At 38.5% G+C, this 72089-nt stretch overlaps 1 long non-coding RNA gene and 1 other non-coding gene across 4 annotated transcripts; one reads left to right on the top strand and one right to left on the bottom strand.

The window, feature by feature from the left end:
* Nucleotides 1–22971: 22971 nt before the first annotated feature.
* LOC136231645 (small nucleolar RNA R71) lies at nucleotides 22972–23078 on the top strand. The gene has a single exon (XR_010690014.1). It is a non-coding gene; the product is annotated as a small nucleolar RNA R71 (small nucleolar RNA).
* Nucleotides 23079–30306: 7228 nt separating this feature from the next.
* On the bottom strand, nucleotides 30307–33702 carry LOC136230375 (uncharacterized). 3 transcript variants are annotated; one of them, XR_010689357.1, is made up of 3 exons: nucleotides 32946–33688; nucleotides 30754–31641; nucleotides 30307–30665 (listed from the first exon to the last, which is right to left on the bottom strand). It is a non-coding gene; the product is annotated as an uncharacterized lncRNA (long non-coding RNA). The 3 variants fall into 3 exon arrangements; XR_010689356.1 differs by having other exon boundaries at nucleotides 30307–31641; nucleotides 32946–33702; XR_010689358.1 differs by having other exon boundaries at nucleotides 30307–31646; nucleotides 32946–33702.
* Nucleotides 33703–72089: the final 38387 nt, after the last annotated feature.

Here is a 72089-nt window from a genome sequence, read left to right on the forward strand (position 1 = left end):
AACAACACAGATACTCCCCGAGGGATTATCAATCACTAGACCTCCCCTATTCTTTGGGTCAAATTATACATTCTGGAAAAATAGGATGAAGAACTTTATTCAAGCCACAAACATGAGTGCATGGCTTGCAATTGTTCAAGGTCCACATGTGCCATACAAAACTGTTAATAATGAGAAAATTGTTAAAAGTGAGGCTGAGTGGACAGAGGATGACCTCAAAAAATTACAAAATAATGCTTCGGCTATAAACATGCTTCACTGTGCGTTAGATGCTGCAGAATACAATAAGATTTCAGGTTGTGAGTCAGCACAGGAGATTTGGAAGAAGCTTGAAGTAACCTATGAAGGCACAAGCAAAGTTAAGGAGTCTAAAGTCAATCAACATATGAGACTCTACGAGCTGTTTGAGATGAATGAGAATGAAGACATCTCAGAAATGAACGCAAGGTTCACAAATATTATAAACGAGCTAAAAAGGCTTGGAAAGAACTTCACTGAAGAGGAACAGGTGAAGAAAATCCTGAGAAGTCTGCCTAAGAGCTGGCAAGCAAAGAAAACAGCTGTAGAAGAAGCTCAAGACTTGACTACCTATAAATATGATGAGCTGATCGGATCCCTGCTGACCCATGAAATCTCTATGAAAAACTTTGAAGCTAAAGAGAAAGAAAAATCAGAAGATAAGAAGCAAAAGTCACTTGTCATGAAAGCTGACTCGACTGAAGCTGAGTCAACTGATGATGAGGAAATGGCCATGTTCACCAGAAAGATGAAGAAGCTGTTCAGAAGGAATGATAAAAACGGCAAAAGGTCATTTAGAAGAAATGACAAGTATAAAGCCGAGTCAAGTGACAAGTACAAGAAGGACAGCTCGAAGTCTGTCACATGTTTTGAGTGTCATCAAACTGGGCACATCAAGTCAAGCTGTCCCAACCTCAAAAAGGAGAAGCAGGGAAGCAAAAAGGCTATGGTAGCCACATGGAGTGACAGTGATGTGTCAACATCATCTGAAGCTGAGCAAAATGAAACAGCCAATATATGTTTCATGGCAGATGATGGAGCTGACCAATCCCAATCTGAGCAAGCTGACCTCTCTGAAGATTCCGAGCAGGAGGAAAACAACAATGAGGTAACATCCTTACTTTTGCTTAGAAACGAAATGGTAAATGCCCTAAGTGACTTATATACACTAACTAAGAAGTGTAACAAAAAGATTAAAGCACTCAGCAGGCGGTGTGACGAGATTGAAGAGGTCAAGCTGAGTGACCTCCGATATCTTCTCTAGGACAACTCTGACTTACATACCAACATGCAAATCATACATGAGTTTGTCACGGAGGTTCAAACTGAGTCAAAGAAACTTAGAAAGGATGTCACAACTTTACAGAACAAAATAAAAGGTTCAACTAAGAATAAACCCCATGCTGAGTATTCAGGTACTGGTCAGCATAAACAGTTTACTCAATGTAGCTGTTGTGGGAAGAAAGGACACACAAAAGCTGTGTGCTGGCATAACAAACAGACTGTCCAATGTGACTTCTGTGGTAAGAAAGGTCATACTACCAAGGTATGCTGGCATGCTCAGCACAACAATGCTGACCACACTCAATATCACCCAAAAAGGGCAACTATGTGTGGCTTTTGTGGTAAAAGTGGCCATACTACAAATGTATATCGTCACAAGTTAAAATATGACTTTGCACCTGTTTACACTAACAAGAAAGGACCCAAAAAGAATTGGGTACCTAAAAACGAATAGTTTAAAATGCAGGTCAGCTTGACATGCGTGGAGAAATCAAAACTTTGGTATATAGACAGCGCATGTTCAAGACACATGACAGGTGATGAAACTCAGTTCATCACACTAGAGCTTAAACGAGGTGGAAGCGTAAGCTTTGGAGACAACAAAAAGGGTAAGATAGTCGGCTCAGGTACTATCGGAGGTAACCCAACCATTGAGTCTATCTCCTTAGTTAAAGGTCTCAAATACAATCTGCTGAGTGTAGCTCAGCTTTGCAAGAGTGGCAGAAAGGTTGTATTTGATGATGCTAAGTGTCAAATACTCGAGGGAAATACAAATGAATTGATCTTAACTGCCCCTCGTGTAGAAAATGTATACATGTTGAACTTAGAAAAACAGTTTTCTAAAAACATATGCTTAGTGTCTAAAGAGGACAACTCCTGGCTATGGCATAGAAGACTTGGGCATGTCAACATGGACCTTTTTGCCAAATTAGCTAGAAAGCAATTAGTTGAGGGATTACCCAAATTAAAGTTTGAAAACGATCAACTGTGTAAAGCTTGTCAGCAAGGCAAACAAACTAAAAAGTCATTTCATAGCAAAAGCATTGTCTCAACCAAAAGACCATTGGAATTACTACACTTGGATCTTTTCGGACCTATCCAGCCACTCAGCTTGGGAGGTAAGAAATTTTCCTTGGTTATTGTAGATGATTTCTCTCGGTACACTTGGATCATCTTGCTGAGTAGCAAGGATGAAACTTTTGAGATGTTTAGCACACTGATTAAAAAGCTTGAAAATGACAAAGACCTAAGAGTAGCTCACATTAGAAGCGACAATGGTGGAGAATTCAAAAACCAACAGTTTGATGAATTCTGTGAAACCAGTGGTATTGACCACAATTTCTCCGCTCCTAGAACACCTCAACAAAATGGGGCTGTTGAAAGGAAAAATAGAACTATTGTCGAAATAGCTAGGACAATGCTGAGTGAAAATAGGCTTCCAAAGTACTTCTGGGGTGAAGCTGTTCACACGGCATGTTACATACTGAATAGGGCTCTAGTTAGACCTATACTTAAGAAAACCCCATATGAGCTTTGGAAAGGACGAAAGCCCAACATTGGATACTTTCGTGCTTTTGGGTGTAAATGCTTTATACTAAATACAAAAGACAACCTTGCTAAATTTGATGCTAAAGCTGACGAAGCGATCTTTTTAGGGTACTCAACAAACAGTAAAGCATATAGAGTATTTAATAAAAGAACTCAAATTGTAGAAGAGTCTGTACATGTTGAGTTCGATGAAACTGACCCCACAGGTAAGTCAGCTCAGCTTGAAGAAGATGAACCAAGCTCAGCTTCCGTTGATCAACCAGAAGCCTATGTGTCATCTATACAAAAGCTGACCCAAGGTAAGCAAGAAATGGAAATATCATTTGCTGACCAATCTATTCCTGTAGAGATTGTAGAAACACCTCTTCCAAACGACTCAACATTGCCCAAGGAAATAAAGATCCCAAGAGGGCATACAGAACAGGCCATTCTTGATGTTGCCAACAACAAGTTGATGACCAGAGATCAACTCAGAAAATACCTTAGCAATGTTGCCTTCGTCTCAATGCTTGAGCCAAAGAATTTTGCTGATGCTGAGCAAGATGAATATTGGATAAATGCCATGCAAGAAGAACTTGACCAATTCACCAGAAATGAGGTATGGGATCTAGTACCTAGACCTAGGAATCAAAGGCCCATAGGAACCAAGTGGGTCTTTAGAAATAAACTAGATGAGTATGGAAATGTGATTAGAAACAAAGCTCGACTTGTAGCCCAGGGCTATAGTCAGCAAGAAGGTATAGACTATGGAGAAACATTTGCACCTGTTGCTAGGCTAGAAGCTATACGTATATTGTGTGCCTATGCTAGTTTCATGAATTTTAAACTATACCAAATGGATGTAAAAAGTGCGTTTCTAAATGGCTTTATAGACGAAGAGGTATATGTTAATCAACCTCCTGGGTTTGAAGATTCAAAGTTTCCAAACCACGTTTATAAACTCAAAAAGGCCCTGTATGGCCTGAAACAAGCTCCAAGAGCTTAGTATGAGAGGTTGACCAATTTCCTGCTGACTAGGAACTATGTCAGGGGAAAAGCTGACACAATCTTGTTTATTAAGAAAAAGGGTAAACATACCCTACTTGCACAGATATACGTAGATGATATAATATTTGGTGCTACTGACGAGTCTTTGTGCAAAGAATTTAGCCAACAGATGCAAAGTGAGTTTGAAATGTCGATGATGGGTGAACTCAACTTTTTCCTTGGACTTCAAATCAAGCAAGGTAAGAATGGCATCTTTATAAGTCAGTCTAAGTACACCAAAGAAATGTTAAAGAAATTCACCATGGTAGATTGCAAACCAATATCAACCCCCATGGGTACTGATACTGTCCTATGCAAGGATGAGAAGAGTAAGTCAGTTGATAGTAAACTCTATCGAGGTATGATAGGTTCTTTACTCTATCTCACAGCTAGTAGACCTGATATTCAGTAGTCAGTCTGCTATTGTGCTAGATATCAAGCTGACCCCAGGGAATCTCATCTAACTGCTGTAAAAAGAATTTTTAGATACTTACAAAGCTCAGTTGATGCAGGTCTATGGTATCCAACTTCAAATGACTTCACACTCATTGGATATACTGATGCTGACTATGGACGAGATAAGCTAGAACGAAAGAGTACTTCGGGAGGATGTCATTTCCTCGGAAGCTGTCTGGTATCTTGGTTCAGCAAGAAGCAATCATCTGTAGCCCTGTCTACAACCGAAGCTGAGTACGTGGCTGCTGGAAGCTGTGTTGCACAAATCCTATGGATAAAGCAACAGCTTGAGGATTATGGAGTTAAAACAAAGACAATAGAGATAAAATGTGACAACAAGAGTGCAATTGATTGATCTAAGAATCCAGTCCAACACAGCAGGATGAAGCATGTTAGCATAAGACATCATTTCATCAGAGATCACGTACTAAAGGATGAGATCAAGCTGACCTATGTGCCAACAAATGAACAGCTTGCAGATATCTTCACTAAGCCCTTGGCACGAGAACAATTCCATACACTAAGGGAAGCCATCGGTATGTCAAATCCACTCTAAATAAAACTGTATAATTGAATGATTAAGTGATTGCTATGTTGAGTGGAATGTTTGTACAAATGACATGCTGAGTAAATTAACAATAAGAAACTTCTACTCACCAAGTTTAAAATAATCACCCTATGCTGAGTTGACATATACATTGCATGATTATATTGAGTAGATACAAATGATTCTGTGCTGAGTAGATAAACATATTGAATAATCACCTTATACTGAGTAGATGCACATACTGAATGATCAAAGTATGTTGAGTTATTCAGAGATAGAAAAATCACGTATACAAAAACTATGCACTCAACATTGCGAATGTTTCAAATTCCAGCGAAACCAAAAGATAACCCACTCGCGTAAAAATAAATGCCTACACGTGTAACCTCTGGCACCTTGGAAAGACGCACATTAATGACAAATCCCATGCGCCGAAGATGTCATAAATGACAGTATCTTTGTCGATTGAACGTCCCTAGGCAAAATGGCTAGTTAAATGAATAGGGCCGCCATAAATCTATATAAAAAGTGGAAGGATCCCCACTCATTACTCTTTACGCCTACGATTTTCTGAAATCAAACTCTTCTCTCCCTAAAACCTCAAAACCTTCAACAATGGCTTCTGGCAAAGTCAAAATCCCTAACCTCACTACTCAACTTGGCCAGACCTCTGGCAAAACCACTCAAATAGAAAGAAAAATGATCAAAGTACACAAAAAGGTCAACAATCTGGAGGTTCTAAAATGCAGATGGTTCTCTCCAGGATTCGTCACCTCTGAGAAACCATTTTGTGACTGGATCGAGAAGAACAAGTGGACTGGTCTCTTCTCTCTCTCAGGAACAACCTATCCTAGGTTAGTACGAGAATTCTATTCGAATCTACATGTTGATGAAGATGACTCTGATTATTTGGAGACCTCAGTTAAAGGTCAGAAAATCATCGTAACCCCTGCTTATCTAGCCACCTTACTAGATTTACCAGAAGAAGGAATTGAGTTTAGAACAACAAAGGAGAAAGTGCCAAAAGACACGGCTGAGAAGATCAAGGGGTTCTGTAAACCCAAGGATCATAAGGGTGAAATACCCAGCACCTGTATGGGAAAAGAACAGAAGATGGTCCATTACATGCTGACCAACTTTATCTTCCCCAAACTCAACTCAACTTCATCCGCCTCTAACTTCGAGCAGTGCTTCATCTGGCATATGCTGACCTACACTCCGCTCAATCTTCCCGTCTTCTTAGTTGGAGCTCTTCAACGAGGTGGTAAGAAACTCCGTTTGGGCTCTCTGATCACAAAAATACTCGAGGACAAGCAGATCGAGACGATAAATGAAACAAGTAGCCTGGGGAGTGAAATCACTGCAGTTCTGCTGGATGGACTGTTGTACAATCAACCCTTGAAAGGCTATGAAGAAGTTGGAGATGCTGAGGAAAATGAAGAAGCTGAGCAACTAGAAGTTGAGCTTGAAAATGAACCTGAAAAAGAAGTGGAGGCTCATGCTGAGTCTCCTAAGACAGCTCAGCCTGAGAAGAAAAAGAAGAAGAGGAAGGCTCTTGAAACTTGCTCCAAAGACATACTTGCAGTTCTAAAGAAAGTAAGGCTGGCGTCTCAAGAAAGGGTTAAAGCTGACAAAGCTAAGGAAAAAGCTGAGTCAGCAGAGAAGAGAAAGAGGTCAGAAGGGCCTGAAGATGAAGAAGAGGAAACTCCAAAATCCCCTTTGATGAAAAAGAAGAAGGTTAATTCTTTAAAACCAGTTGAAGCTGAACCCATAGATTGGGTTGTATCCTCCCAAGGTCGTGGAATTGACCTAGAAAAGGAAACTGAGGAAGAAACTGAGCAAAGAGCTGGACAAGAGCAGGAAGCTGAGAAAGAAACTGAGCAACAAGCTGAGCACACAAATGTTGAGCAACCTCAGGATGAGGCTGACCAGAGAGTTGAAGAAGAAGAAAGTGTTGCTGTTGAGGATCATGCTGAGCAACTTAAGAATCCATATGTAGAAGAGGAGACAGTTGCTACTGAGTCCAGTGAAGGTATTCCAGCTGACCCTTCATCCCCAAAAGCTCCGACACGACGAAGACTTAAAAAGAAGGCACAAAAGCAAATTGATCTTATGGACGACTTTCCTATGGATGAGATTGAGACTGACCTCTCCAAAATCCAGTTCCAGTACTTCTCCAATGATGCTGAGACTGAGTCACCTCCAGCAGATACCGTACAAAAGCAAGCCTCTGTTACTTAGGATGAGGAACAAGCCAAAACCCCTGACAATCCAATCCAGGCTGATCACGATGGATCAAATCCTGCCTCAACTTCACCCATTCAAGATGAGCAAGTCAACATGCCTAATCAAACTCCACCTCCAACTCAGCATGTTGATGACTCAGCTCATGAAATCCATCAAAGTCCAGGTACCAATCAAGGTACTCAATCTGGCAGAGAGCCAACTCCTCCACCACCATCAAGCTCAATACCAGCCTCTGAGTCTCATGCTGCTCAATTCACGTACTTGAATGCTACTGAGTCAGGACGTCGTATCATTGCTTCTGCTCAGTCCTTGCTTCAAGATTTGAACCTTCCTCAAGCTAATGCTAATCAAGGTACTCAAGCTGAGTCCTCCCAATTGTCTGGTATCACTCAGCTTCTCAATGAACTCCGAGGATTGAAGGATCTGGTCAGTATCATAACTACGGTTCAAACCCGGCAACCCAATCAAGATCAAATCGCAAAACTGACCGAATTGGTGCTCACAATGGCGAACCATATGAATTCGCTTGAAGGCAAAATTCAACAGTTGACGGCAGTCAATCCAGGGTATGCCACTTCTACTGAACTTCAAGGACATTTTACCAAGTTAGCTGAAGAACTGACCAAATCGAGCGTACCCGGCAATGCTGAGTCTGTCACCTCTGCCGAACTTCAAGCCTGCTTTACCAAGCTTCATGGTGAGCTGACCTGTACACGTGACTTAGTATCCTCCACCTCTCAGTGTACAATTGACCAGCTAAGTGACGCAGTAAGCATACTCAACATCAACAAGGCACATATGGATGTTGATCCCGTCTCCAACAGTGACCTTTTGAGTTTTTCCCAAGCCATTATGAAAGCCATGCGCATCAATAATGCTCAGCGCATGTTTTATGATTCTGCCTTGCTAAAGCTGTACCATCAATCTTTTGGTCAGATCACCAGCTCGCTCACCTGGCTGAGCAAGTCCCATGAATGCCTCCTTAGCATGATCAGCAACTCCCTCCGGGTTCCTAGGCATGTCCAGGATGACAGTGTACCCGTAATTGACGGTTTAGGTGAAAGCACTAAGAAGCTTCAGCGCTACTCTCATTATCTCTCCACTGCTGCTCGGAATGAAACCTTCCTTTATAAACCCGATGATGGCAAAATGGGGGAGACAAGTCAAGGAGGAACTCAACCTGCTGGTAATGCCTCTGGAAGTAAAGAGAAAGGTAAAGGAATAGCTCAAGCTGATCACCAAACTCAGAAGAAGAAGAAATAGAACTAGATGTTGTCTAGTAAATGTTTGTTTAGAACGTGCATAGAAACCTTCATGTATGTGTTTGCTTTATTTTCTTATTTAATCTATGCCAAGTACTGTTTCCTCAATATAGTCGATAGAATTGAACAAACAAGTTAAGAAGTAAAACATACTCAGTATAAATTAACACTAAAACACTTAGATAATAAACTGAGTAACAACATACTTCTAATATTTTTGAAAGCTGACTTAAAACTCAAAAATTCAGATCTTGAAAAATCCAACATTAAAACTAAGTCAGTATACACAAATGTCTTAAAGATAGTTCAATTAAATCTTGGAAGGTTTAGAACTAAGTTAAGACAATATGTGCAACCCTTACGGGAGAGTCACTTCAAAAATATCAATCATGGGGTAACTTATAACTGAGTTCCATAATTATGTATTTTGCCAACATCAAAATGGGGGAGTTTGTTGAAACACCTTTTCCACAAGATTTTGATTTGACAAAATCATCCATGATTAAGAGGCAATTAAATTTAAGTGCTTTAATTTAATTATACTAATGTGTTTGTTCAATATTGAGTGCAAAAATATATAAAGTAAAGACAGGACAAAAATCAGCATAAGCAAAGCTGAGTAGAACGGAACTCAGCATGACAGAATGGAAGCTGAGTGGAGTAGAACTCAGAAGCAAAACGAAGCTGACTCAAATTGAAGATTTCCTCAGAAGCGTTTAATCAGAACGGAGCTGACCAAGAAGGAACTCAGCTTGGAAGATGAACATCCAAAGATAACGAATAAAGCTGAGTAATAGTCAGGACAGCATGAAGGATTCGTTCACTAAAGGACAAACGCTGCCAAACTTCTGCACCAGTAATTGGAACCTCGAAGACACACAAAAGACTAATTCCAAGAAACATGGGTCATTGGATTATTGGTAAAAGACAACTGGCGCAAAAAGACAAGTCTGGTGCAATAAGACAAAACCTGACGCCTGAAGAAATCAGAGGAAGGGAATGGCGGAACAGACTGAAGCTGACCAGAATCTGTCCCCCAAAAGAACCGTTTTGGTGTTAACGGTAACAACAATTCAAACGATCCAAATCTGCAGTTTTCCTTCTATAAAAGGACAATGAAGAACCTTGGATAACAACTGAAGCATCAAAAGAAAAATACAAAGAGAGAAAATCTTGAAAGCACTCAAAAACAAAAAGATCTTACACCAACTTTTCATTCTCTGTGTAAATGCTAGATTGATTGTTTTGTAATCATCTAAAGTGTTCTTTAGTTGAAAAAGAACAAGTTTGTGATCAATAGGAATATTGAGAGTGTTAAGCTGAGTGCTTGGTTATAAGCATTCAGTGGTAGAGAAATCTAGGTGCTGGGTTGTAGCACTTAGTAGGAGTTGAGTAGACAAATAGAGGAAGGTACTCTTGCATATTCAACTGCCTTGTAATTGGTTTGTGCTCTACTGTTAAAGAGCTCAGTATTGGATTCAAAAAGCCCGGAGGACTCTGGGGACTGGATGTAGGCAGAGAGGCCGAACCAGGATAAGTGATACCGAGTAATCTCTAAACTCTCTCTCATATTGCATGTGTTGTTTGCTTTACTTCCTCAGTATATAAATTGCCAAAGCTGACCTTGGGTAAATAAGTGGTGCTGAGTTAGAAGTTGACCTCCAAGAGTGTCAATTCCTAACTTACAAGAAAATACCTTTAGTCAATATCTGACTAAAGCTGTCTTAAAGCATATCTCACCAAGCTGACCTGAAGCTGAGTTAACAAACTCCTAAAATAACTTCTAGTCAGCATAATCGAACCAGAAAAAATTATATTAGTTCCTAACCCCCGCCCCCCTTGGAACTAATTACTAGGGACCAACATAGTTTAACTTAATTAGGAGTAGAATAACTTAGTTCGAATTAGTATAACTTAGCTAGGAGTAGCATAATTCAACTAGGGGTAGATTAACTTAAACAAAACCAACTCAAAACCCACACAGCCTAGATAACACATGAGACCAAGTAGCTCGATACTTGTAGTAAATAAATCTTGTGGATTCGATACCTGGACTTTCCTGATTTATTACTTGATAACGATGGGGTACACTTATCCCTTAGTGAGCCTTCTCAATGGGAGGCGCATCAATATGCTAGCTTTATGAACTTTAAACTGTTCCAAATGGATATTAAAAGTGCATTTCTTAATGGAGTTATAAATGAAGAGGCTTATGTTAGTCAGCCTCCAGGGTTTGAGGATCCAAAATTCCCAACCCATGTTTATAAACTCAAAAAGGCTCTGTATGGCCTAAAGCAAGCACCACGTGCTTGGTATGAGTAAATTAGGATAGAATAATTGGATGAGTAAACTCATGTTGTTCTAACCTAATGGGCAATATGGTTGGGATTGATAAACGACACATATCAGTTACTAATGTGGTTAGTAACCCAACAACCTAGAAATCACATGTTTTGATGTGATTGATTACATGAATCTACCTAATGAATGAAACTAGCTTGTTGAGTAAACTCAAGGTGAAATTTTAAGAGTTGGGATTCTAGCTCACTAAAGGAATTGTGAATATCCTTCGAATTAATATAGAGGGTTATTAATTTGGTAAAATAGTGGGAGCAATTTAAAAACATAAAAGTCCAACGTATTTAAATTGTAAGTGAATTAAACAAATGAATAACATCCGTCACCTTTTCTCACTCTCAGGTTATTAATTTTTCGTACTCTAAAACAATCATGTCGAAAATCGATCTAAGAAATATCCTTACCGATAACAAGTTGAATGGTTCAAACTTCACCGACTGGTATCGCAACCTCAAAATAGTTTTGAAGTTCGATAAGGTAGGGTATGTACTTGATACACCGATACCCTCTATCCCGACTTTTAATGCACCCATAGAAAAGATCAAAGCTTACTTGAAGCATAAAGCTGATGATAATCACGCAAGAAGCATTGTACTTGCATCTATGCCATTGGAATTGAAAAGGCAACATGAGGAGATGGATGCCTATTCCATGGTCGCGCACCTAAAAGAATTGTTTGGAAATCAAATTCGGTGCGAGCTCTATGAAATAACGAAGTAGCTATATAGATGCAAGATCCAGGAGGGCAAGTCTGTTATGACACATTGTGTCAGGATGATTGGCCTTATTACCAAGTTTTCTAGTATTGGAGATGCGATGGATCATGAACTAAGTGTAGACTTACTTCTTTAATCCCTCCCCGAGAGTTATTCACAGTTCATCATGAACTACCAAGTGAGTGGCTTGCAAACCTCTCTTAAAGAGCTTGCAAATATGCTCGAGACGGTCGAGCCCAATATAAAAGAAAACAAGGAAATACTGGCCCTTGCTACTGAGGGATCAAAGAAGAGGAAAGGGAATCCTCCCAATCCTAACTATCCTAATAATGGCGAGGGGGCCATGCCCACCGAAACGAATGGGATGCAAGTCAGGAAGCCCAAAGGGGAATGCTACTTCTGTGGTGAAGATGGGAATTGGAGGAGAAATTGTAAGGAGTACCTAGCTTCTCTCAAGAAGGGAAAGGACGATGCTTCAACTTCTGGTATGTTCTATATTGAAATTAACTCAATTTCATAGTCTGAATCTTGGGTATTAGATACCGGATGTGGATCTCATATTTGTATGAATATGCAGGAGCTAAAGCAGACTAGAGAGTTAAAGAAAGGAGACATAAACTTGCGAGTAGGAAATGGAGCAAGAGTTTCCGCTCTCGCAATTGGAAACTATGATCTACATCTACCATCAGGACTTGTAGTAGTGTTAAGGAACTGTTTGTATGTTCCAGATATGTCTCGTAACATTATTTCTATTAGCTGTCTAGTAGAAGATAGCTTTCATGTTTCAATTAAGAACAATAATTGTGAATTTTATAAAAATAGTATTTTCTATTTTTCAGGAATATCATTAAATGGGATCTATGTTTTGAATGATAAAGTTTCTGCTTTCACAATTGATACCAAAAGACTTAGATTAGATAACTCAACTTACTTGTGGCATTGTCGTTTAGGCCATATAAACCAGAGATGCATGCTTAAGCTACATCAAGATGGGCTTATAGACTCAATTGATTGTGAATCGATGGGAACGTGTGAGTCATGTTTAAAAGGAAAAATGACAAAGACACCCTTTAGCAATAAAGGTCAGCGTGTATCAGACACTCTAGGATTAATACATTCAGATGTATGTGGTCCTATGTCAGTCCGAGCAAGAGGAGGATTCAGATACTTCATTAGTTTCATAGATGATCATACTAGATATGGTTATATCTATTTGATGAAACACAAGTCAGAAGCTTTTGAGAAATTCAAATGCTTTAAGAATGAAGTTGAGAATCAAACAGGAAAGACTATCAAAATACTTCGATCTGATCGAGGTGGAGAATATCTTTTTGAAGAATTTATGAGTTATCTAAATGAATGTGGAATATACTCACAATGGACACCTCCTTATACACCACAACACAATGGTGTATCAGAAAGGAGAAATCGCACCTTACTAGATATGGTACGATCCATGATGAGCACCACTGCTCTTCCAAAATCATTCTGGGGTTATGCCTTAGAAACTACCTTATTTACCTTAAACCGAGTTCCAACCAAATCCGCCAGTTCCACACCATTCAAACTGTTCGTTGGTAGAAAACCCATCTTCTCTTTCATAAGAATATGGGGATGTTCAGCATACGTCAAACGTATTGTGTCAGATAAATTAGATCCCAAATCTGACAAGTGTTTCTTCATTGGATACCCAAAGGAAACTATGGGATATTAATTTTATCATCCAGATGACCAAAAGGTAATAGTATCCAAACACGCAGTGTTTTTAGAGAAAGAGTTTCTGGAAGAAACACAAAATGGAAGCGCGATTGAACTTGAAGAAGTTCAAGAGGAATCACATGTTGAAAACACGGAAGAAGTTGAACCCGAACCCGTTTCACTAGATGAAACACAAGTGTCATATCCCACTCGTAGGTCTCAGAGAATTCATGAACTCCCAGTTAGATATGGTTTTCTAGTGGGAGATGACGAACTGGTTCCCGTGTTAGACGATGAACCCGAAACCTACGAAGAAGCTCTTGCTAGTCTAGAATCCAAAGCATGGCTTGAAGCCATGAATTTTGAAATGGACTCCATGTATACTAACCAAGTGTGGACTTTGGTTGATCCACCCGAAGGGATAAAACCCATTGGGTGCAGGTGGATCTTCAAGAAGAAGAATGACATGGATGGAAAGGTTAGTACCTACAAAGCTAGGTTAGTAGCGAAAGGATATCGTCAAAAACAAGATATTGACTATGACGAGACTTTCTCTCCAGTAGCCATGTTCAAATCCATCAGAATATTGCTTGTAATTGCCGCTCATTTTGATTATGAGATTTGGCAAATGGATGTGAAAACAACTTTCCTAAATGGAAACCTACTTGAGGATGTATACATGATGCAACCTGAAGGTTTCACATTGAAGGATGCAACCTATGTTTGCAAACTTCAAAGGTCCATTTATGGACTCAAGCAAGCATCTAGGAGCTGGAACAAGAGTTTTGATGAAATCATAAAATAATTTGGTTTCGAACAAAACTCAGAAGAGGCTTGTGTTTACAAGAAGACAAGTGGGAGCTCAGTCATTTTCTTAGTACTATATGTTGATGATATACTACTTATGGGAAACGATGTGGCAATGTTGCAAACAGTAAAAGTTTGGTTATCGGGTAATTTCTCCATGAAAGAATTGGGAGAAGCAGCCTACATCTTAGGGATCAAGATCTATCGCGATAGATCAAGGAGACTGCTCGGACTATCCCAATCTACATATATTGACAAAGTGCTAAAACGTTTTGACATGCATGAATCGAAAAGAGGTAACTTACCAATGGTCCATGGTGTCAAGTTATGGGATATTACTTTTATCATCCAGATGACCAAAAGGTAATAGTATCCAAACACGCAGTGTTTCTAGAGAAAGAGTTTCTGGAAGAAACACAGAATGGAAGCGTGATTAAACTTGAGGAAGTTCAAGAGGAATCACATGTTGAAAACACGGAAGAACTTAAACTCGAACCCGTTTCACTAGATGAAACACAAGTGTCATATCCCACTCGTAGGTCTCAAAGAATTCGTGAACTCCCAATTAGATATGGTTTTCTAGTGGGAGATGACGAACTGGTTCCCGTGTTAGACGATGAACTCGAAACCTACGAAGAAGCTCTTACTAGTTCAGAATCTAAAGCATGGCTTGAAGCCATGAATTCTGAAATGGACTCCATGTATACTAACCAAGTGTGGACCTTGGTTGATCCACCCGAAGGGATAAAACCCATTGGGTGCAGATGGATCTTCAAGAAGAAGACAGACATGGATGGAAAGGTTAGTACCTACAAAGCTAGGTTAGTAGCGAAAAGATATCGTCAAAGGCAAGGTATTGACTATGACGAGACTTTCTCTCTAGTAGCCATGTTCAAATCCATCAGAATATTGCTTGCAATTGCCGCTCATTTTGATTATGAGATTTGGCAAATGGATGTGAAAACAGCTTTCCTAAATGGAAACCTACTTGAGGATGTATACATGATGCAACCTGAAGGTTTCACGTCGAAGAATGCAACCAAGGTTTGCAAACTTCAAAGGTCCATTTATGGACTCAAGCAAGCATCTAGAAGCTGGAACAAACGTTTTGATGAAACCATAAAACAGTTTGGTTTCGAACAAAACTCAGAAGAGGCTTGTGTTTACAAGAAGACAAGTGGGAGCTCAGTCGTTTTCTTAGTACTATATGTTGATGATATACTACTTATGGGAAACGATGTTGCAATGTTGCAAACAGTAAAAGTTTGGTTATCGAGTAATTTCTCCATGAAAGACGTGGGAGAAGCAGCCTACATCTTAGGGATTAAGATCTATCGGGATAGATCAAAGAGACTGCTTGGACTATCCCAGTCTACTGATGCTCGTAAAGTATATAGAAATTAACAGGACAAGTGTATCCTATCGCATCAAGTAGTATTGTGCTAAGCACGAGATCGAATCACAAGGACTATTTGCCACGACTAATTAGTCTAGGGAAGAAGGCGTAATTGTTCAGGAGGTTGAATAAATATTGGAAAAATGATTAAGCAAATGAATTTAAAACAAAAGACAAAAACGTGTGACCGGGAGGATTTGATCTAATTGATGAAACAATCTAAGATGGGGATTCCCTTAACTGGTCTCCATGTATGATTTACTGGGATTCAGGTTTATATCCTAATGATAATTGACGGTAATCACCTAATTAACCACATTAAGACTGCCAATCTCGTGTAGTCTATTCACATGCCATCGGTTGACGGCTTGATTAGGCATATAACCTAGGTATGCAAAGCATTAGGTTCTGTGGTGATTAAGGCTAGGGCCGTAGCCCAGCCACTAGTCCGCACTCCTAGTGGTCTCTAGCGAGGTCAGATTATTCTCATTCGGATTAGGTAGTTCCTTGGTCAGGTACTCACCTATCTATAATCCTACATTTGTCAGAATCAAGGCTTTAGGTTCAGCAATTCCGGGCTAGTTGATCATCATCGAATCTCATTCTAACTATAATCCTAGTTTTGACAAATCCAGGTCACTAAGCCTGCATAATCTGATCAATTGGGAATAATCCCATAAACCCAAATCCCTAATCATTCAAGGTTACACAATCAATCTCATCCCCATCCCAGATTGGATGGGGATTAGTTCATAATTAAACTAATCAAATCACTAAAGCACATATTATCAACATAAATCATCATTAATCAAATAAGTAAGAAAAGTAAGAGACAGATTGAGGGATTTAGAAATCTAAAACCCGGCTTTGTCTGATTCTGATTACAAAATTGATAGAACTCTCCTCACCAATCTTCAAGCAACAACAATTACAAGGGGAGAAACTAAAAATCTCCTACCAAAGAAAACAAAAAGGGACAAAGAGGATGTAGAGAAGCCAATCCAGCAAAAAAGCAAAAAGTAACCGCCCCAAAAGAGGCATCATGTTCCCTTTTTAGTGCTAGGTGTGTTAGGGGGGTATTTTGGACATTTTTCGGGCCAAGATTCGCGCTTGGAGGTGAGAAGACGCTGGGAAATTGCTTCCCAGCATCTCGTCTCGTCGAGACAAGAGGTGTCTCGACGAGACGAAAGGGTGTCTCGATAAGACACTGGGCGTCTCGTCGAGACACCACGTGATGGTTCCCTTTGGGAACCATCAACCCGCCACGTCTCGCCGAGACAGGCTGTGTCTCGATGAGACGAGGGCCTGTCTCGCCGAGGCAGGCACTGTCTCGGCGAGACAGGTGCTGAAAAAGGGCAGTTCCCTCCGGAAGTTATCTGTTTTGGTCCCTGTGCTTCCGAAATTTGCTCTAGTGGTCCCCGAACTGTCCGAAAATGCTCAAGCAGTCCTAAAAACACCTGAAAATACAGAAAATGCCATAAGTAACAGAAATTACTGATTTTAACTAAAAGATAACAAAATGATACTGAGATTGAAAGGAAATAAAGCAAAAACGAACTAAAACAATCCTAAAAACCCTATATAAATGGGAGCTATCAACCTCCCCCACACTTGAATCTTGCTTGTCTTCAAGCAAGAAAGAGTCAAAATCAGCGAAATTTCAACGAATAGCTCCCGCACATAGATAGGGATCCATTGCACTCTTATAATCCATACAGTTTCAGACTACTCAGGTTGCAATTAAAAACAAAGTGAACCTCAGATAAATCTCTAAAACTGATTATTTAGTTTTATCAACAAACACTTTGCGAAAACGAAAGGCGAGGACTAAGGTTGCTAGCTCACAGGTGGTCGCTCTTGCGCTTAAGTGTTTGGGTGTCATATGAATTTGGCAAACGCTCTACAGTGTGTTGCACAAAATGGTCACGTTGGGATTGCATCATCCATCCGGTTGAAATCACGCATCACAAATAAACAAGATTAGAGGTCTTTAACGGGTTGTAACATAAGCTAAGGTTTGGGGGTAGGAAGAAAGGAATTTAGGCAAAAAGTTAATGACTCAACTAGCTAGATGAAAGCTATGTGCGAGATGAAAGCTCAAGGTTGTTTAATTTCAGTTCGGGAAGCAATTAAAGAGTGTCTTCTATCCTTTCCTCTACAATCTATTCGGTTCAATTTTTGAACAATAAATTTAATTTTCTTTTCTTTTCTTTTGAGACAGAGGGGACAAAGAGTCAATATGAATTGGCTACTTCTTCTATTTAGAATCATAACCTTTCAATGATAGATAATGGAAATTTGAAGGATGTGTGCCTAAGGACCTTCTAGCTGAAATTAAGTCAGTTAACTTGGGTAAGAAAGGGCATTTAGGAAGGCTAAGGGCTTGTAACACGGTTGATCAAAGAAAATGGGTAAATAAGGCTCAAGGGGGCTTATCTAGTGGAATTTGTAAAGGATTTTGGCTAATCAAAGACTGGGCTGCGTTCACAAATGGCTAGACCTAGATTGCCTCATCATTTCAAGTTCAATTATAACACCACATTCAACCAGTATTGGATGCAATTCCTATGAGCATAATGACAATAACTGTAATCCCACACCTAAGAGATCGATTGTTCCTAAAAATGAGTCTAAAATATCGACCTTTAGGCTCTAGCTCACAATTTAGGGGTTATTTGCAACAATCCTAGCCTCACCTAACGAAACGTTCCATGTCAATCTTAGTTAAAAACACTCTTTGGGGACTCAAATGTTGTTCACAAGTTTTTGCATGCATCGATTTCCCTGAGCTTTCAGACTTTCAGAGCACAATTTCAACTGTAATGTCAGGATTGCTAGACGCATCAAAAATCAACTGCCTAAGATTCTTGCACTTTTTATTTCTGAGTACTGAAAGCAAAAGCGAAATCTCCTAAATCCTACGAATTGAAAGAAGACAATAAACAAACCAAAACATACCACAAAACACAAATACAAATAGTGTATGAAGCATGCAATTGGTACATGTACGTACGTGTACAAGACGTCCTATCCTATTGCCTCCTCCCCCACACGAAATTATGCATTTAATTCCAAAAGATGCATATATATGAAAATGAATAGTAAGTGAAAGAAAGGAGATAGGATAGGAAAACTCCCGCAAGGTGCGTCTATGTAATGCAGTGTCTCCACTGCGCCCAAATCATCTTCATAAATTTTCAGACGCTGCCCATTGACCTTGAATGGGGGGCTACGGCCGTTCGTGATCTCTACTGCTCCGGAGGAGAATATCTGGGTGACCTCAAATGGCCCATACCACCTCGACTTTAACTTACCAGGGAATAATCGCTGCCTGGAGTTATATAGTAACACCTTATCCCCTACCTCAAAGTGACGTTTGATTATTCTATTGTCGTGACATCTTTTCATCTTCTCCTTGTAGATTCGTGAACTCTCATAGGCACCAAGCCTGAACTCTTCCAAGGCATCCAACTGCAGTAACCGTTTTTCTCCTACAACTCTTGTATCAAAATTTAGAAAACGTGTAGCCCAGTAGGCTCTATGTCCGAGTTCTACGGGAAGATGGCATGCCTTACCATAAACTAGCCTAAATGGGGACATACCAATTGGCGTTTTAAACGCGGTCCTGTAGGCCCACAATGCGTCATCTAATTTGAGAGACCAATTATTTCTAGAGGAATTCACAGTTTTTTCAAGGATAGCTTTGATTTCTCTATTAGAAACTTCTACTTGGCCACTGGTCTGAGGGTGATACGGGGTTGCCACTTTATGGGTGACCCCGTATTTATGCAGGACCTGTCTAAAAGCCTGGTTGCAAAAATGGGACCCACCGTCGCTAATAATGGTGCGGGGAGTGCCAAACCGTGTGAAAATGTTCTTTTGCAAGAATCGGATGACAGCCCGCGCATCATTACTAGGCAAGGCTACAGCCTCAACCCATTTGGAAACGTAGTCTACGGCTACAAGGATGTACTCGTTATTGAATGACTTCGGGAAAGGACCCATGAAGTCTATTCCCCAAACATCAAAAATTTCACAAATTAAAATTGGTTTCATGGGCATGGCATGTCTTTGTGAAATGTTGCCAGTTCGTTGACACTTATCACAGTTTTTAACAAAATCAAAAGCGTCACGAAAGATGGTGGGCCAATAAAGCCCACTCTGAAGTACCTTAGCTGCAGTTCTATCTGCCCCGTGGTGTCCACCTACCTCTTTGGAGTGGCAGAATGCCAGGACAGAGGCAATCTCCTCTTCAGGTATGCACCGGCGAATAATGTTGTCGCCACAAACTTTGAACAAATATGGATCATCCCAAAAATATTGCTTCGCATCATGCAGGAATTTTCTCCATTGTTGGTAGGAGAATTATGGAGGGATCACCTTTCCTACAAGGAAGTTAGCAAAATCAGCGAACCAAGGTACATGTTGTACCGACAACAAGTATTCATTGGGGAATGTCTTTTGGATGCCTGCAGTTGTTTCCGCATTCATATCCTCTTGTTCTAATCTGGAGAGATGATCAGCAACCACATTCTCCACTCCTTTCTTATCTCGTATCTCCAGATCAAACTCCTGCAGCAACAAGATCCACCTAAGGAGTCTAGGTTTTGCATCCTGCTTAGAAAACAAATACCTCAGTGCAGCATGATCAGTGTAAACTATAACTTTTGAAAGCACTAAATATGAACGAAACTTGTCAAGTGCAAAAATCACAGCTAATAACTCCTTTTTTGTGGTTGTATAATTTACTTGAGCATCATTAAGGGTTTTACTAGCATAAGAAATTGGTTGGCAAATTTTGTCCACTTTCTGTCCTAAGCATGCACCTACAGCTGTGTCACTAGCATCGCACATCAATTCGAAGGGTAAATCCCAATTGGGGCTAACCATTATCGGAGCTTTAGTCAGTTTATCCTTCAAGGTATTGAAAGATTCAAGGCATTCTGGTGTGAAAACGAAATTGGCATCTTTCAATAACAATTGGGTCATAGGCCTGGAAATTTTAGAAAAATCTTTAATGAAACGTCTATAAAAACCAGCATGGCCTAAAAAACTCCTAACTGCTTTGACATTGGAAGGAGGGGGCAGTTTGTCTATGACCTCAATTTTAGCTGGGTCTACCTCAATGCCTTTTCGTGACACCTTATGGCCTAGAACAATACATTCAGTGACCATAAACTGACATTTTTCCCAGTTTAGAACTAAATCAGTTTTCTCACATCTTTGCAGCATTAATCCTAAGTTATGCAAACAGCTATCAAAGGTCGTCCCAAAAATAGAAAAATCGTCCATAAAGACCTCCATGAAATCTTCTATCATATCAGAAAATATAGTTGTCATGCACCTCTGAAACGTAGCAGGTGCATTGCATAATCCAAAGGGCATCCGTCTATATGCAAATGTCCCAAAAGGGCATGTGAAAGTGGTCTTTTCCTGATCGTCAGGATCCACTGAGATTTGCATGTAGCCCGAATACCCATCCACACAACAGAAGAAAAACTTACCTGCCATGCGTTCGAGCATTTGATCGATGAACGGAAGGGGAAAATGGTCATTCCTAGTGGCGTCGTTTAATTTCCTGAAATCCACACACATTCGCCACCCGGTCGTTTTCCTCACCGGAATTAACTCATTCTTCTCGTTCAACGTCACTGTTGTGCCTCCCTTCTTTGGCACCATATGCACAGGACTCACCCACTGGCTGTCAGAGATCAGAAATATCATCCATGCATCAAGCAGCTTAATCACCTCAGCCTTCACCACCTCCTTCATTTTCGGATTAAGCCTTCTTTGTGGTTGAGCAGTCGGCTTTACTTTATCTTCCATATAGATCCGGTGTTTGCAGAGCGACGGGCTGATCCCTCTTATGTCCGACATTTGCCATCCAAAAGCCCCCTTATGCTTCCTCAACACCTCCACCAAGTGATCTTCCTCAGGACCTGTAAGTTTAGCAGAGATAATTACAGGTAAATGTACAGGTGGTGCTAAGAACACGTATTTTAAATGTGCAGGTAAGGGTTTTAGATCGAGGGTCGGTGGTTCCTCGATTGACGTTTTAGGCCTTGTTTTGGTCTCCCTCTCTAGGAGTCCATCGTGTCGTGCCCAATTACATCCTTCTTTATTTTCGTCTCCAATTTCTTCATCTGACACCTCCTCCTCTTCTAGTTCGATGTTCAGATTCTTGACCTCGTTTTCTTGAAAAGTACTCTCAACCAAAGAGTCGGTAAGGCTTAGGAAATTACAACACTCGTCATCAACGGGGAATTTCATAGACTTCAGAATATTTAATTCTACTTCCTCATTCTGCAATCTGAGAATTAATTTTCCCCCTTCAACATCAATTAGGGCCCGTCCTGTCGCGAGGAAAGGCCTCCCTAATAAGATAGGCACCTGATCATCCTCCTCGATGTCCATTATCACAAAGTCAGCCGGGAAGATGAACTGATCTACCTTCACCAAAAGGTCTTCTACCACCCCTACCGGTCGCCTTATCGATCTGTCGGCCAGCTGTATGGTGACTGATGTTGGTTTCGGATCTCCCATCCCCAGTTTCCTGTAAACAGACAAAGGCATCAAGTTAATGCTTGCTCCTAGATCACATAAGGCACGTTTAAAATGAACTTTGCCTATTGTACAAGGTATGCTAAAACTACTAGGATCCTTAGATTTTTTTGGGAGTGGGTTTATGAGCATCGCAGAACATTCCTGGCTCAGCATTACCGTCTCATGATCTCCTAATCTTTTCTTTTAGAGATTAATTCTTTCAAAAACTTTCCATACACAGGCATATTCTCAAGAAGTTCAAGGAACGGAAGATTAATCTCTATTTTCTTAAACACATTAAGCATCTTTGAATAATCCTTGTCTAATTTAGCTTTTCTAGAAGTAGGATAAGGTAATGTCACCTGTGTTGGTGGGTCAATAGCGTCAGTTATCGAAACAGGATCAGAAACACTTACTTGAGGAGAAGATGGAACAGACGAGTTATTACCAGTAACTGGGTCGAACCCCTCATCTCGTTGAGGCACAAAATCCGGTCCTTTGACCTGTGTTCCACTTCTGAGCGTAATTGCTCGTGCTTCCTCTTCTGCCAACTTACTCACTTGCGTCTGAAGTCTTTAGTAGAATGCTTCATTGTGTGCCAATCTTCCCTCCATGGCACTCATGCTCTCTATCAGGGCGTTGATACCCTTCTCTAAATTGAATTCAGAGCCTGCCTTTCTGTGCCCATCATGCTTTAAATAGTGGATCTGTTCGAACACAATGGGACATTTCACACTCTTATGCCCTCCGCTGCAAACCTCACAGCTCACCACTGACACCGGTGATTTCAAGTGATCTCCCAGCAGAGCTACCTTTTCTGTGAGTGCTGCTATCTGAGGATTTAATTTTGGACATACTCCAATGCACTCCTCTGCTGTTGTATCCCTACTCGGAGGCGGCTTTACAACTTGCCAACACGCACTTCATTCTGCCAATTCTTTCGCCAGATTATAAGCCTGTATTGCGGTTTTGTTGAACAAATTTCCTCCCGCCGCTGTATCAAGAAAAGCACGGCTAATAGGAGATATCCCCGAATAGAACATATCAACAAGCTGGTACCGCTGGTAATCATGATGGGGGCACCTTCTCAACAATCTCTGGAACCTCTCCCAAGCTAGATGCAGGTTCTCACTTTCAGTCTACCTAAACGATGCGATTTCGCTCCTGAACTGAGCAGTCTTAGATGGAGGGAAATATTTCGCTAGGAAAGCTGATACAGTGGTGTCCCAATCAGTTAGAGAGTCTGGCTCAACTGAATGTAGCCATTCGCAGCTTCTTCTTTCAAGGAAAATCTGAACAACTTCTGGTAGACTTGTGCAGATGTGACTTCTTCGCACTTGAAGGTGCTACAATATTCTATGAACTTATCAAGGTGTGAATTGGGATCTTCGTAGTAATCCCCCTTGAACTGTCCCGAGTTCTGAATCATCTGGATCATCGCTGGTCTAATTTCGAATGATTCCGCTGTTATTGCCGGATCGAGGATGCCGGAGGTGCTTGTCGGCCTCCTCGCCTTCAGCAACTCCATCACTGACATATCCTCGGCCATCGTATCCTCATCTCAGGCCCTGCAAGAACAGTTTCAGCTTATGAATTCAGATAAGAGTATGATTGATTATCAGACCCTCGGTTAGAGGAATCCCAAACAATTATTCAAGCTTCGCAATGAATTAATTAGTTATAAACAAAAATTAGTCCCTGGCAACGACACCAAAACTTGATGCTCGTAAAGTATATAGCAATTAACAGGACAAGTGTATCCTATCGCATCAAGTAGTATTGTGCTAAGCACGAGATCGAACCACAATGACTATTTACCACGAATAATTAGTCTAGGGAAGAAGGCGTAATTGTTCAGGAGGTTGAATAAATATTGGAAAAATGATTAAGCAAATGAATTTTGAAAACAAAAGACAAAAACGTGTGACCGGAAGGATTTGATCTAATTGATGAAACAATCTAAGATGGGGATTCCCTTAACTGGTCTCCATGTATGATTTACTGGGATTCAGGTTTATATCCTAATGATAATTGACGGTAATCACCTAATTAACCACATTAAGACTGCCAATCTCGTGTAGTCTATTCACATGCCATCGGTTGACGGCTTGATTAGGCATATAACCTAGGTATGCAAAGCATTAGGTTCTGTGGTGATTAAGTCTAGGGCCGTAGCCCAGCCACTAGTCCGCACTCCTAGTGGTCTCTAGCGAGGTCAGATTATTCTCATTCGGATTAGGTAGTTCCTTGGTCAGGTACTCACCTATCTATAATCCTACATTTGTCAGAATCAAGGATTTAGGTTCAGCAATTCCGGGCTAGTTGATCATCATCGAATCTCATTCTAACTATAATCCTAGTTCTGACAAATCCAGGTCACTAAGCCTGCATAATCTGATCAATTGGGAATAATCCCATAAACCCAAATCCCTAATCATTCAAGGTTACACAATCAATCTCATCCCCATCCCAGATTGGATGGGGATTAGTTCATAATTAAACTAATCAAATCACTAAAGCACATATTATCAACATGAATCATCATTAATCAAATAAGTAAGAAAAGTAAGAGACAGATTGAAGGATTTAGAAATCTAAAACCCGGCTTTGTCTGATTCTGATTACAAAATTGATAGAACTCTCCTCACCAATCTTCAAGCAACAACAATTACAAGGGGAGAAACTAAAAATCTCCTACCAAAGAAAACAAAAAGGGACAAAGAGGAGGTAGAGAAGCCAATCCAGCAAAAAGCAAAAAGTAACCGCCCCAAAAGAGGCATCCTGTTCCCTTTTTAGTGCTAGGTGTGTTAGGGGGGTATTTTGGACATTTTTCGGGCCAAGATTCACGCCCTGGAGGTGAGAAGACGCTGGGAAATTGCTTCCCAGCGTCTCGTCTTGTCGAGACAAGAGGTGTCTCGACGAGACGAAAGGGTGTCTCGATGAGACACTGGGCATCTCGTCGAGACACCACGTGATGGTTCCCTTTGGGAACCATCAGCCCGCCACGTCTCACCGAGACAGGCTGTGTCTCGACGAGACGAGGGCCTGTCTCACCGAGGCAGGCACTGTCTCGGCGAGACAGGTGCTGAAAAAGGGCAGTTCCCTCCGGAAGTTATCTGTTTTGGTCCCTGTGCTTCTGGAATTTGCTCTAGTGGTCCCCGAACTTTCCGAAAATGCTCAAGCAGTCCTAAAAACACCTGAAAATACAGAAAATGCCATAACTAACGAAAATTACTGATTTTAACTAAAAGATAACAAAATGATACTAAGATTGAAAGGAAATAAAGCAAAAACGAACTAAAACAATCCTAAAAACCCTATATAAATGGGAGCTATCATCTACATATATTGACAAAGTCCTAAAGCATTTCGACATGCATGAATCGAAAAGAGGTAACTTACCAATGGTCCATGGTGTCAAGTTATCTAATGGTCAATGTCCTAAAACGGACAGTGACAAGAATCTCATGGCTGTAATACCTTACTCCAGCGCGGTTGGTTCGATCATGTATGCTATACTTTGCACTAGACCTGATGTTGCGTTCGCATTGAGTATGACAAGCCGATATCAAGGGAATCCAGGATTCGATCACTAGATTGCTGTCTAGAACATTCTTAAGTATCTTAGAAGAACTAAAGACAATGAGAATTGAAAATTGAAGGATATTCAGATGCTAGTCATCTGACTGATGAAAATGATTATAGATCCCAATCAGGATACTAGTTCATCCTGAATGGAGGTTCAGTTAGTTGGAAGAGTTCCAAGCAAGGAAGCGTTGCTTTCTCGTCAACTGAATCAGAGTACATCACAGCTATAGAAGCGGCAAAGGAGGCTGTTTGGATTAGGAAGTTCATAACAGAACTAGGAGTGGTGCCTGACATTGTGAATCCCATTACTCTGTACTGTGATAACAATGGAGCCATTGCACAAGCAAAGGAACCACGGTCTCATAATGCATCCAAACATTATCTCAAGCGATATCATCTCATTAGGGAGATCATAGCCAGAGGAGATGTGAGAATAGAAAAGGTACCCACTGAGGACAACGTTGCAGATCCGTTGACCAAGCCATTACCACAAAGAGCTCACGATAGACATCTTAGTTCTTCTGGTATTAGTTTCAGGAACAATTGGCTTTAGTCCAAGTGGGAGAATGTTGGAGTTTAGTGTCCTAAAGACAATTGTTTTGGGATATTAATATTAATGAATAAACTGTTTATTTGATCATTTGTTTAATTAGATATATAGCATTAAAATGTAACTATATATAACGGCAATAATCTTTCATAAAGAAAGTAACCCTAAGTTTATTTAAGTAGTTATAAAGTGTTCATACAAGCATGAAGTGAGACTGTACTTTATAATAGACCAATAAACTTAAAGTAAACCCAAGTCAAGTAATATGTTATAAGGGTTGGCATATTGCTGTTGAGACTTGCATGTAACAGTGTTTTCTGTCGAGACAGAAAGCTGATCTCACAAGCTTTAGATATTCGGATATCTAGACAGTTACATGGATCCGGTGAAGGAGTTCATTAGGATTGGGACCCGACTTGAGATAACAGAATGGATTGATTTATCTAATGTGTCAACTATTCATCTCATTGGTGTTAGTAGGTATAACTAATCCTCGGACTCAAACATTCGTTAATTAGTAATTCTGGATTATGGAGTCTGGTACTTTGATTCTGTGCGAGCACGATCCAATAGGTGAGAGCCTAGGGTGTGTGAGAGCAGGGTTGGGTATCACGCAAAGTGATTGCAGAATGGTTAATGTCAGATTGAGCATTCGTCACTCCCGATAAGTGGGAGATATATCCAAATGGCCGCTTGTGGTGAATTGACTGAAATCCTTGCAAGGTGATACAGTTAAGAGTAGAAATGAACATTTCACTTAACTTATCTTTTCAGAGTAAATTCAACATGTACAAGTAAAATCGGACTCTTCGTTATATGTAACCTTGACACATTCCATGGTTATAAGGAATTGACCGACAGGATATAGTTGATGAAGGATCGTATTATATTGTACCTAATACAGAAAGGTTAACGTCAGTTATCAACCTGACTTCTTAATTGCTCTGGGGGAATATCATAGGTTCTGCTAGTAACAGCTCACGACGGTATTCCGTTATATACATGTTGGAATTAATCGTGATGAATAATTTCAAAGGATATATACGGCTAGTGGCAATAAAGAACCTAATGTGTCGCATATGGGACTTGGAATCGGAGGACAAAAATGTAATTAGTAAAGACACACTATATGGGCCGAAATTTATAAATATATTAGGGGATAAATTAATTTGATTAATAATTATAATTTGATTATAATTATGGATTAAATTAAAAGATTATCTGATAATATTAAATTAGAAGTTTTATGTGATTGGAACTCTAATTAATTACCCCAACATTAATTGATTATTAATTTGATTAATAATAATTATCTAAATATAATTAATTATTGTTTAGATAATATTAAAGTGTTTATTTAATTATCTAATTATGAATCCTATTTAGAATAAGATTCCAACTAATTAAATTCCTAACACAATTGGGATTAGGGTTTTGAGGAGTCTATAAATAGACCCCCTAACCCCAGATTTCGGCCAACCCTATTTTAGGAGAGCAAGGAATCGTTCCGTCGTCGTCTCGGCTAATTACTTTAATTTCTTACTCTCTCTTTCATCTTGTATCGATTTCTGTTAGAGGCAATCATTGCGATTGCTATTCATTGAAGGTTGATTACTGATTATCTTTTGTTTTGTGTTGAATCAAACGTTTGTGGTTCACGAGTTGATAATAACAAGTTGTGGGCACTTCGTTTGCAACGGTAGATAGTTCATCAGTAAATGTATTACTTTCTATCCCTCTTTATATGAAATAACAATTAACAGATCTTGGAAAAGGGAAATAGATAAAATTTTATTATTCCGCTATGCCTAGGCTTGTCTATTTTCCTTAAGAATAGACATATGTTTCATATCAATTTAGCATGTTATGTGTTAGGAAGTATAACTGATTCAATTTAATAGACATAAACGAATAAGTTGACTACTTTGTTATAGCATGTTATGATCCACTTGAATATACATATATATGTCTACTTGAATAAGTTGTCTACTTTGTATTGCCTATCAAAAAAGGATAGCGTGCAAGGGGGCATTATGATGTGACGTGCGAATAGCGTACAAGGGGGGCGTGATGCGCGATTAGAAAGGAGATTTTGATGATAAAGAAACACTGGAGCTGGATGGATGGAGTGGAGTACTGGAGGGGCATGAAGCCAACATTGAAGATCAAATTGATTACCAATTACATTTGTAATCAGTAATCATTCTGTTCTTCAAGAATGGCTCTATGCCCATCTAGTAGTCCACACCATCCATCTCAGTGTTTCTTTGGCATCCAAATCTCCTTTCTTCAAGAATGTGCAGATGGTAAACAAGGATATCAGGATGATGGGGAACCATTAGAGTTGGCGTCGAATACTGGAGGGGCATGGAGCCAACATTGAAGATCAGATTGATTACCAAGTACATTTGTAATCAATAATCATTATGTTATTCAAGATTGGCTCTATGCCCACCTATTAGTCCACACCATCTAACTCAATGGTTGCCCAGCATCCAAATTTCCTTGCTATTCGCACATCACTCCCCCTTGTACGCTATTCGCACGTCACATCATAATGCCCCCATTGCTTGCTATTTGCACATCATATATCCACTGCATGCTCTTCAGTCCATCTCCTGGCAGTTGCTACGTAACCTGCCTTGTTGCTGATGTATCGTTCATCAATTCGCTCTCGGCCAGAAAATGGCCCCTCAATGAAGGGATCTACCAGTAGTCCATAAATATTCCAGAGCAGCTATAAAATGCATAGATAAATTAAATTAGACCCCAAACATGAGTAGATAAACTAGACCCCAAACATGAATAGATAAATTTACGGGTAAAAAATACATAGATTTACATCTTACCGTGGCAATACTATGGGCAGGGCGATCAAGTAGCTGGGGCATAGAAACATGCCCCAAGGGACCGATATTAGGATGGTAAATTTTGGTCCTAAATATGACATGCGAACAATAGTAATATCATGAGTGTATTTACAAAGATATGAACTGATTTATGTGTGTTGACAAGTTTATGCATGTTCTTACAACTAGAGGTGTGGAGGGGAAATCGACAGGGAATTCCATGTCGACTATGAATACACCTCCTTCATAAGGGGTGTTTAGAGGGCCATTCATCACGGCAGTCCATTGCCACCGGTCATGACCATATATATTGACAAGCCATCTGGGTGCCTCATATCGGAGTTGGTCAATCTGAAACTCAACATTACGATAGATGTTCCTTAAAAGTCTATCCATGCTCGAAATAACAAACTGTAAGTATAGTGTTAGGTTGCCCTGGGTGACTATTGCGAATTGGTAAACCCTTCCTATTTATAATATGGGTGGGTAAGTGAAGGGTCTCAGAATGGAGAAAGGGTAAAAGGAGATTAATTAGGTCTATCTGTATACGGTATGTAATTAATGAGCATCATCAATTGGTTTTGCAGATATCAAGATTTTGGGGATTCTAAGAGATGATGACTTAGATATGCTTCAGTTCAAGTTGGATTTGGCTTTCCAATCAACACCACCACGCCTCTGACTATATATACAGATTTGGAGATGTACATTAATTGCTTATTTTTTTTACCCTACATTCATTCAGTTATTTGTGGAGTTCAAATGTAAACAGATTATGAGCATTAGTCTCCAGTAAACACTACAAGAAATCAGGTTGTTTGTGACAACAAATATTGTCACAAACTCTGAAAAAATTGTCACTTAACAATATATGTGACGATAAGTAGGTGTCACGAGGGTTGTCACGTAAAACTCCATTGCTAATACTTTTTGGCAAATGTGACTTTAAAATATTGTCATAAAAGTTTTTATTTTTTGTGATAATAAGTTTGTTGTCACACTACTTTTAATTGTGACAACTTTTATTGTAACTGGAAAGTAAAATATTGTCACAAAAATAGTATGTCGTCACAAATTATCTTTTAATTAAAACTAAAATCGGGTGACAACCTTATTTAGTTGACAAAAAAAAAATATTTGAGACAGTTAAAATTGTAACATATATAAATCTGACACTATCTTTATATTGTAACAATTGTATATTACGATTTTGTTATAATTTTTATTTATCACCAAAAACTATTTATAAAATAAGCTATTGTAACTAATACATATCAGTGACAACAATAATTTTGCAACTCAATTTGTTGAGTGACAATGTTTACATGTCACTTTAATTATTGTCACAAATGAGAATTTTATTTATATATATTTTTTATATTAGTTAGTTTAATTAGGAATAAAATAAATATATACATAAATAACAAAATATTTTATTGATTAAATTTGAAATAATACAATGATTTCAATAAAATTATCAATTTACATAGCCATTAATGACCAACCACCCAATTGAGTCGCCTAGAAGTTGGTCCAAAACTTTCAACCATCTAAATATTCCCCACCCAAAACATTAGCTCCCACCATGCAAGCCTCTCATATTTGCTACGAAAAATATAATATCCAGTAAAAGTGATCAGGTGGCATTGGTTTACACTTTGGGGCTGGTGTCTGGTTTAACTGGCTGAATGAAAGATTCTAACCTGCACGCTGGCAATACTGTCTTTATTCTAAAGAGGTAAAAGGAAGCAATTTGCAAATCGAAGTACCAACTGTAAAATTCAACCACAAAAGGGTAAATTAAGCACAATTACCAAACCACAATGAACAATAATTAAGCACATGTCTAAAATATATTACCATGTTTTGCACCAATTCTTTCCCAAATAATGATTAATACGATAAATTTATCTAATCATCCAGTAGCCAAGATCGACGAACCATTACACCCGAACAGCTTTTAAGGCTCCCGAACCCTCAAATTGAACGGTTCACTCTTTTTTATCCTAAGTCTCCCTCAAGTGGTTATGTCAGTTTTCTGTCCTCCGCAAATTTATTATGCTGTCACTTCTGCAGAACAAGACTCCACATGAATTCAAGAACATGCTGGGCTAGAACAGGACTTACATTTTTATTTTCTGTTGGCACTCAGTTAGTAGCGCTGGCACATTACTCGGCTCCTTGGCTAGAAACCTAAAAAATGAAAACACATCTCCAAATTTCATTTTCATTTTCAACAATGATCATATGAATAACAATGTGGAGCAGGAAAGAGACGAAAGTCCACTTTAAGTGGTTTGTTGATTCTTATTAGTAATGTTAATCCTTTTCCACACTAATTCCATCACAATGTTGTACATAATCCTAGCAACAAGACGCTTTAAACTGTAGAAAGAAATAGAGAACAAATATATATAGCCTTGCAACAAGTAATCGAGCAGCGTAGAAGGTAAATTAAAATGAACTTCCTATAATTCATTTCCAAACCCAAATTAGATAAACAACCAAAATAAATATCAAAGACAACATGTTAGCTAAACTGCAAATAACTAAGCAACATAACTAATCTTGAAAAATAAAATATCAATGGAATTCACCCGAATTAAAAGAGTCAAGAGTCTCAGCTGGAAACAAAACTTGAGAAAACTTTGCATGCATCATCATTTGCAATTGCTTTTCCATCTTATCTTGAAATTCTTTCTCCATCTTAGCTCGTTCTTCATCTAACTTGGCACGTTCTTCATCCATCTTTTCTTTCACCATATTTTCAAAACATATGATATACATCAGCCAAAATGAAGTGCAGGAGCAAAAACTAAAGTGTAGCAGCAGTGACAAAATAAAGTTCAGCAGGAAAAATTAAATTGCATCAGCGAAATAAAGTGCAGCAGTGAAAATTAAAGTGTAGTAGCTAAAATAAAGTGCACCAGCGAAAATAAAGTGCAGCGGTGAAAATTAAAGTGCAGCAGCAAAAATGAAGTTCAGCAGCAACCATTTAAATGTAGCAGTGAAAATAAAGTGTTATAGCACAAACTAAAGGTCAGCAGTAACAAAACCAAAGTTCAACAGCAAACATTAAAGGGATAAGGTACCAAAATAGGCCTATCGTATCAATTTAGGCTTCAAGTACTAAATAGCACCAATATAGGCTTAACGTTTAAAAAATAGTATCAATTTAGGCCTCGGTAACGGATTGGACACGCCATTCCTATTACTCCGTTAAGTTCTGATTTCTCCCTCCATGTACAATTGACGGAACTTAACAGAGTAATATCAATGATGTGTCTCGTTCTGTTATTGAGGCCTAAATTGATACCAATTTTTAAACGTCAAGCCTAAATTGATGTTATTTTGTACGTTGAGCCTAAATTAATACTTCCCCGAAATCCATAAGCTTATTTTGATACCTTATCCCAAAATTAAAGTGCAGAATGGAAAAGTCAAATTCATCACCAAAAATGACCTGCAACAGGAAAAATTGAAGTGCAGCAGCAGTAAAAATAAAAGTGGAGCAACAAAAAGTAAAGTAGAATACAAAAGTAAATTGCAGTAGGGAAAACTAAAATGCAGCATCAAAAATTAAAGTGCATCTAGTACAGAGTGAAATTCTAAGGAAATAACATGTCCAAAATGTAACTGCTGGCATCAGAACAAGGAATGACCAAAACAAAACCATATATTATGCTTTTTGTAGTAGTTATTTTGATATGCAATGAAGTTCTTCTCTTAATCCACTAATAAGATTCTCGACATGTGTTTGCCAAGCATCCAACTTCATATTATAGCTAGTGCATCTGTAATGACCTTAAGCCTCTCATCTTGTTTTTATATCAGTTTCCTTTGATATTTAAGCTGTGTTTTAACCATGGGAGAAATTGAAAGCACGGTCAAAACAATGGCGATAAAAGCTGCAATAGTTTCCAACCCAACCATATAATAGATAATAGCTAAGGCAAGACATAGTTGAATGCTTGTTGACCATATCTGACGAAACCAATATGGAATCCCACCAATTCTATAAGTATAAAAAACCAAATAGTTAACTATCTCACCTGGAGAATGAGCTGCCTTAGCCGCATTTGATAGATGTAGTTGCTTTTGGTAGATTGCAGTAGATAACATTGATCTCACTTGGATTCCAATCAGTGATCTCACTTGGATTCCAATCAGCCGTGTCTAAAAATACCACAGCCGAAATCAACCTCCCAACCAAACACATGCTGCTTCTCGATCCCTCTTCCGCAGGCACTACCAGACACAAATCGATGCCAACATCTTCTTCTCCTTCGGCGCTGTCGTGCCCTCCCCCTGTTCTCCATTTCCCCACTTCTGTGAATCTGCTCCCAAATCAATTCGGTACAGAAATCCCAGCCTTCCAGCTAACCCAGACTCACAGCTCCCTTCTTCCGATTTGAACCTACATCACAGTGCATTAGGGGCATTCACGCACTTCCGGTACCCGTAGAGAAAAGACTCAGCCCATCTTATTGAATTCTCCATTAAATAAGTTGTAAACATTTACTGAAATAGTAGGATTTGCGACGAAGACGGCGAAAACGATCCCGAGGAAGAATAGATTCCGCCGTTCGCTCAACCCTTATCCCCTAATCCCGACTCCGGCCACCCCAAAACTCACCCCAACTCCGATATTAGACATCCAGAGAGGCTAGATGGCTCCGGCAATGGACGATAACTAAACAAACCCTAAAAAATAAGAGGTCAACGGAGACTAAGACTCCCACAGGTCGACGGAGACTAAAACTCCCACAAGAGGCGGAGACTCCTAAAAAAATAAGAGGAATTCTAAGCTAAAAAAAAATGTTTTGCTTATAGATAATATAATTAGAGAATTTACTTTATTGTCACAAAATTAGATAATAATTTTTTAATAAAAGTTTTAAGTTGTCAAAAAATTAAATTTTACATATTGTGTTATAACTATTAATTGAAACAAAAATATTTCAAATTTTTCTATCACAAATTAATAAATAATTTGTGACAATAATATTAGATAGCTATAAAATTATATTTTATAACAATTATAAATATATTGTGACATATTTATAATATTTTTGTTACAACTATTAATTGTAACAAAAATATTTAGTTATAATTAAAATTTATTGACACAAAATTAATAAAGAAATTGTGATAATTTCTTTTAACTAGTCACAAAATACATATTTGTGATAATGATAAATGTGTTGTAATATTTTTTATATTTATTGTTACAATTATAATGGTCACATATAAATTTTAGTTACAAGTAAAGATTTCTTGTTACAAATTCATTTATTTATTTGTGATAATTTTATAAAAATCGTCACCCATTTAATTTTTGTGACAATTAAAAAATTAATGTCATAAATAATATGCATTTTGTTACAACAATTTATGTGACAGTTAAATTATTGTCACATAAACAAGGATTTCTTGTAGTAAAAATTAAAATCATTGATATACAGAAATTCTTGTTCATTTGATAATTATTGTTCATTTCCAGAATCATTCGAAGAAGAAGGCAAGGAGTGACATTTACGTTTAAAAAAATATCATCTAAACAACAATAAAAAGACATTAAATTAAAAGAATCTGTCATCTAAAATAAATCTCTTGACATGATTGATTAAGACCTATGCCATCTGATACAAGTTACTAGGACATAAATTATTATAAAAACTGTCACCGCGAATACCAATATACCAATTTCCCATATAGCGACTTGACATTTTTAATTATTAGTATGTCATGTGATGACATTAAAAGTGGTGTTAATAAATAAAAAGATGCATCATAACAATGTTCATATGACAGTACGAAACTAGGCTGATGTCATGTATAGTATCTTCAAATGACAGAACCTAACCATCATCTGAAGGTGCAATAGACGGCAGCGAGCCCTGTGACAGATTTATATCTCGCGGGACGACGGTTTCTAACCGTCGTCTGAAGGGGGTTTTGGCGTAGTGGAAGAATGATAGCAACCGGCTGCGAGTTGATGTGTGCTCACGCCTCAAAGAATGGATGTTAGCATCCACCGTGGTGATCCTTGAACTCATTTCGCTATTTTTGGCAACTACTTCATCTAACCTCATATTCATTTGACGGTTATGTTCATTAACTTGTGTCAAAACGCGTTGCCATCCTACTTGCTCTTCAACATTACGCGCTTCCTCTTCTTGTGCTTGCTCTTGTGCTTGTTCATCAACATGCTCTTCCTTCTCATCCTCTTCATCTTCATCATCATCCTCTTGGGTACCTAAACCTTGGGAACTCAAAGCTCCGCCACCTGGACTAGCTACGAGACGCTTAATGCGTTCTTCATATATTTTAAGGTTAATGCACACTAATTAAGAAATGTAATTAATTTTAAGTAAAAAACTTTGTTACCCTTTTATTAATTGCATCCACTAGTAACTTTATCTATTCCCAAGATAAAAAGCCAACTTAAATAGAGGTATATTTGGTAAAAGCAAATTAATATGCATAGATTGAAGCAAAATGTTATGTATTATGGAACAAAAAAACTTCTCTAGAGTTTTTGTGGTATCCAAAATTTAATTTAAGATTACACTCATATTTAGTCTTCGTGGTATCCAAAATTTTGTTATATCATTTGGTAAAATTTTCCCATTGAAGTATTTCCATAAGTGACATTTAACCCATTTTTTATGGAAAATTAATCGATTTCTTATTTTTTTTTTGTCACATGACACAACTTTTGACACGCGATATATACACGCAGCAATTGATTTAATTTTTTACCATATAGATTTAATATGTAGATAAATAAAGAGTTAAATTTTTTTTTCTCATTTATCCACGTATTAAGTCTATATAGAAAAACAAAATAAAAAAAGTATTGGCAAAAAATTTAACAAATCGGTTAATTTTTTTTAATCCAAAATGAGTTAAATTTCTCTTATGGAATACTTCAAGGGGAAAATGTTATAAAATGTTATCACATTAGCCAGATGATAAAATTTTGGATACCACATGAGTTAAATAGGGGTTTAATCCATAATTTAAAGAAATAGTGAAACATCTTTTTTATTTTGGATAAACAATCGTATTTAGTGATCGTAATAATATATACCATATTTCTTCAAAAAACATACATACTGTATAATTACTAATAAAATATTTTTTATTTATCATGTATTGAAATATATTTTAATTTTTTCACGTAAAATACATTTATTAAAGGGATCTTTATTTATTATTTCGTCTAGGATCCGTAAATTATTAGGACCGGTCGTGATTCTTTTTTTTCATTAGAATTGGTGGGAGAAGTTAGTATTATTTTCGTTTTGTACAATAGTATAGTATAGGATATTATGAATCATTAGTAAAGGAATAAAGAAAAAAAAAAAGTAGTAGTTGGTAAGGCCAAAAAACGAGGGAAATCTGTTGGAAAAGTTGTATAATGTTTTTGGATGTGTAATGTAAGGTTCAAAACCAAACTTTAAGCCATAGAAACGGCTGCATGACCTGACGTCCAAGGCAAATTCTAAACCTGCTCATTATTTCTATTTTTCTACCTTCAATTCTTCAGAGTTTCATTATTTATTTCTGCTATTAATTCTCATTCTAGTTATTTGAAATTGTAATTTTACAGTTTATGTACTGCTATAATCACACACATAAAAAACACTACTTTTCAATTGTTAAAAGTACAAACATTAAACATAAACAAATCAATAATGTTATTTTAATTGAGTTTTATTTCTAATTTATTTTTCTAATCATCAAGAATCTAATGTGACCACAAATTAAAAGAAATTAAAAAATTAATATGTTAAATTAAAAATTAAGGATTTAATCCACAAAATCTTTTCCCCTGGTGGCAGTGGCGAATACAGATGGTTGGGGGCCGATATTATACGTGGTGTGTCAAAAAAATTTTTTTGCTAAATCAGTGTCTAATAGAAAAATTTCGGATTTAGAGAGGGCCTAATAGGTGAAAACAAAAAAGGAATTTAGATTTAAGAAAGGCTTAACATGGCAAAAAAAAATTTAGAAATTTGGATTTAATTAGGGCCTAACATACAAAAAAAAAATAGAAATTTGGACTTAGAGGCCAAAAAATTGAAATTTTGAATTTAAAGAGAGCCTGATATTAGAAAAAGAATTTAGAAATGTGGATTTAATTAGGACCTAACAGGCCAAAAATTTAAAAACTTAGACTTAGAGAGAGGGCCTACCAGGCCCCAAAAAAATCAAATTTTGGTTAGAGAGGACTTAACGAGACCTGGGCCAATTTCTTGGAAACAGGGGGACCGAAACTACTCGTGGTCATAGTGGTTCCGGCGGCCGGAGGGGCCCGGGCCTCCCCGGGCCCCCTGTCTCTGCCCCTGCCTTGTGGATATGCTTTTATTTTCTCAACTTGCAATCATATTCGCGCCAATAAGACCACCAAAAGCCTTTGTAGCATTAGTGGTACACAGAAGTCATGGGTGATCATTGGTCCGATGCTTTGGGCGAAACCAATTCCCAGGGTGTGACGGGCGGTGTGTACAGGGCCCGGGTACATATTCACCGCGGCATGCTGATCCGCGATTACTAGCGAGTCCAACTTCATGTTCCCGAGTTGCAGAGAACAATCCGAACTGAGGCAATCTTTTCGGATTCGCTCCGCCTTACAGCCTTGCTTCCCATTAAGCATATTTTCTCAACTTCCAATCATATTCACTATATTTCAAAACAAATAAGTTATTATTCACCCTCAAAATAAAAATTTATTTTTTAGCTTTATGTAAGTAAAAAGTAGTAAATTTAATATAAAATTCATTTAAGAATAATTTACACGTCATGTTAGTTGTATAAGTTTCCAAGCACACACATCAAAGGCTCTCACACGACGTGTAGAATAATCACACAGCGTGTGACTAGCATTCTGAAGTTTGTGCGTAAAAGAAGTTAATTCACACGATGTATGGCGTAACCCATACGTCGCGTGAAACATGAAATTATACTAAAGACATTCACAAAAGAAAGTCACATGCCATGTGGCTTGGATTTCCAGCAGTCACACACGCACGGTCCTACGATACGGGAAGTTCAACACGCACCAACGGACACTAGACCAAACCAAGGGCTCACATTTAAAGTCTGGTTCCTTACTTACACATGTGCATAACCGCCCACTACCCATTAAGCTAAGAAAATAGGAAAGAGTGGGCTGAAGTGGCAAGTAGTGGGAGTGAAGTTAGAAAAAAGTTAATGAGTGGAAGTAGTGGGTAAAATCTGAGAGAGAATTAAGGGTAGTGGATAACATTTATAGCCAACAAACTCTTCTTAAAAACTATAATTAGGGCCTTATGAATCATCCCAACTAAACCATCCCAAAAAACACTTATACAGTAAAACCTCTATATAGGAATACACTTGGGACCGGGCTATTTGTATAACAATTGTGAGGTTATTACTAAATAGAGTTTCGTATAATAAAAAATTTCACCACATAAAATTTTAAATTTTTATCATAGACATTCATGGTTTATATATAATGTATAACAGTAGACATTAATGGAACCAATTTTTTTTTTTGTTAGAATTAATGGAACAAATTAAATATTTAGAATTTCAATTTAAAGTTTAGGTTTTCAATATATAGATAATTAGAAGAGTTTTATGGCAAAAATATAAACATCAATGTGAATACTAAATATTTATAATTTCAAGTTGTAGTTTGTGTTTCCAACTCATAGATAATTTGAATAGTCTTGTTTAATATTTTATAATTTAGTTTGAATTCTTAATATATATATATATATATATATATATATATATATATATATATTACTGTATAGAGGTATAGTTTCTAAAGGTGTGACTTGAAAAGTGTATAACAAATAACGTTTGGGAGGTTATTCCTATTTATAACTGGCCCAAGTTGGGACGGATTTTTTTATATAATAAAATAGAGGTTATTCTTATATAGAGTATTCCTATATAGAGGTTTTACTATACTATGTCGAGTTTTTCTTAGACTTTAGGTTTTGTTCTTCACCAATGCTAACTTTCGGTTCACTTTTCAAGTTCGTTTTAACTTCAATTCATTTCTTTATTAACCCATTTTCAAATCCCTTATATTCAATTACCAATTCCTAGTTCAAAAGCTACCAATTCTTTAGTTAAAAGTATACTAAAACCACTTTTGTCCATTTTTTACAATTTTTGTCTAGCATTTTTCCAGCTCCATTTAGACTTTTTAAAGCCCGATTTTGCTCTTGATTCTCTGTAAACATCCATTCCTGAATTCCTAAAGTTTAATTTAGCCTTTCATTTTTCCTGATTCCGTTTTCGGAAACTCATTTTACGAGCTAATCTTTGCGCCTCAAATTCTTTTACATAATATGTACACTTATTTCATTTTTATGTTTTAGACCTCTTATGTCCCATTTCTGTTCTCAATTTTTAGCTAGAGTCATTCTTGACTTCCTCAACTTGATTTTAGCTTTTTGTTTTCCTCAATTCGGTATCTGTAAGCTCTCATACAAATCATCCAAAGTTTAGTCTGAATCTGCCCCTGACTTTAATTACTTGTTCCATTTTCAAACCACTCAAATACCGCTCGAATCAGACGCTCTTTTGCCAACCATGCATAGTGTTCGTGAATCCAGAGCCAACGTCAATTCAACGCCTCATCGAGATAGCCAATTGTGGCTACGAGTTTGTAATTTGGATTTTAATTTTTATTCTTGATATTGTACTTAATCATAGGACTTGAGCAACACAGCTTCCAGCAGCAATGTACTCAGCTTCAGTGGTGGACAGGGCTACTGATGCCTGCTTCTTACTGAACCAAGATACAAGACAGCTTCCTAGGAAATGGCATCCTCCAGAGGTGCTTTTTCTTTCCAGCTTGTCTCGTCCATAGTCAGCGTCAGTGTATCTGATGAGTGTAAAGTCATGAGTATTTGGATACCACAAGCCTGCATTTACTGAGCTTTGCAAATATCTAAGGATCCTTTTTACAGCAATGTAATGGGATTCCTTAGGGTTAGCCTGATATCTAGCACAATAACATACTGAGAACTGAATGTCCGGCCTACTTGCTGTTAAGTAAAGTAGAGAGCCAATCATACCTCGGTACAACTTGCTGTCTACTGACTTACCATTTTCGTCAGCGCAGAGGACAGTGTCAGTGCCCATAGGAGTGGATATTGGCTTACAATGTTCTAGTTCATATTTCTTCAATATCTCCTTGGCATATTTAGCTTGACTGATGAATATGCCATTCTTTCCTTGTTTAATTTGAAGTCCAAGGAAGAAGTTGAGTTCTCCCATCATTGACATCTCGAACTCAGTCTGCATTTGCTTACCAAATTCCTTGCACATAGATTCATTAGTAGCACCAAATATAATGTCATCTGCATATATTTGAGCCAGCAGGTATCTTTACCCTTTCTCTTAATGAATAAGGTTGTATCAGCTTGACCCCTGACATAGTTTCTAGTCAGTAAGAAGTTGGTCAGCCTCTCATACCAAGCACGTGGTGCTTGTTTGAGGCCATATAGAGCCTTTTTGAGTTTATAAACGTGGTTTGGGAACTTAGGATCCTCAAACCCTGGAGGCTGATTGACATAGACCTCCTCGTTTATTACTCCATTAAGAAATGCACTCTTAACATCCATTTGAAACAATTTAAAATTCATATAAGATGCATATGCACATAAAATCCTAATTGCTTCTAGCCTTGCCACTGGGGCAAAGGTCTCACCATAGTCAATACCTTCTTGCTGACTGTAGCCCTGAGCTACAAGCCGTGCTTTGTTTCTGACTACATTTCCTTGTTCATCCAGCTTGTTCCTGAAGACCCATCTGGTTCCAATGGTCTTCTGGCTTCTTGGATGTGGCACTAGCTCCCATACATTATTCCTTCTGAATTGGTCGAGTTCCTCTTGCATGGCATTCATCCAGAATTCATCATGCTCAGCTTCAGCAAAGTTCTTCGGCTCCTGAACTGAGACAAAGGCTACACTATCGAGATACTTCCTGAGTTGATTCCTTGTCATCAGGGTATTTCCAGCTGAGTCAAGAATTGCATTTTCTGAATGCCCTCTTGGGACTCTTATCTCCTTGGGTAGATTTGTGTCTTGTTCTATTCGTGTTTCAACATTCTCTGCAGAAGTAGATTGGTCAGCGAAAACAATCTTAGGTTCACTCTTACTCTTGGTCAGCCGCTTTGTGAAGGACTCAGTAGCTGGTTCTTGATCAGCAGGTGCTGAGTTTGGTTCATCTTCTGTCAGCGGCTGGTATCTTCATGCAGGGTCAGTTTCATCGAATTGCACATGTATAGACTCTTCTAATACTTGGGTTCTCTTATTAAAAACTCTGTATGCTTTGCTGTTTGTTGAGTAGCCTAGAAAGATAGCCTCATCAGCTTTTGAATCAAATTTGGCTAAGCTATCTTTGGTATTTAAAATGAAACATCTACAGCCAAAGGCACGAAAGTATCCAATGTTGGGCTTTCGTCCTTTCCAAAGTTCATAAGGGGTTTTCTTAAGTATAGGTCTAACTAGAGCCCTATTGAGAATATAGCATGCTGTGTTAACAGCTTCTCCCCAAAAATACTTTGGAAGCCTATGCTCATCCAGCATTGTCCTGGCTATTTCAACCAGAGTTATGTTCTTCCTTTCTACAACCCCATTTTGCTGAGGTGTTCTAGGAGCAGAAAAATTGTGGTCAATGCCGCTGGCTTCACAGAATTCAACAAACTTTTGGTTTTTGAATTCTCCACCGTTATCACTACGGATATGAGCTAATTTTAGGTCTTTTTCATTTTCAATTTTTCTAACCAAATTTGAAAATGTCTCAAAGGTCTCATCCTTGCTGGTCAGCAAGATAACCCACGTATACCGAGAGAAGTCATCTACAATGACCAAGGAAAATCTTCTTCCACCCAGACTCAGCGGCTGGACTGGACCAAAGAGATCCAAGTGTAGTAACTCTAACGGACGTTTAGTTGAGACAATGTTTTTACTATGAAAAGATTGTTTGGTTTGTTTTCCAGCTTGGCAAGCGTGGCATAGTTGATCTTTTTGAAATTTAAGTTCAGGCAGTCCCTCAACCAATTGCTTTCTTGCTAATTTGGCCAGGAGGTCCATGCTTACATGACCAAGTCTCCTGTGCCATAGCCAGGAATTTTCTTCCTTTGTGACTAAGCATACAGTTTTTGAAAACTTCTTTTCTAGGTTCAGCATGAAGACATTGTCTATCCGAGGGGCAGTTAAAATTAACTTATTTGTTTTTCCCTCATATATTTTACATCCAGTATCATCAAATATAACTTTTCTCCCATTATCACATAGCTGAGCTACGCTGAGTAAGTTATATTTGAGTCCGCTGACTAGGGAGACAGATTCAATAGTGGGATTACCTCCAACGGTGCCTGATCCTACTATCTTACCCTTTCTGTTGTCTCCAAAACTTACGCTTCCTCCTCGTTTACGTTCAAACGTGATGAACTGAGTTTCATCACCCGTCATATGCCTTGAGCATGCGCTGTCAATATACCACATTTTTGACTTCTCGGCACATCTCAGGCTTACCTGCATTGTGATCAGTTTCCTTTAGGTGCCCAATTCTTTTTGGGTCCTGACTTGTTAGGTTCAACAGGTAAAGCATCATATTTTATTTTGTGGCGACATATATTGATAGTATGGCCACTTTTTCCACAGAAGTCACAACTGACCTTCTGTTTAGGATTCTTTACTGACTTGTCAGCACCCCAGTGCTGAGCGTGCCAGCACACCTTAGTGGTGTGTCCTAACTTCCCACAACAGTCACACTAGACTCTTCGCTGGGGATTTCGTCTCTGCTGAGTACCTTGGTACTGAGTACCTTGATACTGAGTTCTCAGAGGAAAATTGTTTTTGTTTGGAACCTTTAATTGGTTCTGAATGGTTGTGACATCCTTCCTCAGTTTCTTTGAAACTGACTGGACTTCAGAGACAGACTCATGAATGGTTTTCATATTTTCATGCAAAACTGAGTTGTCCTGAAGAAGGTATCTGAGGTCACTCAGTTTGACCTCTTCTACTTCATCACAGCGCCGGCTGAGTGCTTTAATCTTCTTGTTACACTTTTTGACAAGTGTATAGAGATCACTCAGGGCATTACCCATTTCATTTCTGAGTTGAGAGAGTGAGATTACCTCATTAGATTGCTCTTCATTATCTGACTCATCAGATTGGTCAGCATGCTCAAAAATGCATGGCTCAGCAAGTTCGTCAGCCATGAAGCATATCTTCGCTGACTCTGTGGCCTCAACTTCAGTTTATGAAGAATCATCACTGTCACTCCATGTTGCCACCATTGCCTTCTTGCCATTCTTTTTGTCTTTCCTCAGCGTTGGGCAGCTTGACTTGATGTGGCCGGTTTTGATGGCACTCAAAGCATGTAATGGGCTTTGAGCTGTCCTTCTTGAATTTGCTGTCACTTGAGTCAGCCTTATATTTATCAAATTTTCTATAAGGCTTCTTGGAGTATTTGTCATTTCTTTTGAAAAGTCTCTTCATTTTTCTTGTAAACATTGCCATCTCCTCATCGTCAGTTGAGCCATCATCAGTTGAATCAGCTTTCATGACAAGTGACTTCTGCTTATTGTCTTCGGATTTTTCCTTCACCTCGAAATTCTTCATAGATATCTCATGAGTCAGCTGTGAGCCGATGAGTTCATCATATTTGTAGGTGGTTAAATCCTGAGCTTCTTCAACGGCTGTCTTCTTGGCTTGCCAGTCTTTAGGAAGACTTCCGAGTATCTTCTTGACTTGTTCTTCCTCAGTGAAGATTTTTCCAAGTCTTTTGAGCTCATTTATGATGTTGGTGAATCTTGCATTCATTTCAGAAATCCCCTCATCATTGTTCATTTCGAACAGCTCATATAATCTCATCTGCTGGTTGACCTTGGACTCCTTCACCTTGTTGGTTCCTTCATAGGTGACCTCCAGCTTCTTCCAGATCTCCTGTGCTGACTCACAACCTGATATTTTGTTGTATTCTGCAGCATCCAGCGCACAGTGAAGCATATTTATAGCCGAAGCATGATTTTGTAGCTTCTTGAGATCATCCTCTGTCCATTCAACCTCACCTTTAACAACTGACTGGCCAGCAATAACTTTCACAGGTACAAACGGGCCTTGGACTATAGATAGCCAGGCACTCATGTTTGTAGCTTGAATGAAGTTCTTCATCCTATTCTTCCAAAAGGTATAGTTTGACCCGAAGAATAGGGGAGGCCTAGTAATGGACAACCCCTCAGGTAATATCTGAATTGTCTGGTTTCCAGGGAGAAACCGAGTGCTGTTTTCACCCATGGTATGGATCAACTCAAGGTTGTTAAACCTTTAGTAATGAGCTTTTAGGCTCTGATACCACTTGTTGGTCCCTTGTAAGGTTGCAAAGATAGTTCCAAGGGGGGGTTAGGAACTATTTTACCCTTTTTAAATAATTAGGGCAAACTTCTTTTTCTTAAGAAGAAAGTATATGACAACGGCGCTGAGCAATCAGCAAGACACTGGCTTAGTCAACTGGTGACTAGGTCAGTTTCGTTGCTTAAGTCAGGAAATAGCACTTAGAGTCTATTCCTGAACTAAGTCGTTTGCAGCGCACAACTCAGCTTGACCTCTTTTACTTGGTCAGTTTTAGTTTGTTTTAAGCAAGCAATGTATTAAGGAGTTAAGGGTTAGAAATACTTCACTCAGCGGAGTTATCCAGGTTCGGCTTCTTCTAAGCCTACGTCCTGTCCCCGGAACACGTTCCGAGATTTCCAATTCACTACTGAGCTCTTTAAAGGTAGAGACTCAAAAACCCTTTACAAATCAGAAGCTGAGTATAACAAGAGTACCTTCCTCTATACCTCTACTCACTTCTACTCTAATTCACTAAGTACTAAAACCCAGTACTCAGCTTCTCCTTTATAATTCTAGAAATGATTAAGATTTGTCCTAAACAACAATTTCTAGAACACCTTAGATGATTGAGGATCAATCACTCTAGACTTTTACACAGATGTGAAAATTGTCGTGTAAGATTTGCTTTGCTTTTGGATGCAGAACTTTTGTATACTTTTGGTCAGCGTAACGGCTTTTGCTCAAAGTTCTGTAAGGAATAAGGATTATGAATGCTCTATTTATAGAGATCTGTGAGAGCTTCTGGTTATTTCGAAATAACCGTTGGAGGGAAACGGCTTCATGTCATTTTCACTCAGTCTGTTCAGCAGTTCTCTTAGCCAATCAGATTCTAGCATCTTCTGTTCTTCGGTCAGTGTGGCAGTATGTTCCTCCAAATCTGGTAATGTCAAACAGACAGCTTCCTGCGTCTTCTGTTCTTTACCAAAAGAGGAAATACTTGGTCTGGAAGTTGCTTTGTGGTCAGCGGCTGTCTTGTACGTTTTGTCGAGACTGCTCAGCAACTTCTTACCGAAGTTGTCTACGTGGATCTTCTGGATCCTTCATTGTTGAGCTGCATTTCAATACTCAACGGCAGCGTTTTGTAATACGCGGGCTGAGTGATCTTGGCCTTGTTTGACTTGGGCTTTGACTTTCATATAGGGCTTGGGCCTTATGATCTTTATGTCTTGTAACAATTATAAACTCAACATTGAACACACACATTAGTAACAATAAATCAAAGCATTTAAACTTAGTGTGTTATAGAATATTTAATTGTACTTAAATAATTTTGTCAAATCAAAATCCTGTGGAAAGGTGTTTCAACATGATCTTCTTATAAACACAAGCCTCTTCGCAGTTCTGCTCGAAACCAAATTGTTTTATGGTCTCATCAAAACGCTTGTTCCAGCTCCTAAATGCTTGCTTGAGTCTATAAATGGATCTCTGAAGTTTGCAAACTTTAGTTGCATCCTTGAATATAAAACCTTCAGGTTGCATCATATATACATCCTCAAGTAGGTTTCCATTTAGGAAAGCTGTTTTCACATCCATTTGCCAAATCTCATAATCAAAATGAGTGGCAATAGCAAGCATAATTCTGATTGATTTGGACATGGCTATTGGAGAGAAAGTTTCATCATAGTCAACCTATTGACTTTGATGATATCCTTTCACTACTAACCTAGCTTTGTAGGTACTAACCTTTCCATCCATGTATGTCTTATTCTTGAAGATCCACCTGCACCCAATGGGTTTTATCCCTTCGGGTGGATCAACCAAAGTCCACACTTGGTTGGTATATATGGAGTCCATTTCAGAATTCATGGCTTCAAGCCAAGCTTTGGATTCAGGACTAGTAAGAGCCTTTTCGTAGGTCTCGGGTTCGTCGTCTAATACGAGAACCTCTTCATCATCTCCCACTAGAAAACCATATCTAACTGGTGTTGGTCATGTGTAACGTGACAAGGTTAGTTCCAAGGAGGGGGGGGGTTAAGTCTTTTAGCACAGTGATGCTGAGTAAGATCAGAGGCAAGCTTAGTCAACTGCTGACTAAAACTGATTCTATCATGAGTCATGAGATAGCACTTAAGTCTATTCCTAAACTCAGTTCTCAGATCACTCAACTCAGCTATGTTTGTTTTAGTATTTTACTAGGCAATACACAACAAGCAATATAAAGGGGTAAATGGTTAGAAAGATATTACTCAGCAAACTTATCCTGGTTCGGCCTCCTTACCTACGTCTAGTCCCCGGAATCCTTTCGAGATTTTTGAATCCACTACTGAGCTCTTTCAGGTAGAGCACAAACCTTTTATAATAGCTACTGAGTATACAAGAGTACCTTCCTCTATTCTTCTACTCAATACTATATCTACTACTGAGTGCTATAACCAAGCAACTCAGCTTCTCCTTTCTAATCTCTAGAAATGATAAAGTGTTTGTTCTAACAAAATGAAGAACACTTTAGATGAAAATAAGAATTGGTGTAAGAATTGCTTTGCTTTTCGAGACAGAAACTTCAAGCTGCTATTTGGTCAGTGGTTCGACTTGATGAAGATCTGCATCGAATGAAGCATTTAAGAGGCCTATTTATAGTGACAGCTGAGACCTCAGTCATTTCGAATTTCGAAATAACCGTTGGAGGGAAATGGCTTCATGTTGCTTTCGCTCGGTCAGTGCTCAGCGTCTTCAGCCAATAAGAACGTTGCATCTTCTATCTTCGTCAGGGATCAGTTACTTTTTCTCAGGCTCGTCAGAGTGTCTCCACATTTACAGAAAAGTCTTCCAGACAGCTTTTTGCTTCGTCTGAATATTTCTTTAAGCGGAAAGACTTTGTCTCCAAGTTGTTCAGGTCACCTGCTGACCTAACTTCCTTGTCTGCTTGACTCAGTAGCTTCGGCATCAAGCAATTGAGAAATTCCTTCTCGATTCTTCCTTCCGCTGGGCTGAGCTTTGTTCTGCTGGGCCGCAAGGCTTGTGAATGTTGACTGGGCTTTGACCTTCTCTTGTGGACTTTTGGGCCTTGATATTTTAATGTCTTTAATTCTTATAAATCAATTAACTCAACATTGAACAAACACATTAGTATTAATAAATCAAAGCATCTAAATTTAATGTGTTGGAATATTTTATCATGGTTATTTAAATATCCTTTAAATAATTTTGTCAAATCAAAATCATGTAGAAAGGTGTTTCAACAACTAGGAGTTCACGAACCCTTTGAGATCTACGAGTGGGTTTTGGCACTTGTGTCTCATCTAATAAGGCAGGCTCAGGTTTAACCAACTCTTCCACTGTTTCAAGTGTTGTTTCTTCTTGAACTTCCTCAAGCTATATCACACTTCCTGTTCATGTTTCTTCTAGAAAATCTTTCTCTAGAAACACGACGTGTTTGGATACTATTACTTTCTGATCATCTAGATGATAAAATTAATATCCCATGAAGAAACACTTATCAGATTTAGAATCCAACTTATCTGATATTATGCGTTTAACATATGCTGAACACCCCCATATTCTCATGAAAGAGAGAATGGGCTTCCCACCAATGAACATTTTGTATGGCGTGGAACTAGCGGATTTGGTGGGTACTCGATTCAAGGTAAATAGAGCAGTCTCTAAGGCATATCCCCAAAACTTCTGTGGAAGGGATGCGATACTCATCATAGATCATACCATATCTAATAAGGTACGGTTTCTCCTTTCAGATACACCATTGTGATGTGGTGTATAGGGAGGTGTCCATTGTGAGCAAATTCCACATTCAGTTAGATAATCCGAAAATCATCTGAAAGGTATTCTCCACCTCAATCTGATCAAAGTATCTTAATAGTCTTTCCTGTTTGATTTCCTACTTCATTCTTGAAGCATTTGAATTTCTCAAAAGCTTCTGACTTGTGCTTCATCAAGTAGATATAACCGTATCTAGTATGGTCATCTATGAAGCTTATAAAGTATCTGAATCCTCCTCTTGCTTGGACTGACATAGGACCACATACATCCGAATGTATTAATCTTATAGTGTCTGATACACACTCACCTTTATTGTTAAATGGTGTCTTTGTTATCTTTCCTTCTAAACAAGACTCACATGTTCCTATTGATTCACAAACTATAAAATTGTGTTGATTTCAATATAGAACACACCAGAGGTAGAAGCACTATCCTTTCCCTTCTTGAGATAAGCTAAGTACTCCTTGCAGTTCACTAGTACAAAAATGGCTTTTTGCCACGGCTTATTTGCCACGGTTCTTAACAGAACCGTGGAAAATAATTTTATTTGCCACAGTCTTACAAGGAACCGTGGCAAATAAGATGTTATTTGCCACAGTTTCATCCAACCATGGCAAAAAAAATACCTTATTTGCCATGGTTCCTAGAAGGACAATGGAAAATAAGGTGTTATTTGCCACGGTTGTTATGAAACCGTGGCAAATGACATTATTTGTCACGATTCCTAATAGAACTGTGGCAAATAATATTAATTCAATAATACATAATATTAATCCAAAAAGCCTTAATTTGTCTGAAAGGTATTCTCCACCTCGAATTAATCAAAGTATCGTAATAGTCTTTCATGTTTGATTTTCTACTTCATTCTTGAAGCATTTGAATTTCTCAAAAGCTTCTGACTTGTGCTTCATCAAGTAGATATAACTGTATCTAGTATGGTCATTTATGAAGCTTATAAAGTATCTGAATCCTCCTCTTGCTTGGACTGTCATAGGACCACATACATCCAAATGTATTAATCCTATAGTGTCTGATAAACGCTCACCTTTATTGCTAAATGGTGTCTTTGTTATCTTTCCTTCTAAACAAGACTCACATGTTCCTATTGATTCACAGTCAATTGAATCTATAAACCCATCTTGATGTAGCTTAAACATGCGTCTTTTGTTTATATGGCCTAGGCGACAATGCCACAAGTAAGTTGAATTATCTAGCTTATATCTTTTGGTATCAATTGTGAAAATAGGAACTTTATCATTCAAAACATAAATCTCATTTAATGATATTCCTGAAAAATAGAAAATGCCATTTCTATAGAATTCACAACTATTGTTCTTAATTGAAACATTAAAACCATCATTCACAAGACAGCTAATAGAAATAATGTTGCGAGACATCTCAGGAATATATATATATATATAGTTCCTTAATTCTATTACAAGTCCAGATGGTAGATGTAAAACATAATCTCCAATTGTGAGTGCAGCTCTTGCTCCATTTCCTACTTGCAAATTTATGTCTCCTTTCTTCAAGTCCCTAGTCTGTATTAGTTCCTGCATATTTGTACAAATATGAGATCCACATCCGGCATCTAATACCCAAGACTCGGACTGTGAAATTGTATTGATTTCAATATAGAACACACTAGAGGTAGAAGCACCATCATTTCCCTTATTGAGAGAAGCTAAGTACTCCTTGCAGTTAATTCCTCTTCCAATGCCCGTCTTTACCACAGAAGTGGCATTCCCTTTTGGGCTTCTTCACTTGCTTCCCTTTGGCTTGAGTTGGTTTCGCTCCCTTGTTCTTCTTAGGATCTCTGGGATTGGGAAACTTCCATTTCCTCTTCTTGGATCCTTCAATAACAAGAGCAGACACAACCTTGTCTTTCTTTACATTGGGCTCAACAGAGTTGAGCATGTTCATTAGCTCTTCAATGGAGGTCTTTAAGTCATTCATCTGGTAGTTCCTAATGAACTGTGAATAACTCTCTGGGAGGGAGGTAAGAAGTAAGTCAACACCTAGTTCATGGTCCATCACAAATCCAATGTTGAAAAGCTTGGTTATGTAACGACATCTTGACATAGTGTGTCATGATAGAACAACCATCTTGCATCTTGTAGCGAAACAACAACTTCGCTATCTCATAGCGCTCGTATTGAGTTTGTTTTTCAAACAACTCTTTCAAGTGTGCAACGATAGAATAGGAATCCAACTCTTCATGTAACCTCTGAAGTTCTGGTGTCATTGAAGCAAGTATGATGCATCTTGCATGTTCATCATCGGACCGATGCTTCTAATAAACATCGATATGTTCAATGGGAGCATCATCAGCTGGAACATCGGGTATCGGTGTATCCAATACATACCATATCTTTTCGAACTTCAAAATGATTTTGAGGTTGCGAAACTAATCGGTGAAGTTTGAACCATTCAATTTGTTATCGGTAAGTATATTGCACAGATCAGTTTTATACATGATTTTAAGAGTATAAGTAATATAACCTGAGAGTGAGAAAGAGTGACAGATGTTATTCATTTGCTTTAATTTACTTCAATTTAAATATAGGACTTTTAATTTATTTTAAATTGCTTCCACTATTTTGCCAAATTAATAACCCTCGATATTAATTCGAAGAATTTCACAAATTTCTTAGTGAGCTAGGATCCTAACTTATTATCTAAATAAATAAATTAAACAAAATTAATATGCATACTATATGTATATTTTAGATAGGATAATATTTTCTCAGTTAGGGATGTAATCAAATTAAATCTCTCCTAACTTGTTAATTTAACCATAATTATAATCCAATTACAATTATCTGAATAAATTAACTAAATTAATATACATGCATATATGTGTATTTCGGCCCCCCTATTATCCATTTTTATCTCTCCATTCAATAATTACTATATCGCCCTTGTTTGGTTCCAACTCTCATGTGTGACTGACGGGTTTGTCGAAGCCCGACAAAATAGATCTATAATTTTACTGATTTCTCTATTGGACTACAATTTGATTTGTAGTAATAGTAAGACCAGGTCGAATCCCAATAGAATAATTAACCTCTTAATTCAAATGAGCAAATAAACTAAAAAGGGGGTTTTGATTTTGATGGATGATTAAATCAAATTAAACAAGTAAAGTAAATGAGAATTCAATAATGAGAAAGCATGATTCAAGAGATTGGGTTCATTGGGTGTTTGTTGATCCTTGGTTTAAATGATAAACAAATTAAAAATTCAAATCTTTGATTAAAGAGTATAAGGATTACCTAATTCACTCTTTCACTTTCTCTTAATTTATTAATTTAAATGAAGCATCTAAATCAACCTAGTTATTAAGAAAAGGGAATGAAGCATATCCAATTTCTTAATAACCGCATTAGGATTAAGAAAGTTTATCAAATCAATTCCTATTGAGAGGAACGTCGACAAACAATAGCAATTGGCTGAATTTGCTTCCCAATCAATCTCAAGCAAAAACTCAATTACTCAAGATCGATTTTTGCTACTTGTTGTAATTCATTCAAGACAATTACGGATCAAGAATAAATACTTAGCAATAGAAGATCGAATACGATTCAATAATCATAAAAAGAATTGAAGAAGAAAATCAGAACTTGAATTAATACTTGAAGAAATTAATACATGAAACCTCACAACCTTTTAACCTAATGAAATCCCTCTTGAAACAGAAAATGGAACTTAGCTACTCATAATGAAAACAATTCAACAATACAATTGAAAATCTGTAAAACCTAGTTCCTCTCTAAGGAATGTTAAGCCTCTATTTATAGGGGAAAACCCTAAGAAGAAAGACTAAAATATCCTTAAGAGATAAGGAAAGAAACTAAATCTCTAATTAATTAATGATTAAATAGAGATAATAGGAAATATTCAAATCCTAACTAAAATAAAATACAATTAAATAAGATAATATCCCAAAATCAAATCTGAAAATATCTTCTTATCTGAAGTTGGCTGTTGTTTCTCAATTACAGCTGAAACAGGACGTGCCCACGCCTTAACTGAAGTTGGCTGCTGTTTCTCAATTACAGCTGAGACAGGACATGCCCACGCAACTGAAACTGGTCTCTGATTTGCAAATACTCCAAAAGGCCACTAATTTCTAGATTTTTCACCAAACATCTAAACTTTCTCCCAAAACAAAATATGAGATAAAAACATCAATTGAACACCAAATGTTTCCAAATTACATAGAATAAGATAGAAAGTAACAAGACTAAAATGGTCTTGTCAGTGACCCATTATATTCTTATTGTTACTAGCCGTATAAATTTATTGAATTAATTTCCAAAATTACATTCAACCTACTGTATATCGGAATGAGTGCGCGGAATGTGAATAGCAGAACCGTAAACATTCACCCAGAGCCATAAGAAGACAGGTTGATTCCGTCGTTGACCTTTCCGTATTAGGTCCAGTATGATTCGATCCTTCACTAGCTATATCCTTCAACGAATCTTGTGACTATGAATAGTGTCATGTCACATATAGCGAGGCATTCATTTTACTTGTTCAGGTAGAGTTAACTCCGAATAGATAGATTAAGTGAAATCTCCATTTCGACTTTTAATCTATCACATTGCAAGGATTTAGAGTCAAGTCTTCGCAAGCGATCATGGATACATCTCCCATTTACTAGGAGTGATGAATACTCAATCTAATATTAACTATTCCGTAATTACTTTTTGTGATACCCAACTCCTGCCCGCACACACCCAGGATCCTTCCTGTTATGGATCGTGTTTGAACAGTGTCAAAGTATCACACTCCATAATCAAGAATCACTAATTAATATTCCTTTGAGTCTGATATTACTTATACATACTAATACTAATGTGACAAACAGGTGACATAAGATAAATCCATCCATCCTGTTATCTCAAGTCGGGTCCCCAGTCCTAATGAACTCCTTCACTAGATCCATATAACTATCCAGATATCTCCATATCTAAAGCTTGTGAGATCAGCTCTCTGTTCATGACAGAAGACACTATTACATGCAAGTCTCAACAGTATTATATAAATATATTACTTGACTTGGGGTGGTTTTAAGTTTATTTGTTTATTATAAGGGTTGGTCTCACTTCATGCTTGTATGAACACTTTATAATCATTTTAAATAAACTTCAGGATTTTCTTTTATTTGAATTAATTAGTTCTAAAAGATGAATGCCTTTATATAGTTAAAACAAATTGTTGAAACACCTTTCCACATGATTTTGATTTGACAAAATTATTTAAGATAATCCATGATTAAGGGACAATTAAATTTAAGTGCTTTGATTTAATTGTACTAAAATGTTTGTTCAATGTTGAGCATAAATATAAATGAAAATAGAAATAAAAAGTAAGACAGGACGAAGTCAGCATGAGAACACAGCACAAGCTGAGTGAAGTGCAACTCAGCGTAATAGAAGATAAGTCATCTTCTGAACAGAAGCTTACAGATCAAGCTAATCAATGAAGCTGAGTGAAACGCAACTCAATATCAAAAGTAGAGAAGTCTTCCTGGGAACTATATCTTACAGAACGAAGCTGACCATGGAAGCTAAGTAGAAGAGAACTCAGTATCAGAATTGGCAACAATCATAGACAACGGCTATCAAAGTCAAGCTGAGTGATCTTCAGGACAACGCGAATGGGCCGTTTGCTAAAAGACAAGATCCGATAACTGTCTGCACCAATTCATAAGCTTTGGAATTATGCATGGATACAATTTCGAGATGCATGGGTCAACTGTTCGTTAGCTAAAAGATGAACTGGCATAAGAAGACGAAACCTGCGAGAAAAAGACAAACCTGACGACTGTGGAATTCAGACGACAGGATTGGCCTGCAAATCTGAAGCTGACCAGAACATGTTGCCGAAAAGAGTCGTTTCATCCAACGGATAATTCCAGATTAAAATCATTTAGCTTCAGACTTCAACTATAAAAGGACAAGTACACTTCTTGGATCCTTTGCCGATTGCCAAGAGAACAAAAAGCATACATACAAAGCACATCAAAACAAGAGAAAGATCTTATACCAAACTTCTATTTCTGTGTAAAAGCTAGAGTGATTTTTGTAATCGTCTAAAGTGTTCTTTTTCTGAAAAAAGAACAAATTCTGTATCAATTGTAAAATTGAGAGAGTGTGCTGAGTACTCGGTTTTAAGTACTCAGTGGTAGAGAAATCTAGGTGTTCGGTTATAACACTTAGTAGGAGTTGAGTAGACGAATAGAGGACGGTACTCTTACATATTCAACTTCCTTGTAAACGGTTTGCGCTCTACCTTTAAAGAGCTCAGTATTGGATTTAAAAAGCCCGGAGGAATTCTAGGGTCTGGACGTAGGCGGAGAGGCCGAACCAGGATAAGTCATGCTGAGTAATTTCTAATTCTCTCAATATATATCTGTATGTGTTGCTTGCTATATTTACTCAGTATATAAATTGTTTAAGCTGACACTGAGTAAATCAGAGTGCTGAGTTGGAAGCTGACCACAAAAGTGTCATTTCCCAACTCACAAGTAAAACAGTTCTAGTCAGTATCTGACTAAAGCCGTCTTATGCCTCACTCGGCCGCGCTGACCAAAGCTGAGTTGTGAAACTCAAAGAATTGAATTAAGTCAGCATAATTAAAGCGAAAAAGTTACATTAGTTCCTAACCCCCCCCCCCTTGGAACTAATCACACGGGACCAACAAGTGGTATCAGAGCCTAGTAGCTCACTACTCAAAGATATAACTATCTTGAGCTGATCCCGATAAATGGCTGAGAACAGCACTCGTTTCCTACCAGGGAACCAAACAACACAGATACTCCCCGAGGGATTATCAATTAGTCGGCCTCCCCTATTCTTTGGATCTAATTATACATTCTGGAAGAATAGGATGAATAACTTTATTCAAGCCACAAACATGAGTGCATGGATTGCAATAGTTCAAGGCCCATATGTGCCTTATAAAACTGTTAACGATGAGAAAGTCGTTAAGAGTGAAACTGATTGGTCAGAAGATGACCTTAAGAAATTACAAAATAATGCTTTGGCTATCAATATGCTTCACTGTGCTCTAGATATTGCAGAGTACAATAAGATTTCAAGTTGCGAGTCAGCTCATGAGATATGGAAAAAGCTGGAGGTGACCTATGAAGGCACAAGCAAAGTCAAGGAGTCTAAAGTGAACCAACACATGAGACTGTACGAGCTGTTCGAGATGAACGAAAATGAAGACATCTCGGAGATGAACTCAAGGTTCACCAATATAATAAATGAGCTCAAGAGGCTTGGAAAGAACTTCACCGAAGAGGAACATGTGAAGAAAATATTGAGAAGCCTTCCCAAAAGCTGGCAAGCCAAGAAGACCGCGGTGGAAGAAGCTCGGGACTTGACTACATACAAGTATGACGAGCTGATCGGATCTCTGCTGACTCATGAGATCTCTATGAAGAACTTCGAAGCAAAAGAGAAGTTAGAGGACAAGAAGCAGAAATCTCTTGTCATGAAAGCTGACTCATCAGACGATGAGGAAATGGCCATGTTCATGTTAAAACACCTTTCCACATGATTTTGATTTGACAAAATTATTTAAGTTAATCCATGATTAAGGGGAAATCAAATTTAAGTGCTTTGATTTAATTGTCCTAATATGTTTGTTCAATGTTGAGTATAAATATAAATACAAATAGAAATAAAAAATTAAGACAGGACGAAGTCAGCATAAGATCACAGCACGAGCTGAGTAGAGTGGAACTCATCGTGAAAGAAGATAAGTCATCTTCAGAACATAAGGTTAACGATCAAGCTAATCAACAAAGCTGAGTGGAATGAAACTCAGTACCAAAAGTAGAAAAGTCTCCTTGAGAACTATGTCTTGCAGAACGAAGCTCACCATGGAAGCCGAGTAAAAGAGAACTCAGTATATGTATTAGCAAACAATCACAAACAACGGCTAACAAAGACAAGCTGGGTGATCTTCAGGACAGCATGAATGATCCGTTTTCTAAAAGACAAGCTCCGACAACTGTCTGCACCAATAATAGAAACCTTGGAATTATGCAAAAGCCAATCTCGAGATGCATGGGTCAACTGCTCTTTTGCTAAAAGACAAACTGGCACAAGAAGATGAAACCTGCAAGAAAAAGACAAACCTGACGCCTGCAGAATTCAGACGACAGGATTGCCTGCAAAACTGAAGCTGACCAGAACTTGTCTCAAAAAGGAGCCGTTTGGATCAACGGACAAATCCAAGATTCAAATCATTTCTGCTTCAGACCTCAACTATAAAAAGGACATGATCATTCTTGGATCATAAGCCGAATACAACAAGAGAAATATAGCATACATACAAAGCACACAAAACCCAAAAGAGATCTTACACCAAATTTCTATTCTTGTGTAAAAGCTAGATTGATTTTCTGTAATCATCTAAAGTGTTCTTCATCCAAAAAGAACATCTTGTATCAATTGTAAAATTGAGAGTGTTGTGCTGAGTACTCGGTGTTGAGTGCTTAGTGGTAGAGAAATCTAGGTGTTCAGTTATAGCACTTAGTAGGAGTTGAGTAGACGAATAGAGGACGGTACTCTTGCATATTCAACTGCCTTGTAAACGGTTTGTGCTCTACCTTTAAAGAGCTCAGTATTGGATTTAAAAAGTCCGGAGGGATTCTGGGGACTGGACGTAGGCGGAGAGGCCGAACCAGGATAAGTCGTGCTGAGTAATCTCTAACTCTCTCTCTCAATATATATATATATATATATATATATATATATATATATATATATATATCTGTATGTGTTGCTTGTTATATTTACTCGGCATAAACTGACATTGAGTAAATAAGAGTGCTGAGTTGGAAGCTGACCACAAAAGTGTCAATTCCCAACTCATATGTAAAATAGTTCTAGTCAACATCTGACTAAAGCTATCTTACGCTACAATTGGCCGTGCTGACTAACACTGAGTTAACAAACTCAAGAAAATATATTAAGTCAGCTTAATTAAAAATAAAAAAAGTTATATTAGTTCCTAACCCCCCCCCCCCTTGGAACTAATCACACGGGACCAACAAGTGGTATCAGAGCCTAACAGCTCACTACTCAAAGATATAACTATCTTGAGCTGATCCTGATAAATGGCTAAGAACAGCACTTGTTTCCTTCCAGGGAACCAAATAACATAGATACTCCCTGATGGATTATCAATTAGTCGGCCTCCCCTATTCTTTGGATCTAACTATACGTTCTGGAAGAATAGGATGAAGAACTTCATTCAAGCCACAAACATGAGTGCATGGCTTGCAATAGTTCAAGGCCCATATGTGCCATATAAAACTGTTGACAATGAGAAAGTTGTTAAGAGTGAAACTGAGTGGTCAGAAGATGACCTCAAAAAATTACAAAACAATGCTTCGGCTATCAATATGCTTCAATGTGCGTTAGATGCTGCAGAATACAACAAGATTTCAGGTTGCGAGTCAGCACAGGAGATTTCGAAAAAGCTTGAAGTAACCTATGAAGGTACAAGTAAGGTCAAGGAATCAAAGGTGAACCAACATATGAGATTATATGAGCTGTTCGAGATGAACGACAATGAGGACATCTCAGGAATGAACGCCAGATTCACCAACATCATCAATGAGCTAAAAAGGCTCGGTAAGAACTTCACTGAAGAAGAGCAGGTGAAGAAAATTCTGAGAAGCTTACCCAAGAGCTGGCAAGCAAAGAAAACTGTCGTGGAGGAAGCTCAAGACTTGACCACATATAAATACGACGAGCTGATCGGATCTCTGCTGACTCATGAGATCTTTATGAAAAATTTTGAAGCAAAAGAAAAGTCAGAAGACAAGAAACAAAAATCACTTGTCATGAAAGCTGAACTGAAGTTGACTCATTGGATGATGAGGAAATGGCCATGTTCACAAGGAAGATGAAGAAGCTGTTCAGAAAGAATGAAAAGAACAGCAAGAGGCCATTCAGAAAAGGTGATAGGTACAAAGCTGAGTCCAGTGACAAATACAAAAAGGACAGCCCCAAGGCTGTCACGTGTTTTGAGTGCCATTAAACTGGGCACATTAAGTCAAGCTACCCTAATCTAAAGAAAGACAAGAAGGGAAGCAAAAAGGCAATGGTGTCCATATGGAGTGACAGCGATGACTCAACATCATCTGAAGTTGATGCCACCGAGTCAGCAAACATATGCTTCATGGCCGATGACGCTGCTGACCACACTCGATCTGAGTAAGCTGACCTCTCTGAAGAATCTGAACAGGAGGAATACTCAAATGAGGTAACATCCTTACACTTGCTTAGAAATGAAATGGTTAACGCCCTGAGTGACTTATATACACTGACTAAAAAGTGTAATAAGAAGATAAAAGCACTCAACAGGCGGTGTGACGAGATTGAAGAGGTCAAGCTCAGTGACCTTCGATATCTTCTCCAAGACAACTCAACATTGCATAGTAACATGGAAATTATGAATAAGTTTGTCTCGGAAGTCCAGTCAGATTTAAAGAAACTGAAAAAGGATGTCATATCCCTACAGAGCCAAACTAAAGGCTCAAACAAAAATAAATCCCATGCTGAGTACTCAGGTACTAGTCAGCATAGACAATTCACTCAATGTGACTGTTGTGGGAAAAGGGGACACACAAGAAATGTGTGTTGGTATAACAAGCGGATTGTTCAATGTGACTTCTGCGAAAAGAAAGGATATACCATTAAGGTATGTTGGCATGCTCAGCACAATGGTGCTGACCAAAAACAAAGTCACCCTAAAAGGGTAACTCATTGTGACTTCTGTGGTAAACAAGGCCACACTATAAAAGTATGCCGTCACAAATTAAAACATGACTTTGCACCTGTTTATGCTAACAAACGAGGAGCCAAAAAGAATTGGGTACCTAAAGATGAATGATTCAAAATGCAGGTGAGCCTGAGGTGCATGGAGAAGTCAAAACTGTGGTATATTGACAGCGCATGCTCGAGGTATATGACTGGTGATGAAACTCAGTTCATCACACTTGAGCTTAAACAAGGTGGAAACGTAAGCTTTGGAGACAATAAAAAGGGAAAGACAGTAGGATCAGGCACTATCGGAGGTAACCCTACCATTGAGTCAGTCTCCTTAGTTAAGGGTCTCAAATATAACCTATTGAGCATAGCTCAGCTTTGTGATAGCGGTAGACATGTTATATTTGATGATACTCAGTGTTGGATACTCGAGGGAAAAACAAATAATTTGGTTTTAACTGCCCCTCGTGTTGACAATGTATATATGTTGAGTTTAGAAAAACAGTTTTCCAAAAATATATGCTTAGTATCTAAAGAGGATAACTCCTGGCTATGGCATAGGAGACTTGGTCATGTAAGCATGGACCTCACTGCCAAATTAGCTAGAAAGCAATTAGTTGAGGGATTGCCCAAATTGAAATTTGAAAAAGATCAATTATGTAATACTTGTCAGCAAGGTAAACAAACGAAAAAGTCTTTTCAAAGTAAAAACATTGTCTCAACCAAAAGACCATTGGAATTACTACATTTGGACCTTTTCGGACCTGTCCAGCCACTTAGTTTGGGCGGTAAGAAATTCTCCTTAGTCATTGTAGATGATTTCTCTCGGTATACTTGGATTATCTTGCTGAGTAGCAAGGATGAAACTTTTCAGACGTTCACAACATTGATTAAGAAGCTTGAAAATGACGATGACCTAAAAGTAGCTCATATTAGAAGTGACAATGGCGGAGAATTCAAAAACCAACAGTTTGATGAATTCTGCGAAGTAAGTGGCATTGACCATAACTATTCTGCTCCTAGGACACCTCAACAAAATGGGGTTGTTGAAAGGAAGAACAGAACCATAGTTGAAATTGCTAGGACAATGCTGAGTGAAAATAAGCTTCCAAAGTATTTCTGGGGTGAAGTTGTCCACACAGCATGCTACATACTCAATAGGGCTTTAGTTAGGCCTATTCTTAAGAAAACCCCATACGAACTTTGGAAAGGACGAAAGCCCAACATTGGCTACTTTCGTGCCTTTGGGTGTAAATGTTTTATACTCAATACAAAAGATAATCTTGCAAAATTTGATGCTAAAGCTGACGAAGCGATCTTTTTAGGGTACTCAACTAACAGTAAAGCATATAGAGTGTATAATAAACGAACTCAATTTGTTGAAGAGTCAGTCCATATAGAGTTCGATGAAACTGACCCTGCAGGAAAAACAACTCAGTCCGCTGAAGATGAACCAAGCTCAGCTTCCGCTGACCAAACAAGAGCTACTGAGTCGTCAGTACAAGGGCTGACCAAAGGTAAACACGAACCCGAAATTACCTTTGCTGACCAATCTATTCCTGTAGATATTGTAGAAACACCCATTCCAGACAACTCAACATTACCAAAAGAAATAAAAATTCAAGAGGACATTCGGAGAAGTCCATTCTTGATGCCGCTGACAACAAGCTGATGACAAGAGATCAGCTTAGAAAGTATCTCGGGAATATTGCATTCGTCTCAGTAAATGAGCCAAAGAACTTCACCGATGCTGAGCATGATGAATATTGGATCAATGCCATTCAAGAAGAGCTTGATCAATTCACAAGAAATGAGGTATGGGATTTAGTACCAAAACCTAGGAATCAAAAGACCATAGGAACTAAGTGGGTCTTTAGGAATAAACTAGATGAGCAAGGCAACGTAGTCAGAAATAAAGCCCGACTTGTAGCCCAAGGCTATAGTCAGCAAGAAGGCATTGACTATGGTGAAACCTTCGCTCCTGTTGCTAGGTTAGAGGCTATACGTATATTGTGTGCATATGCTAGCTATATGAACTTTAAATTATATCAAATGGATGTTAAAAGTGCTTTTCTTAATGGCTTTATAAACGAAGAGGTATATGTTAGTCAGCCTCCAGGGTTTGAAGATCCAAAATTTCCAAACCACGTTTATAAACTCAAGAAGGCACTGTATGGCCTAAAGCAAGCACCACGTACTTGGTATGAGAGGTTGACCAATTTCCTGCTGACCAGGAATTATGTCAGAGGCAAAGCTGACACAACCTTGTTCATTAAGAAAAAGGGTAAAAATACATTGCTAGCATAAATTTACGTAGATGATATAATCTTTGGTGCTACTGACGAATCTATGTGCAAAGAATTTAGTAAACAGATGCAAATTGAGTTCGAGATGTCTATGATGGGCGAACTCAACTTCTTCCTTGGACTACAATTCAAGCAAGGTAAGAATGGCATCTTTATTAGTCAGTCCAAGTACGCCAAGGAAATGCTCAAAAAGTTCGATATGGAAGATTGTAAACCCATATCAACCCCAATGGGTACTGACACTATTCTATGCACGGATGAGAAAGGTAAGTCAGTAGATAGTAAGCTATATCGAGGTATGATTGGCTCTTTACTCTATCTTACTGCTAGTAGACCTGATATTCAGTACTCAGTATGCTATTGCGCTAGATATCAAACTGACCCCAGGGAATCTCACATTGTAGCTGTAAAACGAATTTTTAGATATTTGCAGAGCTCAGTTTATGCAGGTTTATGGTATCCAACCTCAAATGACTTCACACTCATTGGATACAGTGATGGTGACTATGGACGAGATAAGCTTGAACGTAAAAGTACTTCGGGAGGATGTCACTTCCTTGGAAGCTGTCTAGTATCTTGGTTCAGCAAGAAGCAGTCATCAGTTGCCCTGTCTACAACTGAAGCTGAGTACATTGCTGCTGGAAGCTGTGTGGCTCAAGTCCTGTGGATTAAGCAACAGCTTGAGGATTACGGAGTCAAAACAGAAAAAATTGAAGTCAAATGTGATAACAAAAGCGCTATTGACCTATCCAAAAATCCAATCCAACACAGCAGGATGAAGCATGTCAGCATAAGGCATCACTTAATTAGAGATCATGTACTCAAGGGTGAGATCAAGCTGACCTATGTACCAACAGATGAACAACTAGTGGATACCTTCACTAAGCCTCTGGCTCGTGAGCAATTCAGCATATTAAGGGAAGTTATCGGTATGTCTAATCCTCTTCAATAATACTATGTGCTTAAATTGAATGTTGAGTGATTACCATGCTGAGTGACTTGTGCTAATTTAGTAACTTCTACATGCTGAGCTTAATATGTGTTATAGAAAATCACCCTATGCTGAGTAAGACATACATGCTGAGTGATTATCTTGAGATGAGTTGCTAAAGCAGTATGAAAATCCTCTACGTAAAACTGTGCACTCATTACCACAAACGTTCAGTATTCTAACAAACTGAGTAAAGCCCACTTGCACCATTAAATGCTAGCACGCGTATTAAATAGCCACCTAGGGTGACGTAAGAAATAATTAGAAAGCACATGCGCCGGATGTGTCATAAATGCCAGAATCTTTGTCGATTGATCATCTCGAGGTAAAACGGCTAGTTCAAACGTATAGGATCAATTCGAACCTCTATAAATAGTGGAAGATTTCCCATTTAACTCTCTTTACACTCGAATTCTTTGGCATTCAAATCTCTCGCTCTCTAAACTCTAAAACCTCTCGAAAATCTCTGAGAAAATCATGTCGGACTCTCACAATATCTCCGGTGGTGATTACGACAGAAATCACTCCGATGAAAACCCTAAGTCTCCTCCTCATCATGAATATAGCGAGACTCCCACCAAAGTACAAGGTCTGTATGACCAAACTCCAAGCAAGAGCCCTCAAGCTGGCCTCGCAACCTCTTCGAAAAAGAAGAAGAAAAAGAAGGACAATCAGCCCAATGAAAAGATTTTCCTTAAAGTCTATAAAAGCATTAAGAACCATGAGGTACTTCACTTTCGGTGGTTCTCTTCGAGCTTCGTAACGGCTGAGCAACCGTTCTGTGAGTGGATCTCGAAAAATGAATGGGCTGGACTCTTCTCCCTTCCTGGTAAAGCCTACCCTAGATTGGTAAGGGAATTCTGTGTTGACGAAGAAGATGCTGACCATCTGGTAACCCATGTCAAAAGCCAGAAAATAACGATTACCCCATCCTATCTAGCAACCTTGCTAAAACTGCCAGCCAAAGGGAAAGAATTCAGGACTACAAAGGAGAAACTTGACCACACCATGACATTCTGTAAGCCTGAGGATCACAAAGGGGAAATAGCTAGTACATGTATGGGTCAGAATCAAAAGATGGCTCACTACATCCTGACTAACTTTATCTTCCCTAAAATCAACTCAGCATCATCAGCTTCAAACTTCGAGCAGTGCTTCATCTGGCACATGCTGACCTATCAACCACTCAACATGCCGGTGTTTCTTGTCGGTGCACTTCAATGAAGTACTGGGAAACTCAGGATGGGGTCCCTCATTATAAGAATCTTTGAAGATCATCAAATAGACGTGATTAATGAAACTGAAACTTGGGGAACTGAAATCACAGCGGCTCTGCTGTTTGGGTTAGTTTACAACCAACCCCTCAAGTCTAAGAAGGGAAAAGAGGCCATTGAGGAACATGAGGAAGAAGCTGATATTGCATAGGAGGTGCAAACCAAGAAAGAAAAGAAGAGGAAAGCAATTCAAACCTGTTCCAAAGATGTTGATGCTGTTCCAAAGAAAATCAGGTTTGTATCAAAGGGGAAGAAAGTTGATGCTGAGCAAACTCAGGACACACCTAAGTCAGCAGAGAAACGAAAAAGGCAAGTTGAGCCTGAAGAAGAGAGTGAGGAAACTCCAGAGCAACCATTGCAGAAAAAGAAAAAGAAATCTTCGAAGTTAAGTCCTATTGATGTTGCCCCTCTTGGTTTTGTGATCTCCGATGATTCGCATTTCGCCAAAAGTCAAGAAATTGATCTTGAGAAAATCCCTACTGACCAAGATGAAGAAAAGTTGGGTAATCTCGGAGGTCGGTTTGATCCTGAGGAGACAGCAAATGTTAAGCAACATGAGACAGTTAACACTGAGCTGGGTGAAGAACAAACTGAGCCAACCGCAAAGGATCAAGCTGGCCTAGGGGTAAATTCACCTTCTAAATCTCTTGATTCTATTCAAGCTGACCCTTCTCCTCCAAAGACTAAGAAATTAAGGCGCCTCAAGAAAAAGGCTCACAGATCCCCAGTTATTGACCTTCTGGGTGATTCTCCTCTCTGGGATCCCATCACTGATCTCTCGGACATGCAATTCAAATTCTTCTCCAATCCCACTGAGCCTTCTCCAAGGGAACTCGAGAAAAAGCAAGCCTCTATTACTCATCCTGAGGAACAAGCCAAGACTCCAGAAAATCCAATCCCTGCCGAGCAAGAGCTCGAAGTCCAAGCTGCTCAAAGTGAAAAGCATGCGAAGGAAAATCCTGCTCAAACTGAGTTGACTCCTCCTGCACCAACTCAAACCAACATTGAGCATGTCAATATCTCTGCCGATCCACCTCCTTCCAATCCAATATCGCAGAATGTTGAGCAACCTATTTCCACTGCTACTCCAAACAAAAGCCCAGCTGTTAACCAAGCTGGCCCTTCCAATTCCACCAGAATTCCGGCAACTGAGCCAATTCCTGAGGCAACATATGTCTATCTTCATGCTACTGAGTCCGGGCGTCGCATTATTGACTCCGCTCAAACTATTCTTCAGGATTTGAACACTTCTCATTCCGATGCTGCTGGGTCTGCAAATATTGAGTCACCACAAATCTCGTCTGTCACTCAGCTCCTAAATGAGATCAAGGGTCTCAAAGAATTAATAAGTGTCATGACAACGGTCCAAACACAGCAACCCAAGCAAGAATCCATCGTCAAGCTAGCCGAACTGCAGTTAATGATGGTGAATCCCATGGATTCCTTTCAAGGCCAAATTAATGCTCTTTCTGCAGTCAACACGGGTATGCTACCTCTGCTGAGTTGAATCAACACTTTACCAAGTTGAACTCTGAGCTGACCGACACTCGCGAGCTAATCTCCTCAACTTCTCAATGTTCGGTCGAACAAATTAGCGAAGCTGTCCGTCTACTCAACTTGAGTAAAGAGGAAATGGAAACTAACCAACTCAAGACAAATGAACTGTTGCAATACTCCCGAGCCACCTACAAACACGTGCGCCACACGAATGCTCAACGTTAGTTTTATGATTCGGCTTTGCTTAAGATGTACCATTAAGCTTATGCTATGCTGACTGACACTATCACATGGGTAGGAAAATCTCAAGAATACATATTGAGTATGCTCAGTGCCTCTATCAAGATTCCCGGTGCTACCTTGGATGATGGTGTTCCATTTTTTTATGGTCTACGGGAAAGCACGAAAAGGCTTAAGGCTTATTCTGTTAGATTAAATCGTGCTGCTCTCAATGACACCTTCGTTCCTCCTCCGCCCGATGCTGGCAAAACGGGGGAGAAAGAACAAGCTAATAGAACTCAGCACACAGGAGAAGCATCTAGTAGTCAGCAGCAAAAGGGAAAAGGCAAAGTCAACTCTGCCCAAGTCAATAGGAAGAAATAGTCTGGCTAGGATTGCTAGTTTTTATTCTTGACTTGTATTTTTTTCTTTAATCTGGAGTATTTTTCTTGCTGACTATCTATAAAATTATGCATTCAAAATTGATTAATATTATGTGATGCTTACTTGCATATTGTGCTTTATGCTGATCTGTCTTAATTGAACAAACAAACAAAAGAAAAAGGAATATACTCAGTACACATTAGACTTGATACATTTGCTCTGAAAAAAATTCGCCCATAACTCTGATATCAAACTAACCATATATCAAAACTGAGTCAAAACATATTCCACACATTGACCTCTTCTGAAAAGCTGAACTAGGCTCATCTGAATTAGATCTTGGAAGGTCTAGAAATGAACTAGGTCAGTATAAGCATGTCTTAATTTTACTCAATTGAATCTTAGAAGGTTTAGAGTTAAGTTAAGTCAATAGATGCAACCCTTACGGGGGAGTGATTTCAGAAGCTTAAAAAGAATTTCGACCATGGGGAATCTCAATGCTGAGTTCCATCAATTAAATATTTTGCCAACATCAAAATGGGGGAGTTTGTTGAAACACCTTTCCACATGATTTTGATGTGACAAAATTATTTAAATTAATCCATGATTAAGGGGAAATTAAATTTAAGTGCTTTGATTTAATTGTACTAATATGTTTGTTCAATGTTGAGTATAAATATAAATACAAATAGAAATAAAAATTAAGATAGGACGAAGTCAGCATAAGATCACAGCACGAGCTGAGTAGAGTGGAACTCAGCATGAAAGAAGATAAGTCATCTTCAGAACAGAAGCTTAACGATCAAGCTAATCAACGAAGCTGCGAAACTCAGTACCAAAAGTAGAAAAGTCTCCTTGAGAACTATGTCTTGCAGAACGAAGCTGACTATGGAAGCTGAGTAAAAAAGAACTCAGTATATGTATTAGCAAACAATCACAAACAACGGCTATTAAAGACAAGCTGAGTGATCTTCAGGACAACATGAATAGACAAGCTCCGACAATTGTCTGCACCAATAATAGAACCCTTGGAATTATGCAAAAGCCAATCTCGAGATGCATGGGTCAACTGCTCTTTTGCTAAAAGACAAACTGGCACAAGAAGACGAAACCTGTAAGAAGAAGACAAACTCGACGCCTGCAGAATTCAGACGACAGGATTGCCTGCAAAACTGAAGCTGACCAGAACTTGTCTAAAAAAGGAGCCGTTTGGATCAACGGACAAATCCAAGATTCAAATCATTTCTGCTTCAGACCTCAACTATAAAAAGGACATGATCATTCTTGGATCAAAAGCCAAATACAACAAGAGAAATATAGCATACATACAAAGCACACAAAAACCAAAAGAGATCTTACACCAAATTTCTATTCTTGTGTAAAAGCTAGATTGATTTTCTGTAATCATCTAAAGTGTTCTTCATCCGAAAAGAACATCTTGTATCAATTGTAAAATTGAGAGTGTTGTGCTGAGTACTCGGTGTTGAGTGCTTAGTGGTAGAGAAATCTAGGTGTTCGGTTATAGCACTTAGTAGGATTTAAAAAGCCCGGAGGGATTCCGGGGACTGGACGTAGGCGAAGAGGCCAAACCAGGATAAGTCGTGCTGTGTAATCTCTAACTCTATATATATATATATATATATATATATATATATATATATCTGTATGTGTTGCTTGTTATATTTACTCGGCATAAACTGACATTGAGTAAATAAGAGTGCTGAGTTGGAAGCTGACCACAAAAGTGTCAATTCCCAACTCATATGTAAAATAGTTCTAGTCAACATCTGACTAAAGCTATCTTACGCTACAATTGGCCGTGCTGACTAACGCTGAGTTAACAAACTCAAGAAAATATATTAAGTAATCTTAATTAAAAATAAAAAAAGTTATATTAGTTCCTAAACCCCCCCCCCTTGGAACTAATCACACGGGACCAACAAGTGGTATCAGAGCCTAACAGCTCACTACTCAAAGATATAACTATCTTGAGCTGATCCCGATAAATGGCTGAGAACAGCACTCGTTTCCTTCCAGGGAACCAAACAACACAGATACTCCCTGAGGGATTATCAATTAGTCAGCCTCCCTTATTCTTTGGATCTAACTATACGTTCTGGAAGAATAGGATGAAGAACTTCATTCAAGCCACAAACATGAGTGCATGGCTTGCAATAGTTCAAGGCCCATATGTGCCATATAAAACTGTTGACAATGAGAAAGTTGTTAAGAGTGAAACTGAGTGGTCAAAAGATGACCTTAAAAAATTACAAAACAATGCTTCGGCTATCAATATGCTTCACTGTGCGTTAGATGCTGCAGAATACAACAAGATTTCAGGTTGCGAGTCAACACAGGAGATTTGGAAAAAGCTTGAAGTAACCTACGAAGGTACAAGTAAGGTCAGGGAATCAAAGGTGAATCAACATATGAGATTATATGAGCTGTTCAAGATGAACGACAATGAGGACATCTCAGGAATGAACGCCAGATTCACCAACATCATCAATGAGCTAAAGAGGCTCGGCAAGAACTTCACTGAAGAAGAGCAGGTGAAGAAAATTCTGAGAAGCTTACCTAAGAGCTGGCAAGCAAAGAAAACTGCCGTGGAGGAAGCTCAAGACTTGACCACATATAAATACGACGAGCTGGTCGGATCTTTGCTGACTCATGAGATCTCTACGAAAAAATTTGAAGCAAAAGAAAAGTCAGAAGACAAGAAACAAAAATCACTTGTCATGAAAGCTGACTCAACTGAAGCTGACTCATCGGATGATGAGGAAATGGCCATGTTCACAAGGAAGATGAAGAAGCTGTTCAGAAAGAATGAAAAGAACAGCAAGAGGCCATTCAGAAAAGGTGATAGGTACAAAGCTGAGTCCAGTGACAAATACAAAAAGGACAGCCCCAAGCCTGTCACGTGTTTTGAGTGCCATCAAACTGGGCACATTAAGTCAAGCTTCCCTAATCTAAAGAAAGACAAGAAGGGAAGAAAAAAGGCAATGGTGTCCACATGGAGTGATAACGATGACTCAACATCATCTGAAGCTGATGCCACCGAGTCAGCAAACATATGCTTCATGGCCAATGACGCTGCTGACCACACTCGATCTGAGCAAGCTGGCCTCTCTGAAGAATCTGAACAGGAGGAATACTCAAATGAGGTAACATCCTTACACTTGCTTAGAAATGAAATGGTTAACGCCCTGAGTGACTTATATACACTGACTAAAAAGTGTAATAAGAAGATAAAAGCACTCAACAGGCGGTGTGACGAGATTGAAGAGGTCAAGCTCAATGACCTTCGATATCTTCTCCAAGACAACTCAACATTGCATAGTAACATGGAAATATGCATAAGTTTGTCTCGGAAGTCCAGTCAGATTCAAAGAAACTGAAAAAGGATGTCACATCCCTACAGAGCCAAACTAAAGGCTCAAACAAAAATAAATCTCATGCTGAGTACTCAGGTACTAGTCAGCATAGACAATTCACTCAATGTGACTGTTGTGGGAAAAGGGGACACACAAGAAATGTGTGTTGGTATAACAAGCGGATTGTTCAATGTGACTTCTGCGGAAAGAAAGGACATACCATTAAGGTATGTTGGCATGCTCAGCACAATGGTGCTGACCAAAAACAAAGTCACCCTAAAAGGGTAACTCATTGTGACTTCTGTGGTAAATAAGGCCACACTATAAAAGTATGTCATCACAAATTAAAACATGACTTTGCACCTGTTTATGCTAACAAACGAGGACCCAAAAAGAATTGGGTACCTAAAGATGAATGATTCAAAATGCAGGTGAGCCTGAGGTGCGTGGAGAAGTCAAAACTGTGGTATATTAACAGCGCATGCTCGAGGCATATGACTGGTGATGAAACTCAGTTCATCACACTTGAGCTTAAACAAGGTGGAAACATAAGCTTTGGAAACAATAAAAAGGGAAAGATAGTAGGATCAGGCACTATCGGAGGTAACCCTACCATTAAGTCAGTCTCCTTAGTTAAGGGTCTCAAATATAACCTATTGAGCGTAGCTCAGCTTTATGATAGCGGTAGACAGGTTATATTTGATGCTACTGAGTGTCGGATACTCGAGGGAAAAACAAATAATTTGGTTTAACTGCCCCTCGTGTTGACAATGTATATATGTTGAGTTTAGAAAAACAGTTTTCCAAAAATATATGCTTAGTATCTAAAGAGGATAACTCCTGGCTATGGCATAGGAGACTTGGTCATGTAAGCATGGACCTCCTTGCCAAATTAGCTAGAAAGCAATTAGTTGAGGGATTGCCCAAATTGAAATTTGAAAAAGATCAATTATGTTATACTTGTCAGCAAGGTAAACAAACGAAAAAGTCTTTTCAAAGTAAAAACATTGTCTCAACCAAGAGACCATTGGAATTACTACACTTGGATCTTTTCGGACCTATCCAGCCTCTGCTTGGGAGGTAAGAAATTTTCCTTAGTCATTGTAGACGATTTCTCTCGGTACACTTGGATCATCTTGCTGAGTAGCAAGGATGAAACTTTTGAGATGTTCACAACATTGATTAAAAAGCTTGAAAATGACAAAGACCTAAGAGTAGCTCATATTAGAAGTGACAATGGCGAAGAATTCAAAAACCAACAGCTTGATTATTTTTGTGAAGTCAGTGGCATTGACCATAACTTTTCTGCTCCTAGGACAGCTCAACAAAATGGGGTTGTTGAAAGGAAGAACAGAACAATAGTTGAAATTGCTAGGACAATGCTGAGCGAAAATAGGCTTCCAAAGTATTTCTGGGGTGAAACTGTCCACACAGCATGCTATATACTCAATAGGGCTTTAGTTAGACCTATTCTTAAGAAAACCCCATATGAACTTTGGAAAGGACGAAAGCCCAACATTGGCTACTTTCGTGCCTTTGGGTGTAAATGTTTTATACTCAATACAAAAGATAACCTTGCAAAATTTGATGCTAAAGCTGACAAATCGGTCTTTTTAGGGTACTCAACTAACAGTAAATCATATAGGGTATATAATAAATGAACTCAAGTTATATAAGAGTCTGTCCATATCGAGTTCGATGAAACTGACCCTGCAGGAAAGACAACTCAGTCCGCCGAAGATGAACCGAGCTCAAGTTCTGCTGACCAAACAGGAGTCGCTGAGTCATCAGTACAAGGGCTGACCAAAGGTAAAAACGAAACCGAAATTACCTTTGCTGACCAATCTACTCCTGCAGACATTGTAAAAACACCTATTCCAGACAACTCAACATTACCCAAAGAAATAAAAATTCCAAGAGGACATTCGGAGAAGTCCATTCTTGATGCCGCTGACAAAAAGCTGATGACAAGAGATCAGCTTAGAAAGTATCTCGGCAATGTTGCATTCGTCTCAATGCAGGAGCCAAAGAACTTCTCAGAAGCTGAGTACGACGAACATTGGATCAATGCTATGTAAGAGGAGCTTGATCAATTCAAAAGAAATGAGGTATGGGATTTAGTACCAAAACCTAGGAATCAAAAGACCATAGGAACTAAGTGGGTCTTTAGAAATAAACTAGATGAGCAAGGCAATGTGGTCAGAAACAAAGCCCGACTTGTAGCCCAAGGCTATAGTCAGCAAGAACGCATTGACTACGGTGAAACCTTTGCTCCCGTTGCTAGGCTAGAAGCTATACGAATATTGTGTGCATATGCTAGCTATATGAACTTTAAACTATATCAAATGGATGTCAAAAGTGCTTTTCTTAATGGATTTATAAACGAAGAGGTTTATGTTAGTCAGCCTCCAGGGTTTGAAGATCCAAAACTTCCAAACCACGTTTATAAACTCAAGAAGGCCCTATACGGCCTAAAACAAGCACCACGTGCCTGGTACGAGAGGTTGACCAATTTCCTACTGACTAGGAACTATGTCAGAGGCAAAGCTGACACAACCTTATTCATTAAGAAAAAGGGTAAAAATACTCTGTTGGCACAAATTTACGTAGATGACATAATCTTTGGTGCCACTGATGAATCTATGTGAAAAGAATTTAGTAAACAGATTCAAACTGAGTTCGAGATGTCTATGATGGGCGAACTCAACTTCTTCCTTGGTTTACAAATCAAGCAAGGGAAGAACGGCATTTTCATTAGTCAGTCCAAGTACGCCAAATAAATGTTAAAGAAATTTGATATGGAAGAATGTAAGCCCATATCAACCCCAATGGGTACTGACATTGTCCTTTGCGCTGACGAGAAAGGTAAGTCAGTAGATATCAAGTTATATCGAGGTATGATAGGCTCTCTACTTTATCTTACTGCCAGTAGACCTGACATTCATTACTCAGTATGTTATTGCGCAAGATATCAAGCTGACCCCAGAGAATCTCATCTTATAGCTGTAAAAAGAATTTTCAGATATTTGCAGAGCTCAGTTAACGCAGGTTTATGGTATCCAAATACAAATGACTTCACACTCATTGGATACACTGACGCTGACTATGGACGAGATAAGCTAGAACGTAAAAGCACTTCAGGAGGATGTCACTTCCTAGGAAGCTGTCTAGTATCTTGGTTCAGTAAGAAGCAATCGTCAGTGGCTCTGTCTACAA

Source organism: Euphorbia lathyris, chromosome 5 (assembly GCF_963576675.1).
Source record: "Euphorbia lathyris chromosome 5, ddEupLath1.1, whole genome shotgun sequence".
Lineage (NCBI taxonomy): Eukaryota > Viridiplantae > Streptophyta > Magnoliopsida > Malpighiales > Euphorbiaceae > Euphorbia > Euphorbia lathyris.